Raw genomic sequence first — 72,089 nt, forward strand, 5'->3', positions numbered from 1 at the left:
CAGAACTTTCGAAAAACAAAAATATTGATGACGCACTAATGTTGCTTCTTAAATGGCCCCTTCATATCGATTTGTTAAGTAAGAAACTATCCTCAGCTTGCTATGCAATAAGATAATATGTTTCGAAGGAGAGCAATTTAGTATCTTCCAATATAACTAATTTTTCTTTGTTCGAGTAGCATCTGTTGTGACACATTAATATTCGCAGAAATAGTACATGTGATATATCCATCATAGCGTATTGGAAAGCCGAGCTCGAATATTTAGTTCCAGTTTCGATGTCGTAGATATCAGGTTAAAAAGTTATGACCGAAAGTTTGGCAAAAATGACTCAAAATTAGTGAAATTGTAGATCGATCGACGCAAAGTTACACGATGAGTTCAAATATCGACGTTGGGTTTTATTTTCGGTTACGTTGGGTGAAAACCTAGGACTTACGAAGTCCAATTATTTGTTATTATTTTTCTTAAAAGTGGGAATATTATTTCCGTTGAAACTTTACTTGTAGGTATTTTATATATTTCATTGAAATGGTATACGTATACGTATTTCATTTTTAGAGTTAATAAATAATAGGTTTTAGAATAAAATAACTCTACTCTTACCTTATCAGAACTTGAAAATTACACGTAAAAATTTAAAAGTGTGTGGGGTACTTGACCAGTAAGGGTCTGTTTTTAGGTGGATGTGAGAGGTGGCATTCAGATTTTTGCGGATAAAGTTAGGTGATAACTTCGTTAATAATAATTGATTTATGCTCCTTCTCAAATATGCCCTGAACATTAATAAAAAAAATAAAATATTTAAAAATTTCAAAAAATTTCGTTTTTTTTCTACTTTTTTTGCTTATAACTTTAAAACGATTCATTTTGGAACAAAGTCGTATAGGAATAAAACAAAGATAATTAAATTTTCTATTAGATGCGATTGGTTAAAAATGTCTTAATTTATCATCCTTGCTGCAAAATAGCAATAAATATAAAATAAGGGGTCAAAACAAGCCTGTCCTTATTCAATGATTTTCCATCACTTAGGCTAAACTTGGAACCTTCCTAATTCGCTTAGAAAATTTTTGTAATGTGCTAAAATCGTACACCAAATTTCATTAAAATTGACTTACTAGATTTTGAATAATAATTTTGCAATCTAAATTTTTTAAAAATTAAAAATTTTTTTAAAATTAAAATTTTTAAAATCTTGCACAACAAAAACTAGAACATACAAAGATTTGTCAATTTTTTTACATATAAAGAACCACTCCACCTATCTAATGCACTTTACAGAATTGAAATCGGATTGTTTAAGCAGCCTCAGCAATGTTTTAAAGTTATAAACAATTTTTTGGCTTATAAACAAATTAGTCCTGTGGCCAGGAGGGGGTGCTACAGGCTCCTTTATTTAGATGGACTTACCCAAGATTTTTATGTATTTTTTGACCCGTAGAATACGATTTTTTGGGTAACAGTTGATCCGGATGTCGATAAGATTGTTATACACAAAGAACTTGAGGAATTACATAACATCGATTTTTCGCAAAATAAAACATTTTTTGTATTTATTGGGTAATTCTAAGCAAAAAATGTTCTTACAAGTTTTTTCGTAGGATGCATAGTTTTCGAGATAAACGCAGTGGAACTTTCAAAAATTCGAAAAATTGCAATTTTTGAACGCGAATAACTTTTGACTAAAAAATAAAATAGCAATCCTGCTGACAACAATTGAAAGTTTAAGTCAAATTATACCGGTTTTAATTATTTGCATTGCTAAAAATTAATTTTTTTTATTATTAAACAAAGCTATTTTTTTCTAAGCCAAAAAATTGTTTATAAGTTTAAAACATTGCTGAGGCCCCTTAAATAATCCAATTTTAATTCTGTAAAGTGTATTAGATAGGTATAGCACCTCTTTATATGTAAAAAATTAGACAACTTCTAAATAGTCTACTTTTTGTTCAGAAAGATTTTAAAAAATTTGAACTTTTTTAAAAACATTTAGATTGCAAATTTATTATGCAAAATCTATTAGGTTGATTTTAATGAAATTTGGTACACGGTTTAAGTATGTTACAAAGAATTTTCTAAGTGGATTACTAAGGTTCTAAGTGCCACCAAAGTGGTTAAAAACATTAAATAACATCACGCGTATTTTGCCCCCTTATTTTGTATTTATTGCTATATTGCAGAAAAGGTAATACGTTAAGACATTTTTGAATAGTCGTATGTCATACAAAATTCAATTATCTTTATTTTATTTCTCTACGACTTTGTTCCAAAACGAATCGTTTTAAAGTTATAAGCAAAGAAAGCAGAAAAAAATCGACGTTTTTAGAAATTTATAAATATTTTAATTTTTTTATTAATGTTCCAGGCATATTTGAGAAGGAGCGTAAGTCAATTATTATTACTGAAGGTGTCACCTAATTTTATCTGCAAAAATCCGAATGCCACCTTTCACATCCAAAAATAGACGTTTTTTCACAGATCCTTACTGGTCTATAGGGCTCTACTTGGGTGTTTACGTTGATTTAACTACCATGGAATTTTAAAGGTTAAAGGTGTTACTCCTCTACTAACGTAGCATTAATATTGACTTGTGTTCTTGCCATCATATGAATTTTACTGGTGGTAAACTTATTGTGTTGATAGTTAAGGCTTTTATATAATGGACTTTTGTGAACAGAGCGTAATGAACTCAATTTAAAAAAAATGGCAGTATACCTACAATTGTATAATTCGTATCATCAATTAGTCTGTATTTGTCCACTGCTGGACGTAGGCCTCCCGTAAAATGTTTCATCTATATTTGTCTTAAGCTTCTTGCATCCAATTTGTGGTGATACATTTTATATCATCCGTCCATCTAGTTGGTGGTCATCCTCTGCTTCGATATAACTCTTGTCTTGGTGGTCATTTTAGAATCTTTCGGGTCCATCTGATCCATTCGTGATCCGTCAGTCTAGCAACATGTCCGGCCCAAGTCCATTTCGCCTCACCTATTCTTTCAACTGCATCCGTGACTCCTGTTCTTCTTCTTATTTCTATATTTGGTACTTTATCTCTGGTGGTAATACTTATTGATGTTTCCATATCATAGTGTAACTCTTATTTTATTTATTGTTCCTTTCGTCAGAGTTAGTGTTTCCGCGCCAAATGTAAGAACCGATAAAACCCATTAACCTTCCTGTTCAAACAAACTAGAATATTAGACTTGAAAATGTACCAAATGTGAGACCTACTCTTCTATGTATTTCAGTTGTCTGATTATCTTGGCCTAAGTGAATCTCATGCCCTAGCAGGGGTGTCATTTGAAATTTTGATTGGGGTGGGGGGCAAGCATTATATATACAATACACTTAGACCGGGCAGTATCGTCGCCCCCGCTAGCGCAATTATTCCGATTCGATTTTTTTGCACAAACTTACTCAAAAAGAGGTCCTTATAACACATCCACAGGGTGCTGGGCGGTGCCGTGGTCGAAAAATTTTTTAAACAATTTTTTTTAAACAAATTCACAAAAATAATTTTTTTATTTCCAACATTTTTTTTTAGATAATTTGGATCATTCTGAGTAAAAAATGTCTCCTGTCATTTTTCTCTAAATTGACTGTTGTCGAGTTATACGCGATTAAAAATTTGAAAAATGCGAAAATTGCCATCTTTAAGGCTTCATAACTCGATTAAAAATGATTATTATGAAATTCAAAAAGTGACAAAATCAAGATTTAAATACCTTCTTCAACCTCATGAAGAGATTTTTGTCACTATTTTATTATAATGCTGTTATTTTTAGTTATTAACAATTAGCGGTATAGTCCAACTGTATCGTCGCCCCCGTTAGCGGAACTATTTTGATTGGATTTTTTTGCACAAACTTACTCAAAAAGAGGTCTTTATAACATATCCACAGGGTGCTGGGCGGTGCCGTGGTCTAAAAATTTTTTAAACAATTTTTTTTAAACAAATTCACAAAAATAATTTTTTTATTTCCCACAATTTTTTTTAGATAATTTGGATCATTGTGAGTAAAAAAGGTCTTTGGTCATTTTTCTCTAATCTTGACTGTTGTCGAGTTATACGCGATTAAAAATTTGAAACATGCGAAAATGGCCATTTTCAAGGCTTCATAACTCGATTAAAAATTATTATTATGAAATTAAAAAAGTGACAACATCAAGATTCAAATACCTTCTTCAGCGTCCTGAAGAGATTTTTGTCATTATTTTATTACAAAGCTGTTATTTTTAGTTGTTATTTAGACAACAACCATTTTGAGACGAAAACTACAAGAGACCTTTTTTGCTCAGAATGACCCAAATTATCTAAAAAAAATTGTTGGAAATGAAAAAATTATTTTTGTGAATTTGTTTAAAAAAATTGTTTAAACAATTTTTCGACCACCGGCCGGCACTCTGTGGATATGTTATAAAGACCTATTTTTGAATAAGTTCGTGCAAAAAAATCTAATCGAAATAGTTCCGCTAACGGGGGCGACGATACAGTTGGACTATACCGCTAATTGTTAATAAGTAAAAATAACAGCTTTGTAATAAAATAATGACAAAAATCTCTTCAGGACGCCGAAGAAGGTATTTCAATCTTGATATTGTCACTTTTTGAATTTCATAATAATCATTTTTAATCGAGTTATGAAGCCTTGAAGTGGCCATTTTCGCATTTTTCAAATTTTTAATCGCATATAACTCGACAACAATCAATTTTAGAGAAAAATTACAAGAGACCTTTTTTGCTCAGAATGACCCAAGTTATCAAAAAAAAAAAAATTGTTGGAAATAAAAAAATTATTTTTGTGAATTTGTTTAAAAAAAATTGTTTAAAAAATTTTTCGACCACGGCACCGCCCGGCACCCTGTGGATATGTTATGAGGACCTCTTTTTGAGTAAGTTTGTGCAAAAAAATCGAATCGGAATAATTGCGCTAGCGGGGGCGACGATACTGCCCGGTCTAATTATACAATACTATAGTAATAAAATTGATGTATTTTTTGTAAATTTGAGTCATTTTCAGGGTCAGTGGGGCAATGACCCTGTCAAATGACGCCCCTGTGCCCTAGATATTTGTAATCTATTACTTGGTCGTTGCTATGGCTTTTAATTAGAATTTTATCGCTGACTACAAGGCACAAGGTTGGTCAGAAATTTTGTCTTTTAGGTGTTAATTTTAAGACCAATTGTTTTTGACGCTTTATAAAGCGTTTCCAGCATTTTTGTAGCTTTATCAACTCTATCAGGTATTAAAACGATGTCATCGGCAAATCTTGGGTGGTTCAAATTATTTCCATTTATATCAATTCCCATATTATTCTCTCGTTCTATTCGCTTGAACATATATTCGAGTACATCTGTAAATAATTTCGGGGAGATATAGTGTCACCCAGTCTAATTCCACGTTCTATTCGAAACTTTTTGGTATCTTTATGAAGTCGGACACAAACTGTAGCAGTTTTGTAGATACTCTTAAGGGGAAAGGCGCAAAATTTCACCTGTCAAAAGTTTCAATGTGTTTTAAATGCACTATTTTTTTTCCAATTCTGCGAAAACTAATAAGTATTTTTGAAAAATTTAAACGCAAAATGAAAGATTACGTTGTTACCGAGGGCCGAAAGTGCCTCAGAATATATAGAAAGTTTATTTTGAATGAAAAATTTGCAACTAAACATCACACTAAATTTTCTATTTAATATTCACCCCTGTAATTTCTTAAAATAAACATTATAATAAAAGTTTTCAGGGACTTTCGGTCCTCAGTAATAATACAATCTTTTATTCTGCGTTTAAATTTTTCAAAAATATTTATTAGTTTTCTCAGGATTAGAAAAAAATTAATACATTTAAAATACATTGAACATTTTGACAGGCAGTCAAAATCGGTAGTCAATACAGCAGTCAGCCAATGCTCGAAGCTTTTTATGATGATCTGTAGTATCAAACGCCTTTTGATAATACAAACACATTATTCGTATAAATTAATTTAATTGAATAAGAATGTATACCATTTTTATTCAGTTGCAATGCGAAGCCAAAAATGTCTTAATTGTCACTTAGATTAGAGAGCGCAACCAGCACTCTTATCGACGATTTCACCTCTTGTAAGAGGCTCTTCAGAGAATGCATACATCAGTGTTGCCAATCGCATTTCTCTAGATTATCCGATGATCGCTCGAAAACTATCCGATTTGTCACGAAAAGGTAAGCTAGGTCAAAAATTATTCTGTTATTAAAATCAATGTTGCCAATATTATTCTTTTAGTCCCCTTAACAACCATCAAATAACAAAATCCGTTGTTCGTACGCCAATCAGTTGATTGTAATCAATTATGATTATGATAATTAACATAATTAATCGATTAATTAATTATTAATTATCAATTAACGTAACAATTATTAACATAATTGATTAATTAATCAATTAATCTCATAATTGTAATCAATTATGTTTTCAGCAACCCAATCAAAGTTGACATTGACAGTAATTAAATATTTGATAATGATCAGTTGATTCCATTTCTGATTGGCGTTCGAACAACCGGCCCTTTAATCAACTGGATTCTCTGTTTCACAGTTTAAAAATTTTCGTTTCTAGATGAAAATCTCGTATCCTAATTACCTAGTTCATGTATGTAAATACTATTTACTTACTATTATTATATTATTCGTATTTTGTATTATCGTAAGTAGTAAATTCTAAATAAATAAATAAATTTAAATATTTCATTATTTGGATCGTGATATTTATTATTATTATTTAAGTAAAAAAACACTTTTAAATATTATTTTATTAGAACGTAGTAACTACCTAAAACTAGGTACTAAAAAAATAAGTAATAAATAAGTCAATACAAAAAAAAACTACAGCTACATTAAAAGCATAGGCGCAAAATTTCTGGCCAATGCTTTTAAAATGCAATATTTTTTCGAGTCCTGAGAAAGCTAATAAGTATTATTTAAAAATTTAAACGCAGAATGAAATATTATATTATTACCGAGGGCCGAAAGTCCCTGAAGACTTCTATAATTTTTATTCTAATAAGTTACAGGGGTGAAAGGAAAAGAGAATATTGGGTGTGATTTTTAATGTCAAATATCTCATTCAAAAGAAACATTTTGTTTATTCTAAGGGACTTTCGACCCTCGGTAATAATATAATCTTTCATTCTGCGTTCAAATTTTTCAAAAATATTTATTAGTTTTCTCAGGATTCGAAAAAAATGAATACGTTTAAAGATTATTGGTCCCAAATTTTGCGCCTTCGCTCTTTTAACAACTAAAGATTTATTACAACTAAAACAATAGAAATGTATTTGACAGTCTTGTAGTTATTAAGGTATCAAAGTTATTATTCATAATACCCGTGGTGCGTTCAACGTTAATGCCCGACTAAATAATTTTTATAGGCAAAAAATTTGAAGGATTTTTGAGTTAATTAGTAGATATCTAGATATTACTAGTTTCAAATAAGTAGATTTTTCTACAACCACTATTCCAAATGTATTTTTCTGTACAATTTTATGTTTACAAACTTAATATTTTCTCACAGAATAACTGACAGTAGTGTGCAGAAATGTGACGTTTCTGTGGCGGAAAGTTCTTTTCTGCATAGTACCATTACACTTCTCAAAAATATCGTAAATATAATTAGGTATAACATGTTTTGATGATATGGTTTTGTTTAAGATATTAGATTTGACAGAACTTTACAAAAAAATAACCGATTTAACTACATCTCATGTCCGAGAAATCTGGAAAATTCGCTATTTTAACACATTTTTTTCAACTTTACATTTGGTATTCTACAAATGACTACCTTATTATGACTACCGTTATATATTCGGTGTACGTCTGTGGTTAAAGTTAGAAAAATATATAACCTGTAAGACAGGTGATATTAGTCTTAATTATCGAATAGAAATTAAATTATTTATTATTTATTAAATTATTAACTGTTTTATTTTACAATTTTATTTTTAATAAACATTTTATAATTATCAATTTATGGATATATCATATATATCAAAACCAATAAGGATTTAGCAATCTCAGCAAGATACGTCGAATGAAGTATGGTGGAAATCCGTGACCAACTCTCCTAGAATTTTTATTCAAAATTGTTCCAATGTTACAATGTATATAACTACAATTAAGGCAGTGCATTATATTTTTTTCATTATTTGATTTGTTTTAAAACAAACTCAATATTATATTTCAATATCCACACGTTGGTAAAAATTTTTACCCACCTTAACATTTTTTATTAACCATTTATCCATTATAAAAAAGTATTTTCACAAATCAAAACTTATTTCAACAGGCGTTTACTTAAGCACTACACTGCACTACATAAAATGAAAATAAAACTAAATCGTGCGTGAATTAGCTTTCATAAGTTTAAAGACTAAAAACTAAAAACTCATAAATAACATCAGACGGCAGACGGTTTTTGAAATTTGAATTGGATTAATATGCCTTAAGTGGACGCACTTGTGCATGTAAATTCAAAACAAAAAAATTGGCACATGTCCCTTTTGTCAAAAGATGAAAAGTATCGGATGTCACTAACATTCATCCAGTATAAAAATTTGGGTGGAACCAAACAAAATTAATGTGTTGTTGGTGTTGGGAATATATGGTTGAGAAAGTTTTAGTCGATGGTAGATACACTGAAAAATATCCGCAAATATCCGATTTATTTAAAGATACGAAGAAGATACGACAACTCTCAAAAAGGTACGCAAATCGGATAATTATCCGCCTATTAGCAACACTGGCATACATAGGCGTAACCAGGATGATCCTAAGGGGGGGTTACAACTACTGGAAAGGGGGGGGTTACAACTACTGGAAGGTCTCTGAGGGGTATGGTGTTAAGCGTATAGAGCTCAAAGTCCATCCCAATGGGGGAGGGGGTTATAACCCCCAAAACCCCCCCTGGTTACGCCTATGAATGCATAGAATGCAGAGAATGCACCAGGGAAATGTACCAATAAGGTTTCAATTTAAAAATCTTTTAGTAATATTTTTAATATTTTTCAATACTATTAATGTTGCTATTAGGATTGAAAAACTTTATCTTTATCTTTATAATTTAATTGAATTTACAATGCCCCTTTTTATTGAAAATTCTATTTTATTCCTTAACAAATGTCTAAGACACACTTTTATCCCCACATAATCCACATTTTCGTTCGAAAGCAAAAGGGACCACCCACTCGTTTATAACGTACTCTCGGAGGTTTCGCATACTAATTATGTTATTTAGATTAGTCTTCCAGATAAAATATTATAATTATTATAATTGCTGATCCACAAATAGAAATTTACATAATATAAAGGGTATATTTATGTGCCACTCACAATAAGCTTCTATGTTTCAGTCCCGGAGACATGTTTGTGTTGTTATGAAATGGCAATATTTAGAAACACAGTGTGTCGTACATCTTACACAGGAGGAAATTATTTTTGTAGACAAACGAACTACTCACGAATTCCTTTAGCTCAGGGCATTTAAAGTGTATGCATGTTGTATGTATGTAGCAACCATACAAAATTTAACTAATATTAATAACAATTGTATTTACTTTATCCTTGTCATCTGCTAGTTGTTTAATATTATTTTTGAGAAATGGCAAGGAAGTTTTCAATGCTTTTTGTATTTTGTATTCTAGTTTTTTGGAATAAATCCCATGGGCTGCAACACCCATCAACTGCATTGTCAATTTGGCAAAGATTTACTCTTCTAATGCATCATTTTCAGGGCCGGACTGACTCATAAAAAAGGCGCCAACCCAAATTATAAAAAAAGCGCGAGCCCAAATTCTAAAAAAGGCGCCAACCTAATATCTAAACAATGGCACCAGACCTCCCTTTTAAGCTTTAACATCAAACTTTTTTGAAATCCTAATGCGTGTAAAGTAAATCAATATTACTACTGCGTGTAATTTTAATTTAAATCCATAAAATAATTTACTATTTTTATTGGGATAGTAAATTATATTAAGATTTCACAAAAATATAGCTTCAGTTTCCCAGTATCCGTTTTACTCTGCTACACTCTTTGATACTCTCTGAAGACTCCAAAACAATTTTCGAAAAGTGTGAGTAATTTTCACTTGCTACTACAAAAGAATCTAGTGGTTCAAAAACATTTAACAAAAATCATGATGATTTGTGTTCAATAGAAGTCACCTTTTGAATTTTTTCAAATTTTTTACTAAATTCCATATAGCATAGGAGTAAACCTAGATAAAAAATCCGCAACCACACACGGTGTCAGGCGATCCGTGCCTAAGTGGTGAATGACCTAACGTTAGACGGTCGCAAACGGAGCCCTCGGAGAACTGGTGAAACTCCTTTGTAATTCAAGCCTTAGCGTTGGCAAGGGCGCACTGCCTCGCCAGACAGTATAATTCGCCCCTACTCGTGGAAACTATATGGATAAGTATAAGTATAATATATATAAATATAATATATAAATATATAAATATAATCATGCAGGAAAAAGGGAAACAACCAAACGAAGGGATAATGGAGCGCGTCCCAAGTGATGGTTCAGCTGGAACAAGCTATGAATGTGATGATAAGGTGTTCATTGTAGTAAAGAGAACAAAGGGAAAGTACTCAGCGAAGAGGAACAGAGGAAGGAGGAGACTATGATCTTCGGAAGAAGATCTGTTGGAAGATCTCCAGTCAGGGGTAGCGACTTGATCAAGACGGATCCTCCAGATGAGACAACCTTGTAAAGGAGCTCCTCACTTGGGGAGAAAGCACCTAGAGACTTAGAGAGAAGGAGGAGAGCTCGGACATAATGGCCATGGTAAGAGCAATGGAGAAACTTACCAGTTACAGTTACAAATAATTTACTGAAACTAATATCCGACCATACAAACATTAAGGTCGGGATCAAGAATGAGGTATAAAACCTTAAGAGAGTCACCGAAGACATGGAGGTTGCTTTCAGACAAGTCGCCCTCGGCAGCATTAAGAAACGAAATAGAATAGTGCAGAAAACGGGTGAGGAAAAAAACGACTAGGGAGACTGTACGAGTGTCCACACAGATGGATTTCGACGAGTTCTTCCCCGAAAATCTTAGTGAAGGAGAGATAAAAATGATCGCAACGGTCCTGAACTCAGGGGAAAGGGGCTTTGAAAAAATAAAGGACATTATTAAGTCGAATTGGAAGAGGATCACTATACGGTCGCTAAACCGGGAAGAGGGAATAAATTTGCAGGCGACTTAGTAGTGGTCATGGAACATGGACTTTTCGGTGAGGAAGAAAGACTCTACGAACTGATAAGGGAAAACATGAACTGGGATATGTGCAGGAGGTTCAAACATACCAGGAGTGGTGGAGTACCTCCAACTTAATACTATAACTACAATTACAAGGGAAGAGTCAGAAGGAAGAGAACCGAGGAAACCGTCAGACTATTTTCATGGTCCCCCGTAGAGACAAGGGTGACGGAAATGGACGGGGACGAGAGACTACTGGCAATTATTTATAAATTGAGGGAAGACATGGAGACACTGGAGACTAGAGAGACATACCTAAGAGTAGTGGGGGCTACAGAGGTAGCAACCTCAGGTAGTTCCTGGAACTCACCTATACGGGTGTGGACCTCCACCTCGCGCTGGAGGAGTATAAACTCGGGGAAATGAGAGTGGAGGCGTAGAAGGTGATCGTGAAGGGAGGCAGAAAATCCTACGCCGAGTTGCTCAAGCAAATCAAGGGTAGCGTAGACACGAGGTAGAAGGGGATTAGCGTTAAAAGCACTAAAGAAGGCATAAGAGGGAACCTCATCCTCGAAGTGACAGGGAAAGAACAGACCGAGCGCCTGAAGAAGACTATCGTGGCCCACACGGAGGGAAACGCAGTAGAGGTTGTCCGGGGCTATCAGGTTAAGGTGTACCTATTTGATATAGACGGAAGAGTCCCAATGTAGAAATCCTGAGACAAGTTCGGAGGTATACCGGCAGCAGGGGGCCTGATGACGTCAAACTTGTCTGTATAAGGGAAAATAGAGAACACAAACGTCACGGTTGGACTGACACGTATCGCAGCCAAGAAGGCACTGGAAAGAGAACATATACCTATTGGCTGGAACTCATGCAAGATACGAGAGAGACTGCGTGTCCAGGGGTGCTTTAGATGCCTGCAGTTCAGGCATAGTAAAACGGACTGCAAGAGAAAAAACAGGGAGGACTCCTTCTACAGATGTGGTAAGGAGGGCAGTCACGAGAGTGCAGTAGTGAGACGACTTTTTCCCTCACTTTTAAATAATCCGGTCATAGTGCCGACAGCTTACAGTGTCTGGAGTGTAAAAAACTGATCTTGGAAAGCGTGGCCTCAAGAGACACCCTGCCACAAGCGATGAGAAAAGGTTGGGTGAAAACACCTAGGACCAGGAATCAGCCAGCGTATGGGTAAGTAAGTTAGAAAGATAAGAACCATCTAATAAGCAGTTCCTTTAAATAAATGTGGGAAGGGCGAGGGCCGCTCACGATGTTGCAGAGGCACTCGCACGAAGGGAAGGTATGACATTTGGTATTTCGACAGAGAATCGTTAAAGATAGGAGATCTGACGTGACCGTATACGTGGTGAACCGAGGTATTGGAATCACCAGACACTCTGTTAAGAATGTTAATAGGTATGTTAAGGCATAAGTTGTAGACCAGCTGGCGTACAATTGTTATGTTTCACCAAACGTCCCATTTTGAGAGAGGAATACCTGTCAGAATGGACCCACGTCATGGGGCTTCCCGTTCTAAATGACGGTAAGCCACCTACGTTCTTAAGAATTAATAGTGAATCCTTTCTGGACCTCTCGCTGGTTTCAACATCACTTCTAAACAGTGTCATAAGCCGGACAGGTTTGGAAGAACAATCGCTTAGCTTACATTATGTGAGTTTTGAACTAACGAGCAAAAGGAAGAAACGAAAAGATGAAGATAGAGATCTAAAAAGATTTTCAAATCAGGAAGCTTTTGTGGATACTCTTGGCTTGATTGGTCAGATATGCGAGGATGTGAAGGAGTTGATCGACAGATCAGGTATCAGATAACCAAATAGCTTAGATGCGGCGCGTAGTGCTTCCGCGTATAAATATCCGTTATTTGATAAACAGCGGAAATTGATACCCACGAAATGTGCCCCAATCGTACAAATGGTCTTCGAGGGCACCGCTCGTTGCATCTAAGCTATTTTTTTTATAATAGAAACAGCGGAAATTGATACCCACGAAAGACGCCCGAATCATAAAAATAGTCTTCGAGGGCGTCGCGCGTCGCATCTAAGCTACTTATTATAATAGAAACAGCAGATATTGACCTACGAAAGACGCCTGAATCGTAAAATGGTCTTTGAGGGCGCTGCGCGTCGCATCTAATCTATTTGATTATCTGATACCTGATACAAGTTGTATTTTATTGTACCCACTGGCTTCATTATTTAGGAGTTTGGGACACAACAATCCTGCATGTATAATGTAGTTTTGGAGCACTGAAAACCACACCTGTATATTTAAGTCCAATTGTGGGATGCAATACTCTTTGTATCAGGTATCAGATAATCAAATAGATTATATGCGACGCACAGTGGCTTCGAAGATCATTTTTCGATTTGGGCGCCTTCCATAGGTATTATATCCGTTATTTGATAAACAGTGGAAATTGATGCCCACGAAAGGTGTACCAATCGTAAAAATGGTCTTCGAGGGCGCCGCTCGCTGCATCTAAGTTATTTTTATAATGGAAACAGCGGAAATTGATACCCACGAAAGGCGTCCGAATCACAAACATAGTCTTCGAGGGCGCCGCGCGTCGCATCTAAGCTATTTATTACAATAGAAACAGCGGATATTGAACCTACGAAAGGCGCCCGAATAGTAAAAATGGTCTTCGAGGGCGCCGCGTATCGTATCTAAGCTATTTGAATAACTAATATCTGGTATTTTGTTGTACCCACTAACTTTATTATGTAGATTTCTGGTGCGCCTTCGGTGCCAAACGGCGAAATCAGAAGCAAGAAAAAACATTTTTTAGGGGAATGATAGCTGCATCATTTTTGTGTAAAGGTTAAAAAAAATTTTTTTTCAGCGTTCAACTTTTTAATGGATAGATACTAACCAAGGCAAAAGGCGCACCGGCCCGCGGGCAGTCCGGGCCTGCTCATTTTATTATATTTTTAAACCGGACACAAGTCCGGTTTTATTTATTTTTTCTGGTATATCAAGGGGTGCTTATTATGAGACTAACTTTTTCTTAAAAAATTTCACCTCGGAACCCCCCTTTTCATCCCTTTAAATGGGGTAATTTGTGGTTTTTGCGAAACGTAGCCCTTCCTGTGCGTTTTGAAAAAATTTACTTAATAGTAAAATGAAGAGGACTATATTTCCTACTATTTATTTCCAGACCCCATATGTCTATCGCCCACCGTTTAACGGAGATGGCGCCCCAAATTTGACAAATTTTTAAAAAAGATGTTTTTAAAAAAATTATTTTTCCCTAACTGTAATGAAAATTAAGAAGAAGCCCTGCGTCAATTAATCACAAATAACTGGCTGATTTTTTGGTATAGGTTTGATTTAAGGACAATTGCAATTTTTTTATTTACAGGGTATTACATTTAAAAAACCCCTTTTTATACCATCTGAACCGCCTATGCTCGAGTAAAGAAACTTTCAGCGATTATCAATGTACTGGTGTTATTTACAAATTTGTATAATGTACCCCCATATTTTCCCCAGAGCTACCTCAAAAAAAGGAGAATTAATAAAAAAAAAAAAATCAAAAATTGATTTTGGGCCACCACTGTGGCTTTAGGCTACGGCTCCACGGGCGGGAAATTGACGCTAGCAGTAGCAGTAAAATGAACTTAAGGTTCCGCGGAACGGAATGGGAATAGCCGAACTGAACCGACTACGCACAAGTCTTGTAGTCGGTACAGTTCGGCTATCCCTATTCCGTTCCGCGGAACCTTAAGTTAATTTTACTGCTACCGCTAGCGTGAATTTCCCGCCCGTGGAGCCTTAGCCTTAGGGTGCAAAGAAAATAAAATATGCATAGGTCATAATGTGTAGCAGACAGTGTGTTGTTTTATTTTCCATAGGTACGTTATCAATAAAATTAATAGGTGATGAAAAAAAAAAAACAAAACCTGGAGCCCGCCAAAGCATTTCTGAGGTTTACGGCGCCACTGTGACGTAACGGTTGCTTATAGAAAAAAAATGCATAGGACCTTATTTGTAGAGAACATAGTGGTCTTTAATTCTGTATAAGTTTTGCTTTAAAAAAATGCATAGGTAATGAGAAAATCGTAAAAACATGCTCTCCAAGGGATAAAGGTAGTTTCTGCAGTTTATTTTCAATGATAGGGGTAGTTTCCTCGGGGATGTTGCAATAATCATATATATTTATGAAAAACTCAATTGATGGAGTATATGTCCATATGGGTCAAAAAGCAAAAAAAAAATTTTTCAACCCCCCCTTTATTTATCTTTTTCTGGCTACATCAAGAAATTGTTTTTATTGTCCAGGCATGGGTAATAAGAACTTGCACACAATGATATATGAAGCATTTTAATAAAGGTCATGGTGTGTGAAGGATTCCAAGAAAATCACTTTCTTTAATTATTCTCCTTTTTTTTTGGAATGGTTCCGAAAAAAAATGGGGGTGCATTATAGAAATCTGTAAATAACACCAGTACATGGATAATCGCTGATAGTTTTTTTACTCTAGCATAGGCGGTTCATATGGTATAAAAAGGGGTTTTTTTAAAATGTAACACCCTGTAATTAAAAAATTGGCAATTTCCTTTAAATGAAGCCTATACCAAAAAATCAGATACTTATTTGTGATTAATTGCCGCAGGGTTTCTTCTTAATTTTTGTTACAGTTAGGGAAATTTTTTTTAAACATATTTTTTTTTTAAATTTATTAAATTTGGGGCGCCACCCCCGCTAATTGGTGGGTGGTAGACATATGCTGTCGGAAATAAATAGTAGGGAATATAGTCCTCTTCATTTTACTATAAAGTAAATTTTTTGCAAAACCTACAGGAAGGGCTACGTTTCCCAAAAACCAAAAATTACCCCCTTCAAAGGGATGAAAAGGGGGGTTCCGGGGCGAAATTTTTTAAGAAAAAGTTAGTATCATAATAAGCTCCCCTTGATATACCAGAAAAAAATAAAACCGGACTTGTGTCCATTTTGCGAGGTTCAACCTCTGTTTCCTACACTATAATAAAAAATAAAAATTGTTGGTTAAGTTATTCTTTTATTTGCTCCAATCTAGATCTTCATTGTTCATCTTTTTAATTAAGACAATATGCACTCACAACTTGGGAGACTGAGCTAGGCAGTGCATAAACGATGACTCTCATAGTTAATTGAAATATTATTTTACAGAAGCGTTTATTTGAAAAACAACACTTGTCCAAAAATTAAAATTTTGGCAAATCAAAAAAAACTGCCTTCAGTTTATTTCAAATATTAATTTTATTAAGACATCCATTTAAAGGAATGTGGATATCAAAATAATTGTACAAGCTGGTTTCATATTTTTATTGATATTTTAAGCAAACATAGGTAGGTACACACCTAGCAAAATGTATTCGAAAATATAGAGGTATTGTGTTGTACAATTTCTACCATGCTAAACTATTTCTAATACAAAAGAAACAAACATCACATTATTACACTATCAAAGAATGCACACAACTGATAAATTATTTACGGATAAGCTCATTCACACTTAACAACGACCGTTAACTAGATGGGACAAGCGCTGTTTTTACAAAAAAAAAACGCTGTGGTCTCAGGGTAAAAGTTCTTTAAGTCAGACATCATCGTATTAAGATTCGATTTGAGAAATCGCAAGATTTGACTTATATTACTATTTCCGCCCTACATTCTGTATGCTTTCATCGTTGTATATGTATACGACTTACGATTTTTTACCCATAAATATAGATCGCCATCTATCCGTTTGTCCACTTAACTCAAAATGACCAAAACTTGACTTACGAACTTTTACCCTGAGACCACAGGGCATGGGACATCGGGACATGGACATCTGTTGTTTTTCTAAAACTATCCAAATTTTCTATGTAGTTTACTCTGGACATCTAAACTTTTTACACAACTGAATGTGTGAGATGGAGAAAGAAGCTACTATTCTATGAGAACAATACATAAAGTCGAATTTTCGAAAAATGGACATGTGTTGTTTTTCAAATAAACGCTTAGTACCTACTTCAATTTTCTCTAGAGATTCATCTTTATAAAATACAATTATTTCGAAACTCTAGGATATCCTCAAGAAGATGGTTTTACACTGAATATAATAGACATTTTATAAAGACCATTAATCGGCTGAGAGCAAATCATGCCCTTACTCCATCTTACATGCATATAATCTGCTTGGCAGATACTCCCAATTGTACTTGTGGCAAAATCGGAGATCTAACACATGTCATATTAGAATGTCATTTACAGATAAATAACATAAACGACCTTTATAAGGAATTAAAAAATTTAAAATGTTGTTTCCCAATAAACCCTAATACTTTAATATTTACAAATGATATGGAAATTCTTCATCTCATTTATAAACATGTTAAATTATGTAAATACAAGTTGTAAACTAGGCATAATTTGTTAATTTGGTTTAAAAAAATTAAAAAGAAAAAAATAATATATAAAAAAAGAACATATAATAAATTACTTAATAATACCAAAAAAAAATAGAAACAAAAAAAAGAAAATAATAATAATAATAGTCTCCCGTTTTATACCGCTGTGGCTTTGGGAGTATAGCAGGGTAGTCTGCTATATCTAGGGCCTACAGTATACAAGGAAGGTAACAGGGCCAGTGTTACGCTTCAACCGCCTATTATTACCCCTGGTTTTACCCAACAATTTTATTCAGGCTGAGTCGACCTGGGGCCTATAAACATTTTAAAAATGTCTAGTTGTTCTTGCCGGCGGTAGGATTTGAACTCCGGACCACCGGCATGCGAGCCAAGCACACTACCACTTCGCTACGCCGGCCCAAAAAAAAGAAAATAAAAATAAAAAAACAAGAAAAAAAACTACAAAAAAAATAGAAGTAAAAAAAGTGATTACCACAAATTAAAATATATAATAAAAAAAATATAATATAATATGTTGTATCAAAAAAATAATATTGTAGTACTTACGTTATGAAATAAGAAATTTATGACTATGAATCTGCAATCAATCACAAACAAGTCTGGCTAATTGGCTCTTCCAAAGCCATTTTTCAAGCAAAAAAAAATTATTTCGAAATATACTTAAGTCATACAAACTCGTAAACCTATTAGACCAGGGCATTTAGAATAAGAAACACCGCAATAAATCAATTTTTAAATACAGCACCTAGAGGCTTGGAACTTTTTGCATCGTGTTCAGGATGACGCGAGGAAAAAAGTCTATAATAGAAGTATTCCGGTGGTGATGTTGACGGAATTAATTGAAATGAATGTAATAAAACGAACGGTAAATATTTTATTTATTTTGGTACAAAAAGGTATTGCGCTTAGGTTTCGGAAAAGGGCCGAACTATTGGTGTGTGAATCGTTCACCAGTTGTGTCGTAACTGAAAAGAAAACCACAACAATAATCTGCTTATGTTTGTTCCCTCTGACCAGATGACAATAAATCATTTAGGTCTGGCGTATACTTTTGCAGTTTTCAGAAAACGCCCTTGAATGCATTAATGAGTTGTTGACACAATTGTCTGATATAGTACTTAATTTATGAGGGTGCAGTTTGTTACACCGCACAAACGAAAAGCAAATGGTGAAGGATACGTTCCGTTTTAATTTACGTGTGAATTTTGAATGACTAACGTCGTTTCGATTCTGAGAAATAATAATTAAAAATTAAGAAAAAATAAAATTAGCAAAAATAGTAATTATAGCGTAATGCTATAGAAGCAATGGTGGAAATGCATAATTGCATTTTAAAGTGCATAAAATGCATCCAAAAGGACATAAACATGTCAAAATAAAGTATATTAAGGGCCAGACTTTGTTACTCAGGGGTTTTTGGGATCGCTGTACACGAATACGCCATCAGAACCTACCCCCCGATGCACCTGGTGCCCAGTGTCACTGCTAAGACACGTCATCTTCAAAAGTTTCAAGAGTTTTCGGCATTATGTTAATGCAAACAGAATACTCGGGAGGCTTTGGGGTTGCTGAAAACGAATATGACATTAAAACCAACACCCGGAGCACCTGGTGCCTAGGGTCACTTCATCTTCTGGAGTTTCGAGGGTTTTCAGCACTAAATTGATGCACACAGATTACACGAGGGGTTCTGGGTGTTATTGAATACGAACACGCCATCAGAATCAACTCCCGGACCACATGGTGCCCACGGTCACTGCTAAGCTATGTCATCTTCTCCTTCGAGGTTTTTCGGCATTGAATGCATGCAAATAGATTGCTAGGCGGTTTTTGGGGTCTTTGAATACGATTACTCATTCAGAACCGACCTTTTGACCACCTGATGCCAAAGGCGACTGCTAAGCTAAGGCGTGATATCTTCTAAAGTGTGGAGGGTTTTTCTTGTTCATCGAACCAAAAACCCCCGTGTAATCGGGTGGCCCCAATTTAGTGCCGAAAACACTCGAAATTCCAAATGACGTGCCTTAGCAGTGAACCTGAGCACCAAGTGCTTCGGTGGTCGGTTCTGATACCGTATTTGTCTTTAGCGATCACAAAAACCTCTAGAGTAACAAAATCTGGCCCTACACTTATTTTGACACGTTTACACTTTATAATGCAATTATGCATTTTCACACATTTTTCTACTGTAGATTTTTTTTTAACATCATCCTGCACACATTGCAAAAAGTTGCAAGTCTCTAGGTGCCGTAAGTGGTGTAGAAAACATAATAAAACACATAGCCAAAATGAAATGGAAGTAGGCAGGACACGTCGCTAGAATGAGAGATGATAGGTGGACCAAAAAAATCTTGGAATGGAGACTGAGAGCGGATAGACGAAACCCGGGAAGACCACCCACACGATGGACTGACGACATAAAGAGAATTTGTACCAACTGGATTGCAGCAGCGCAGGATAGATCTGAATGGAAGTTTTTCGAGGAGGCCTATGTTCAGCAGTGGACGACTATGGGCTGATGATGGGGTGCCGTATTTAAAAATCGATTTATTTTTTTCTAAATGCTCTGGTCTACTTTAAGAATTTCGAAATTTAAACTGGAAAATAATGTAATACTATCTACCGATAGCGGCGGCAAATTGAATTATTAAATCTTTATGATCTCTGTTTCTAGCAGGACAGTTTCCTAAATAGTCGGCTCATAAATAATCTATTGTTAAGTAAGGATATTGGGTTCGAAGTTGTAATAAAAATTATGTTATTCTTCTTCTTTTTTAGGCATCGTCTCCTGTTAGGAGGTTGAAAAACATAAGGGCTATTTTTACTTTTGATATCTACTACAGCTCTGAATAAATGAACAGAGCCACTTTCTCAAATTATTCTTCCAATACTCATCTTTTCTTGTATTTTATCCTGTATTATTATCTATGACAAATTATTATTTCCTTCACTACATGACCCAGATATTGAACACACATATTCTCAATTATAATTAACGTCTCTAATATGTTTTTATTTTTTTTTTCAGATCAGACTTCGACATTTGCAATCAAAATTTTTTAGAGGTAGCAGATGTAAACCAAGGCTCTAAAATAATATCGTTAAGGGTTGTGCGGCACGAGAGATTCAGTTGGACCAGGACAATTTTTTGCCAGATGCAGCTGCAACAAAAACTGTTCGACAAACAGATGAAAGTTCAAGAAGGCAATGATACTACGCAATCCTAGGGGCCACCAAAGCTCTTCATTGAAAAATATATACATACTTAATAATTTTAATAAGTATTATTAATAAGGTATAGGTATAATTATTGTTTTTATAAAAAACATTTATTATTTCATTTATATTATTTTTGTTTGTATTACCAAAATGATTATTTTTCCAATTAGAGAGTAATTATTTTATTATTCTTTTTATGATGTAACGTATCTCTTTATTTTGGCATTGTAGGTATACAATTAATAACATTTTTATTCTTACTGTATAGAAAAATTTATGTAGAAAACATTTTTGGTTTAATTCTGCATTTTAGATATGTTTGGAAGGGTCTGCTATTTATGGTATGTTAGGAAGGGGTTTTTATTAAAAAATTGTTACTACAATTCTTAGAATTATTGCATAAATATAATTCGGCCATGCTAGGCTTAGGGAGGCTAAAATGTGGTAATTATAATAATCTAGTAAACCTAATTATATTATAAGCGCCGAGCAAAAGTACGTGTTAGCGATCAGCTGTAAGAGGAAATTGAAATCAACGTGGAGTGAGACAGGGAAGCGTGTTGTCGCCAATTCTTTTTAATGCCTACTCGGAAAAGATCTTGAAAAAAGCTCTTGAGGATGAAACAGCTGGAATAAAGGTAAATGGAGTTCCCATTACCAACATTAGATATGCGGTTGACACTGTCATCTTAGTTCAAAATATTGGGGATCTTCAGAGGCTGGTGACCAGAATAGCGGAGTTTGTACAAGAATAGGGCCTAACAGGGGTGTCGTCATTTCAAATTTCGATTGGGGGAGGGGGGAGGGCGAAGCAGTTCTTCTACTGGTGATGAAATTTTTACTGTACTTTACGGTGCTGTACTGTTTTACTTTACAAATTGATACTGTAGTTATTTTGTTCCATTAATAATGAATCATTAGTATATATTATAAAGTTTATGTTCCTAATTATTACAAATAAATCATTATAGTACTAAGATTTTGTAAATTCCAATGTTATAAGAGGAAAGGCACATGTCCCCTCCTGACCCTGTCAAATGACGCCCCTGCGGTCTAACAATGAACGTCAAGAAGACAAAATTTATGAGAATATCGAAAACTCAATGAAATAATGAGAATCTCCTCATAAACGGATCCAATGTCGAACGAGTCGACCAATATGCATATTTTGAAACAATGATCAACTCCACAGGTGATTACTTCCAGGAAATCAAAATCAGAATAGAAAAGGCTAGAGCAAATTTTAACATAATGAAAAAATTGCTCTGCACAAGAGATTTGAAGTTGGAGCTAAGAGTTAGGTTGGCTAGCTGCTGTTTTTTCGACTTTATTTTATGGAATGGAAGCTTGTACCTTGAATATGCGGCATCAATGAAAAACTAGAATCATCCGAGCTAGGGGTGTACAGAAGAATTCTGAAAATATCGTGGACAGAACACGTCACAAACAAAGAGCGTTTGAGGAAGATGAATACAGAAATGGAAATCTTAAATACCATCAAAACAAGAAAATTAGAATATCTCGGACATACTACCCATGGAGAGAGATACAACTTGCTCCAATTGATCATGCAGGCAGGAAAAGATTCAAGGAAAAAGAAGCATAGGGAGACGCAGAATATCGTGGCTGCGCAACCTGAGACAATGGTACGGATGTACATCAAATGAACTTTTCAGAGCAGCCGTCTCTACAGTCCGAATAGCTATGATGATTGCCGACTTCCGTCGCGGAGATGGCAATAAAGAAGAAGAAGTAAACAGAAGCAGCTTTATTTCAAAATAATGAAAATACCCTTACGCAATTATATATCTGTTACGGGTAAAGTTAGGTAAACGGGTAATTCTAGGATTACCCGGGTAAAGTGTGAAGTACTCGCCAGGGTCTGGTAAAATAAAAAATGCAAATTTAAAGCCGCTGGAAATATTTGCAATCCCAAATGCCACAGCAGCTTGTCCTGTGTAACAAAGAGATTATAATTTTTATTTCTACATTATTTATAGTTATAGGTTTACTTTCCTTACTTTTGTAAAATGCGTTTTTTTCTTATATTAAGATATCTTTCAAACCCTATATACTGCCTTGACGTTAGGGGCTGTCCATTAATCACGTGATGCTCGAAAGGGGGGGAGGGGTCCATAAAAAATCACGAAACATCACAAGGAGGTAGGGGGGGTGTAGTAATATATCACGTGTATTTTTTCTTCGGAAAATGCCCGATACTTAAACCGTTACGTGTATTTATTTTTTCGTCAAATGCGTACAAAAATCGAAAGCGGCATTGCTGTGACTAATAAAAAAATCACAACCTAGCAAATTGGTTCCACCCAAATTATGTTGAATGTTATGATAAGAAGCGACCCATTTAAATCGTTTTGTTGTGAATGTAGCATATGTTTCCACTAAATAGGAATACTGACCGGGACTCTGTCGCCCTCTCTGACTTTTTGCTTATGAGTCTTTAGTATTTACATGTGTTTTACCTACTATCTGATGAATTGGAAATTCTCAAAATCCTGTCGGTTTTATTCCGTTGTTTTGTCACTGAATACATGCGTTTAAACTGTTTTTAACTTCGTACTTTTTTCATCACAATGTCCAAGCTAGGTGATCTGTATAAAGAACTATTTACAGAGTATAAGAAAGGAAAAAATCCTGGTGTCGCTCAAAAAGAATTTAATGAATTGTAATGGAGTCACTGAAGGTGAATATGAGCTATTATCTCCGATTTCGTTGAACCTCCATCGATTTGCATGAAAATTGGTGAGTGGTTAGAGGATATCTCAAGGAACAAAAGTGACATGGTACCAACTTGCGCTTTTACTCTGGGGGTGGATGCCACCCCTTCTCGTGGGTGAAAATTATTTTATTAAAAATAACCCCATAATTTAATAGAGGGATAAATTTCAAGCAAAATTTGTTATATAAAGTTATTAAAATAAATCAAAACTTTTTGAGTTATTAAAGATCAAAGATTTTAATTTTTCTTGAGAAAAATGCATTTTTTTAACCAATTTTTCATCAATAACTCAAAAAGTGTAAGTTTTTACAAAAAAGTTATTATTATCAAAATTGAAGATAATAAAAAACGAAATAAAGTCCTTACTACAAAAACCTTTTAGTGTTAACTAAAACTGAGTTATAGGTAATTGAATGTATATTTTTTCGGCGAGTAAAAAACTCTTAAGTATTCAAGCTGAAATAACGGGAAATTGATGCATTTTATAACATAAACTTATTAAACATTTGTCAAAGTACTTAAAAATATCTATTAAATGAGCCACCGAACATGTTCATAGCGTTGAAATTTATGCTCCAAAATTTTTTTTTAAATTTATCTTTTAAAATATTTCCAAAAAATGTTATTGTTTTTTTTTTTAATAACTCCGTTCGTGTTTACGATATCAGGTTCATCTAAAAACTGTTGTAAAGTTAATTCCAAGTGCTATTTTGGCACGTTGAACCTAATATTTTAAACACCTAAGTTTTTTAAAAATAAAAGGTTAAATAACCCCGGTTGCATGGCTCCCACCGCAAAATTCAAAATTTAAACGTTTCTATCTCGGTTAATTTTTACCCTATAGAAATAGTAAAACAGGTAAAATATTTGGCACAGAAAAAACTAAAATTTGGTTATATATAATTTTTTACGTATATTGAGAATTTTTGGAGTTATTATCAAAAGAATATGAGAATTACAGTAATTTTAAAAATTATGATTTTTTTCAATTATATCTTTTTTTCAAAAATATGCATTCTAAACCGGTCAAAATTATCGAAAACATTACTTATGCTAATATAAAGAAGTTTTTGTAAGGATTACTATAAATTTTAATTTTTGTGGAAATGGCGTATGTTTTATTTTTCACTTTTTCCTAAAAAATTTGAAACGGTTCTTTTATTTTCATTATAACTTGCTTAATTTTGACGCTATTACTTTGTTCTGAAGCTCATTTGATAGGTATTCCGAAGTACTTTGGCAAATGTTTAGCAGGAATATTCTATACATTGCATCGTTTTTCCGTTATTTAAGCTTGAATACTTAAATTTGAGTACTCGTCAAAAAAATACACATTCAATTGCCAATAATTTACTTTGAGCTAACATTATAGACCAGGGCGCATCTGTAAAAATATTAGTACATTTGGACGTTGAGAGATGACTCAAAACTTTTTGCATTAATTGCTTGAAAATAACTCAAATAATAATATTTGAGTTATCCTCCCTCTCAAAAAGGTCCGGAACATTGTTTAAATAATCAAAATGTCAAAAAATGAAGGAAACATTTGATTTTTTCCTTGATTTTTTGATTATAACTTTAAAAGTATTCATTTCCGAGAAAAGTTCTACTGACATAAAAGTTGCGCAATTAAATTTCCTACAATAGAGAATTGGTTAAAAATTTAAAAAATAGTCACCCTTGATGCAAAATAGCAATAATTGCGAAAAAACCATACAAAAACAAGTATTCGCATTTTACGTTTTTCAACCATTTACGCTACACTTAGGACATTCATATTTCACCCAGAAAAACTTTATGATACAGTAAAACAATACTGCAAATTTCATTAAGATCGGTTCAACAGATTTTGCAAAATAAATTTTTCAATCCAGCTTTCGCAAAAAAAAATTCATTTTTTCACAATATTACAGGACTCAAAATAAAGCAGATAGCAGATTCAATTTTTTTGCGTATAGAAGTGCACTGTAACTTTCATTTGCAAATTTTCAAAACTAACATCGATTAACTACCACGGCGTCAGGAATTTTTTAAATAAACGTTAAATATTGTTGTTACGCGCAGGACAGCGGATAGCTTGCTCTGATTGGGCATTCCAATGACCTTTGATAATGATTGATACATTTTCATTTTTATTACGTTTCGATATAAATAAATAAATTTGTTTATTGCAAAATAAAAACACATACCCTATCCTTTAAGATAACACTTTTTTTTAGAAAAAACTTTCTTTGTTCATATATTTTAACTTAGAGAATAAAAGTTTATTATTTTTAAACATATGCAATTGTTTAAACAATATTTCACAAACAATAAAATTAGTTTGATTTTTGTGGAATTAAAATATTAAAATACAACAAAATATAGAGTAAGAAAATAATATATTAGATAAAGATTTGAAGAAATTTTGGTGGAAATCAACTTGTGTGAATCAAACACCGCTGTCCTGCGCGTAGCACCAAAAATTAATGTTTATTTTAAAAATTTCCTGACGCCGTGGTAATTAATCGATTTTAATTTTGTGAATTGCAAATGAAAGGTACAGTACACTTCTATAATCAAAAAAATTCAACTTGCTATCTGCTTTATTTTCAGTCCTGCAACATTTTTAAAAAATGAATTTTTTTGCGAAAGCTGGATTGCAAAATTTATTTTGCAAAATCTATTACACCGATCTTAATGAAATTTGCAGTGTTCTTTTACTATATCATAAAGTTTTTCTGGGTAAAATACGAAGGTCCTAAGTGTAGCATAAATGGTTGAAAAACGTAAAATGCGAATACTTGTTTTTGTATGTTTTTTTCGCAATTATTGCTATTTTGCAACAAGGGTGACTATTTTTAAAATTTATAACCCATTCTATGTTGTAGGAAATTTAATTACGCAACTTTTATGTTAGTACAACTTTTTTCATAAATGAACAGTTTTAAAGTTATAATCAAAGAACCAATAAAAAAATCGAAATTTTCCTTCATATTTTGATATTTTGAATATTTAAACAATGTTCCGGACCATTTTGAGTGGGAGGATAACTCAAATATTATTATTTGAGTTATTTTCAAGCAATTTCTGCAAAAAAATTTGAGTCACCTCTCAACATCCATCTCAAAACAGATGCGCCCCTGGAGTATTAGTTTAGTTCTTTATGTGAGAAATGTATTCAATTTTTTATTATCTTCAATTTCAGTAATAATAACTTTTTTGTAAAAGCTTATAGTTTTTAAATTATACGTGAAAAACCGATTTAAAACATGCATTTTTTACGAAAAAATAAAATCTTTGTTCTTTAATAACTCAAGAAGTGTTGATTTATTTTAATAACTTTATATAACAAATTTTGCTTATAATTTGTCCCTAAAATAATTTTCACCCCCGAGAAGGGGTGGCATCCACCCCAGGGTAAAAGCGCAAGTTGGCATCATGTCACCTTTGTTCCTTGAGGTATCCTCTAATTACTCACCAATTTTCATGAAAATCGATGGAGGTTCAACGAAATCGGAGGTGAAAACCTTCAGTGACTGCACTATTGTGGGTTAAGGGGAAAAAAAAATATACAAAGGAAAAATTTTTGTAGATACTAAAAAATAAAAAATACACGTGATCTAGGGGGCAGGGGGGGGGGGTTAGTTTTAAACCTCACCATGTATCACCAAGGGGGAGGGGGGGTTAAAAAATGCCAAAAAAAACATCACGTGATTAATGGACGGCCCCTTACTAGCATATCCAATTGAGCATTTAACCTAGAGGCAGCAGGTAGAATGTGTTTTACTCGAGAAAAGCCCGAAAGAACTATGTATTTAAATTATATTTCTGTCTTACTATCGGATGGTAGGGAACAGGGCCGCGTTTAGGTAAATTGACGCCCTAGGCAATTCTCTAGTAGTAATTATTAATATAAAATACTTTTTGAGTTATTAAAGGTCAAAAATCTTATTTTCTTGTAAAAAAATGCATGTTTTAAAGCTGTTTTTCACGTATAACTCAAAAACGATAAGCTTTTACAAACAAGTTATTATTTCCAAAAATTGAATATAATAAAAAGCTGAATACACCCCTCCCTTAAAGAACTAAACTAATGTTACTTCAATCAAAGTAAGTTATGGGTAATTGAATGTATATTTTTTTCGACGAGTACTCAAATCTAAGTATTCAAACTTAAATATCGGGAAAACGATGCATTTTACAAAATATACCTGCTAAGCACTTGTAAAAGTACTTCGGAGTACCTATCAAATGAGCTAAAGTAGAAGTTCATAGCATCACAGTTAAGCAAGTTATGATGAAAATAAGAGAATCCTTTAGAACTTTTTAGGAAAAAGTGAAAAATAAAACATACGCCATTTCCACAAAAATTAAAATTTATACTAATTCTTAGAAGAATTTCTTTATAACTACTAGCATAAGTAATGATTTACTTATGCTAATTTACATAAGTAATTTTGAACGGTTTAGAATGCATATTTTTGAAAAAAAGATGTAATTTAAAAAATCAGAATTTTTATGATTATCGTAATTTTCATTTTCTTTTGATAATAACTCAAAAAATACTCAATATACGTAAAAAGTGGTATATGTATAACCAAATTTTAGTTTCTTCTGTATCAAATATTTTACCTTTTTACTATTTCTGTAGGGTAAAAAATAACCGGGATAGAAACGTTTAAAGCTTAAATTTTGCTGCGAAAACCATGTAACGGGGGCCATTTAACCTTTTATTTTTTAAAAAGTAAGGGGTTCAAAAGATTAAATTCAACGTGGTTTAATATCCATTAAAATTAACTTTAAAATAGTTTTTAGGCAAACCTGATATGGTAAAAATTAACGGAGTTATTAAAAAAAAACAATAACTTTTTTGGAAAATTTTTTTAAAGATAAATTTTGAAAAATATTTTGCGAATAAATTTTAATGCTATCAACTTGTTCGAGGGCTCATTTGATAGATATTTCTAGGTACTTTGACAAATGTTTATTGAGGTTATGTTTTATATAAAATGTGCCATTTTCCCGTTCTTTAAGCTTGAATACTTAGATTTGGGTACTCGCCGAAAAAATATACCTACCTATACATAACTCACTTTTAGTTAACATTAAAAGGTTTTTCCAGCAGGGAGTTTGTTTCATTTTTTATTAGCTTCAATGGTAATACGTAATAACTTTTTGTAAAATCTTATAGTTTTTGAGTTATTTATGAAAAATCGGTTAAAAACGTGCATTTTTCTCACGAAAAATTAAAATCTTTGTGTAATAAAATTTTAATAACTTTATGTAATAGCTCGGTACTAACTCTTCTTTAAATATTAAGATATGTCAATTGATGATTTTATTGTGGTATCCAAATGACGCTTTAAGTGAATGCATTCATGTATGAATGATGTATCTTGGTGGACTTTATTTTGTATCAGATTTTCAGTTTCTTTTTAATAATTTCTTCTTTCATCTTCATAAATTTAGTTGAACTATCGTTTTTAGAGGCACTTAAGAGTGTTTTCTGATCTACATCATCCCCCAATAACAAATAACAAATTTCTAGCACTATGCGAGTTTTTTTATATAAACACTACAGTTTAAGAATGTGTTGAATATAACTAGATTTAAATTACACGGTAAATTGCTTAAAAACCAACTAAATTAAACTTTAAAATACAGAGAGCTTTAAAATGCGATTCTACACTTTGACAGTTATTTGAGAATGTATCGCAGGATTCGTATTTAAAACATTAAATTTACCCCCACTCCTCTCCGTGGGAAGTCGTGTTTGGTATCATTCGATATATTTTTAAAAAATATTGAGTAAGTACGTATTTTTTAGTTTTTCGATCTGTCATTCATTTCGCGAAATATTCGCTTTTTTCTTGTGAAACTTTGGGACTCACCCATTTCCTTAGGCCCCGCTCAAATCGTCAGATTGTTGAAATATACACTGTTTTGCACTTACCTTATCTTAATCTGACGATTTCGAGTTTTTCTAAGGATAGATTTTTTTTCGCCCCCCCCTTAACGAACTCCATTGTATTAAGAGCCAATATATGGTAGAGGTACATTTTCAGGGTACAAGGTCTCTCCCCATGTAATAATCTGACGCGCTCGAGTAACTGCAAAAATCCCCGCTTGGGCTCAACTACCAGGATATTATTGATACCTCGCGAGTACTTCGCACTTTACCCGGGTAATCATAGAATTACCCGTTTACCTCACTTTATTACCCGGATAATACTTTATTACCCTTTAATACCCGTAACATATCTACCATGGAATGGAACTATTTACCTACAGGGTGATTCATTAAGAATGTTTAATCTCTGAGTGGTAGATTCTAGACCTCAAAATATTAAGATTTATTCCAAAGCACTTATATGTATAAAATGAAAATGTACCTTGTTACAGGGTATTTTTATTTAAAAATTTAATAACTATTTGTACCCGTACTTTAAAACTATTTGACATATCCTTCTTATACTTTGCACAAAGCGTAGTTACCGTACACCCTACTAAATTATGATTAAAAAACGTTTCTGGATACTACCAGAGGCGTACGAAAGGGGACAGCGAATGGTTTACCCTTCCCATATTCTACGCCACTGGCGGAATTGCTATTTTAGCCGAATATTTTGATTTGCCAATATTTTCTTGGTAAATAATAAAGTCATTAGTTTTCCAGATATTTAGTAGTTTATTTCCAGTACTTTAAAAGCATTTGACATACCCTTATCATACTTGACAGAAAGTGTAGGTTTTGTACACGCTACTAAAATATGTTAAATAAACCTTTCTGGCTGCTACTAGCTACTAGAGGCGTACGACAGGGGAAAGTGAATGGTTGACCCTTCCCACATTCTACGCCACTGGCGAAATTACTATATTAGTGGAAATTTTTCGATTCTCCAAGACTTTCTATGCAAATAATAAAATCTTCATTTGTACCGATAAAGTCATTAGTTTTCGAGATATTTGAAATTTAAAAATAAGGGGCACAATATATTAATCAAAATAGCTGTGCTGTTTCATTTTCAACGTCAAATATCTCGAAAACTAATGACTTTAAGGTTACGAATGAAGAGTGTATTATTTACATAGAAAGTATTGGATAATCGAAATATTGCTCTAAAATAACAATTACGCCAGTGGCGTAGAATTTGGGAAGGGTAAACCATTCACTGTCCCCTGTCGTACGCCTCTGGTAGTAGCCAGAAACGTTTGTTATCATAATTTAGTAGGGTGTACGGTAACTATACTTTCTGCGAAGTATGGCAAGGATATGCCAAATAGTTTTAAAGTACTGGGTAAAAATGGTTATTAAATTTTTAAATAAAACACCCTGTAACTCAGTAACGAGCCACATTTTATTTAAGTGATTTGGGTTAAATCTTAATATCTAGGTCTGATTAATATACAACTCATAGATTGTCATTCTTAATGAATCACCCTGTATATAGCGGAGAAACAAAACGCACAGAAAGAAGTTTTCGTTTGATACATTTGAATATGTATTGAATATTTAACGACGATTTCTTATTCTGTGTAATTCTTTTACAGACTGTATAAAAAATGCTATATTTAACTTAATGTTTAGAAAACGTGTAAAGAATGTGTGTTCGAGAAATTTTTTATCTGTTTTGAGTGTAACACTGAAGATAATTTTTAAATATTTTATAGATCCATAAAATATGTTAAAAAATAATGAGTCACGTATTTACCGATAAAAAAATCCCCCCAACATCTATTACATATACCCACCTACCACCCTTAAGGACCTCGGATAGAGGGTAGTAAACCCATCAGAGGCATCATTTAAATGGGAGGCGGCATAGACACGCGCCTTGACACCGTCTATATCGTTAAGATAACGCTAATCCGATAACCGATTGCCACCCCCGACACGCTGTCAGAGGTGGAACAGACTTGCTCCTTCTTGACGAACGTTTCTATGATTTTTTTAAATTCGTAGCGATATTATAATATTCAAGATTTATTGAAGATTATATATCTTCAACAAAAATGATTTAGTTATTTAATATTTTTGAGTATATAAATGCTATACGAAATCGTTTCTTCGAAAGCCATGACAAACCATGAAATAGTAATTTATCAAGTGCAGCTTCTCGGAATCGACGATAAAATATAGGATCTGTCAGATTCGTTTTAAAAGTACTTATTCTACCAAATCTAGATCATTTTTTGGCTATATTCAAGAAATCTAGAATATATTCAAGAAATCTAGAATATAGCATGTTAGCACTAAATGAAATAAACAAGACCATCGATCACAAAAGTAATAATAAAATACATAAGAAACTATAAAGTAGAAAAAACTAAACAATCGAGCAAAATAGAGACATAAATGAAGAGAAGAGAAAAGAAGAGAAAAAAAAAAGAAAAGAAGAAGCAAGAAGAAAAATAGAAATTAACAAACTAAGAAACAGAGCTGAAGAAGAAACTACCAATAGAGATGAAATATTATCAATAGTCAAAGAGTTCTACAAAAAGCTACATAGATCAATATAAAAAAAGAATGTGTGTGTACTTTGTACGCACGTAAGAAGTTATACTTCTACTACATATTATGTGATTTTTAAGACAATACCAAAAATTTAAAAAAATAAAAGAATAAAACGCACACAAACACATTGAAAAATGCCACAAAGAAAAAATTATTTCTGAACGATAATAATTGTTGGCAAAAATTTTAAATACGCATTTTCTGAAAAAAAATTATATAACAAATATACTTACAATCATAAAATGCATAAAAAAATAAAAAAATAAAAACTTGCATCGGGAATCGAACCCGTGAATTTCGGGGCGCTTTGATTCGTAATCGAAGCCTAGACTCACTCGTCCAATTCCACATTATTTGTTATGTGGAAAAATAGGGTAACTGAACGTTTTACTGTTTGACAGTTGTTTTGAATATAATTAAATTATGTAGTTTAAATTTTGTGGAAGAAAATATTAAAATATAACAAAACAGTAAGAAAACAATATATTAGATGAATATTGGTAGAACTTTTGTTGGTAATCAAATAAGTATGTAAATCAAAGCATTACATACCTACTAGATAAATAAATCTACGCCAAAAAAATCATAATTTAAAAATAAAAATCGGACCTAATTTGGGATTTCTCTCTAAAATCCCCATTCTTGAGAAAATAAATGTATGTATTCCAACCTAATCCAAATGTATAATTACAATATGATTATAATAAAAACTACTTACCAAATTAGAATGAGTTTTCCTTGTCCAAAATAGTCCAAAAGTCCAAAAATATAGGTATATGAAAACTATTTAAAAAGGCAGTATAACTATTAACTCACTTTGTTTCTTTTCCCACAAATTTCAAAACGCAACAACCATAAATAATCAAACTACGTACAGCTGTGCCACAGCCGCCACATTGAATAATTTTTGACATGTCATTTGAACATCCAATCAGAACAAAGTTATAATGCGCATGCGCCGGGATCATAGGTTTTAACATATAAAAATTCACCCTAATATCGCCAGTAAAGAAGTATAACTTCAAAAATAACGAAGCGCAACCTCCAATTACGGTAAAAACTGGGGTATTAAACCAAGTATCTGTAACAAGACGTTTACATCAACACACACACACTATTAGACTAAGAGCCGCTATAGGTGAAATTTCTTAATCATTTTAGGCACGATGGGACCCTATAACTTAAATAGTAGAACCTAAAAGAAAACGTTTGAACACTGTGCCGTCACTTTTCAGTGGCACATGCGTCGACAGTGGCGCATCAAACTTTCCACTTATGGACGGGATAAATAAATTAAAAGTTAACAGAACTTACTAACATAATTAAATTTTTTTTATTTTTTTAAGTTCTATGTGATTAACACATATGATTCATCGTGATTTTAACCCACCACCCCCCTTCCCCCTGCCCCCACCATCAAAAACTTCATTTTTCGTTTTTATTTTTTTTGGTGGGATGCAATCAATTTTAAAATTTCAAAAAATTCACACGCATAGTTGAGGCTTTTATAAAACATGCCTATTTTTTATAGACCCATAGGTAGAGTGTACATAACCTCAAAAAATTAAAAGAATTTTTTTTTTTCAAAAAAGGGTATAACTTTTTTTGAGGAATAGCTGCCGGTCTAATTTTTTCTTAATCTTGTGTTTTATCAAACACTATATTTTAAATTTTTTTCAGATTTTTCCGTAAGTCTCCCCACCTTCAAAAATCCGAAAAACTGTTTTTTGGGGAGTTTTGGGGGATTTTCCCTATTTTATAGACTTCATAATATATCAAATCAATTTTGTTTTTATAGGTTATATGTAACTTGAAGTAACTGAGTTCTTTAGAATATTTAAAAATCAGAAAAACACGTTCAAACCCCCCAAAACCCCCTTAAAAAACAGTTTTTTGGATTTTTGAAGTTGACCAACATTACAGAAAAATCTGAAAAAAATTAGAAATATAGTGTTTGATAAAATACACAAGACTAAGAAAAAATTAGATCTGCAGCTATCCCCAAAAAAAAGTTATATACTTTTTTTCAAAAAAAAAATTTTAAAATTTTTTTGAGGTTATGTACACCCAACCTACAGGTCTATAAAAAATAGACGTGTTTTATAAAACCCTTAACTATGCGTGTAAATTTTTTGAAATTTTAAAATTGATTGCATCCCACAAAAAAAAATAAATAAAATCGAAAAATAAAGTTTTTGATGATGGGGGCAGGGAGAAGGGGGTGGTGGGTTAAAATTACGATGAATCTTATGTCTTAATCACATAAAACTTAAAAAAATGAAAAAAATTAAATTCTGGTAATTAGGGAGGGTATTTTTTAATTTATGTATCCCGTCCATAAGTGGAAAGTTTGATGCGCCACTGTAGACGCATGTGCCACTGAAAAGTGACGGCACAGTGTTCAAACGTTTTCTTTTAGGTTCTACTATTTAAGTTATAGGGTCCCGTCGTGCCTAAAATGATTAAGAATTTTCACCTATAGCGGCTCTTAGTCTATATATCTATAATCTGACTTCGACTGGCCGAATGATTAATATCTGTGCCATAGACAAACGAAGGATCAAATTTAATTCCAGATATATAGAATTCAGCAATCAAAGAGGTCCCGAAGAAAATGAAAAATAATCGAACCCAAGACGAAGATGGAATAGCGTCAGAAGCAATAAAAATTGGAGGAGATATATTACTTAAAAAAATTAAATTACTTTTTAATATCTGCATTCACAACGTCAATATTCCAACAGACTGGAACAACGCTACTATGATTCTATACATAAAGCAGGGGAGAAAGCAAATTTAGAGAATTATAAACCGATTAGCCTCCTCAGCCATAAATATATACCTAAGTTAAAAATGAATAACCATTTTAAATTTCGTTGCAATACGAAAATACAGCCGCATCATATTCTAGTCCAATCAGAGAGTATAGCAAGCATCTCTACCGGTTTCGAAACTTATTAGTCTCTCATCAGGAGGCACATATGCTGCTCTCTCTGCTCCAACCAAAACAAACCCCGGCGTGCGGTCACGGATTGCAACGAACGAAATGGCATAGATGCCCTAGCGGCAACTGCTAGCAAAAGACTAAGTTTTTAATCTAATGGCATATAAAACAACATAATGTTACTCTACATCCCACCAGACTGAAAACAATGGGAACCTTCTCTGGTTTCACCTCCGAGGCTTCTACAATTTGAAAGCCAAAACGGATGCTGAGACTGAGGAAGATGATGGAATTTTACAATTTATAATTCACGTCCCATCTGCTTAGCGCGGTAAAGGTCCAACGAGAAATATTGTTTTCAGTCTGGTGGGATGTAGAGTAACATTATGTTGTTTTATATGCCATTAGATTGAAAACTTAGTCTTTTGCTAGCAGTTGCCGCTAGGGCATCTATGCCATTTCGTTCGTTGCAATCCGTGACTGCACGCCGGGGTTTAATTTGGTTGGATCAGAGAGAGCAGCATATGTGCCTCCTGATGAGAGACTAATAAGTTTCGAAACCGGTAGAGGTGCTTGCTGCACTCTCTGATTGAACTAGAATATGGTGCGGCTGTATTTTCGTTTTGAAACGAAATTGAAAATGGTTATTCATTTTTGATTTACATGTTTACTCTGATTGAAGTACGAAGGGAACCATTCTCGTTGGAACTTTACCGCGCTGAGCAGATGGGACGTGAATTATAAATTGTAAAATTTCCTCATCTTCATTAGTCTCAGCATCCGTTATGGCTTGCAAATTGTAGAAGCCTCGGAGGTGTAACCAGAGAAGATTGTTTTCAGTCTGGTGGGATTGTTTTCAGCCATTGTTTTCAGTCTGGTGGGATGTAGAGTAAAATTATATTATTTTATTATAAGTTGTTTACGCGATTAATAATTAAAAGAATGGAAGGAAAATTAGACTTATAATTATCAACCAAGAGAATAGGTAGGATTCCCAAAAAATTACGGAACTAATGACCATCTACATACAAAGTATAAATACTCTAATAGAGAAAGTAATGGATTAGACCAAACCTCCATAGTTTTAATATTATCGAATTTCACACAGCCTTTGACACAGTTGAGTTAAGCAAAATATAAAGGTGCTTAAGGAAAGCAGACTAGATTATAGGTACTTATACAAAAATTATTATACAATATAATATATCTACAATCTACAGGCAACAACCACTGTCAAATTACATGTAATCGCATAAAAATAGAGCGAGGGGTTATACAAGTAGACCCAATGTTACCTAAACTGTTTAATAGCACTTACGTTGGCTTAGTTTTAGCTCTTTTAAAATTGAATTATTTGTCCTACGGGCGGTCCAAGGAATTTGTAGCATTCATCTCCAACAGAACATTTCAGTGGCGTCTATCTTCCTTCTTTCCAATTGTCTCAGGGTCTATAATTCAAATCTGTAGGTCAGTATTGGGAATATTAAGCAGTTGAACAACCTCATCTTTAACGCTCTTGAAATCTGACATTTCTTCCATATTGTGGTCATTTTTGCTGTGGCAATTTTTGCGAAATCACATCTATGTTTTATTTCTTTCTGTAGTGACCCTTTCTTTCTAATCAATGATCCCAGGTATAAATATGAGCTCACAATCTCAAACCGGTCAATTTTGGTTATGTGTGAATCATTGTTATGTAGACTATCCACTATCATGATCTTTGTGTTTGATATATTTAATCGCAGACCAAATATTTGACTTTCGTTTTCGACCAGTCGTATAAGATCAGTCTTATTAGTGTTTTGTAGACAGTCAATTTAATTTTTCTAGGTATTTTTGAGGCCATCTGTTTTCTTAAGCCATAGTAGCACTTATTGGCGAGCACTATTCTTCTTTTAATTTCTTCACTGACATTGTTATCTTTAGTTAGCAGCGAGCTTAAGTATATGAAGGTGTCGACACCTTCCAGTTCTAGGTCGTCAGTCGTCAATTATTATTCTTGTAGGTGTCGGGTTGCTTGACCTAGTGCAACACATATATTTGGTCTTTTGAACATTTATATTTAGCCCCATTCTCTGTGCAGATGCTCTTAACGACCGAAATGCTTCAGTCAGAGATTCTTGAGATCTACCTATGATGTCTATATCATCTGCGTATCCGACAATTTGTACTGATTTGTTAAAGATAGTACCATCCGTATTAATTTGGGACTCTCGAATTATTTTTTCTAATGCCAGGTTAAATAAGAGACACGATAGTCCATCACCCTGTCTTAGTCCATTTTTGCAATGGAAGGGTCTTGAGAAATCGTTCTGGATCTTTACCACGCTCTCTGCTTCTGTGAGCTTAAGTTCAGTTAATTGGACAAGATGAAGCGGTATTTTAAATTCTACCATAGCAAGTAGAAGTTTACCTCTATTAACTGAGTCGTATGCGGCTTTGAAGTCCACGAGTATGTGGTGGGTGTCGACGCCGAACTCTAGGGTTTTTTCAAGGATCTGCCTCACTGTAAATATCTGGTCCGTTGATGATTTATTAGTACGGAAACCGCACTGATATCCTCCTACTATATCTTCAGCGTAAGGGAGAAGTCTTTTGTACAATACGTTGGACAACACTTTATATGCCATATTGAGTAGAGTGATGCCTCTATAATTATCACAAACCATCTTCATCAGATTTTTCGTTTATTTATCTTATATTCAACAGGTGTTCTTGGGTACCTCTACCTTTCGTAAATTCAGTTTGCTATTGTGAAATTTCTCTTTGAAGGAATGTTTTAGTCTCTCATTGATTATATGTAGCATTATATTGCTGGTATGTGATATAAGAGAAATAGTTTTATAATAATTGTCGCATTTATCAAAGCTGCATTTTTTGTCGTTATTGTAGATTTTGTCCAGTCTTCAGGCCATTGTTTGGAATTCCATATTTGGTTACATAGTAGAGGAAGTAATTTTACGCCAGCGCCGGTTCCTTCTGTGGCTTTGAGCATTTCTGCTCTTATCATATCTGGACCTGGAGCTTTATTATATTTGATCTAACTAATCGTCAGTTTTTAGTACTTCATTATCAAGTATATCAGGTTCTTCTTCCACCTCATCAGGGATTTGGTTAACAAGTTTTTGGCGTTGATCATCTTTATACTCGTATAGGTCCCTGCAATACGATCTACATGTCTGTGCTATATCTTCTCTGTTGTTCCAAAAGTTCCAGTGTTGTCTTCAATAGTCCAAGTTCTGGCTTTGAAGTCTCATATTAGGTAGCGTGTTTTTCTAAATAGATCTCTCGCCTGATTATTCTGATCATGTCTCTCAATTTCTTTTGCATATACTTTGATAGTACTGTTTTTTGTCGGATTTGAATGACTATTCTATGCTTTTTCCTTATTTGTTTAAGAATGTCTGTAAAACGGGTGTATAAAGAATTCAGATCTAGAAAAAAGAAGGAGCTAACAGAAGAGATAATTAGATAAGCATTTGATTAAAATATTCTAATATCAGAGTTGTTCTGTTGTTTAAACTTTTTGTCTTCTGTGATTAATTTGAATATAATTAATATAGTACTTATTATATAATAATATAATGTTTTCAAAACTTACAGGTCGCAAAACCAAATGGAGCAAAAGTGAACCACAAAAATTAAACAGAAATTTATCAAAACCATTGGTTGTAGAATAATATAGTAAGTCATTATTAAAAATAATAGTCACATGTATCAGTTTAATTTTCTAATATTTCAGGAGAACATACAAAACCGATGCAATTACAACAAAGATATCGCAATGGGCAGTTGCGAAAACGGACATTGAACGGTTTAAAAAGATGGAAAATAAAAAGTCATGAAAAAAAAATCATGAGCTGGAACTACAGCTGCTAAAAATTGAATCCGAGGGAATTGCAGTACCTAATGAAGGGGGACCAAAAATGCAGAACAAAAACATCCAAATTTGTCTAAAGGGCAATTGAATATAATATTTAACAAAATTTATGATTTGAAATAGTTTTATGTATTTAAATTTTGGACTTATATGATCCTATTTCTATTGATTTTGTCATATTTCTTTTGTTGTGGCTTTTTTAAATGCCTTGTCTAATCTTCAGTACATTGGATTTTTTCTTCTCTCAGTGCATGCCCGAGATATGCTATTTTCCTCTACAATATGCTATTTTTCTGGTAAATATTTTTCTCTTAGGATTAGCCCTCTTTACAAAATCTGTGTTATAAACACGTCCTATCCATAAGGTGTGAAGCATGCCTGTACCACATACGTCTGTCTCCTAAATTGAATGTCTCTAAAAAAAAATTAAGAACAAATTTAATTAAATAATTGGAAACTTCAAAAACAAGCTATAAATTCTAGGAGATGTACAGTTTGTCAAACTTGTTCCTAGGTTTGACACAGTTGATTTACTGTATCGTCTTTTTTTAATAGGTATGTTTTATTGTAGATTGTTCTCTAAAGTGTGAAAAATAAATGATTCAACAAATAGGCTGTACAGGATAAATAACGGTTCTCTCTATACATACACCCTTTCTCCTTACAAACCTTCTCTCCCTCCAAAGATGGCCATGTCGATATGACTGAAGCCGTGACAATCTCTGCCTCGAGCTGATAACGCAGGCCGGATAGTCGCTTGTCATTGCACAGTCTAAGATCGGGACTCAACACACCGGAATAAGGAACTAGAGCTAGAGTCATTGTTAGAAAAGGGATCTTAGTTATGAAGGATGATGTATCGGTTGATGAATAAGTAATCACGCGACCTTATGCATTCTTATTTGAGAACAATTAATGAAGGTTTAAAATGTTAATTTGTGTGTAGTGTCTAGACACTCTTTAAAGAAGTAAACTGCAAATTCTGATATTCATTTTAGATCTAATAATTATTGTCTTATATTAAGTATCCAGAAATATTTTCTAAATAAGGTACGTAGGCCAGGGCACCAGGGTAATAAGACAAAAATATACCCTGTTCGTGACACTTTAACAGCCAGGATACTGAAGCGTTTTTTTCGACGTGTAATAAATACCTATACGAACAAATTGTAACTATTTCCTGCGTAGTATCTAGCGGCCATTTTTATTTATAAACAATTAGTGCGGTAGATTCGTGCAAATATTATAAGAATTGTGCATTTAATAGTAGAAGCACATAATTTGGACCACATATACTACACATATAAAGGTTCAAATTTAGATACGAGGCCATCTCAGATCTTGCCTTTTGCAAAAATGGCGGGCATTCAAAATGGCGACGATACATATGTGACTAATAGCACGATAACTTTTAAACGAAAAGTCCGACATCAACCAAATTTGGTATATGGGTTCTTTTTTTGATGAATAAGATCGAGCTCCTGAACCGGAAGAATCGGTTTACCAAAAGTTGTGTTTTTCCTGATTTTTTATGTAAAAATATGTTGTTTTTTTTCAAATCTTTCACCCTGTATATATAAATTTTTCAAAAAGGTAATACCGGCATTGAAAAGAGAGGAAAAAATATTTTTTAGGAAATATATTGAACTTTTTAGTTATGTTAATTACCATTTAATAAAAATGCATAACGTATCTTCACATATAGGTACCTATGTGGGTCAGATTCGTGCAAATAATAATATAAGAATTATTGTGCATTTAATGGTAGAAGCATATAATATGGACCACACATACTACAGATAAAAGATTCAAATTTAGATATGAGTCCATCTCAGATTTTGTCTTTTACAAAAATGGCGGGCATTCAAAATTAATCTGTCGCCGATAGGTACATGTGAACATACGTTATGCATTTATTAAATGGTAACTAACATAACTAAAAAGTTCCAAATATTGTCTAAAAAATTTTTACACTATTTTCAATGGCGGTAATATCTTTTTAAAAAATTTATATATACAGGGTGAAAGATTTGAAAAAGAAACAACATATTTTTACATAAAAAATCAGTAAAACACAACTTCAGGTAAACTGATTCTTCCGGTTCAAGACCTCGATCTTACTCATCAAAAAAAGAACTTATATACCAAATTTGGTTGAAATCTGACGTCTCGTTCAAGAGTTATGGTGCTATTAGTCACATATATATATATATATATATATATATATATATATATATATATATATATATATATATATATATATATATATATATAAAATATGCATAAGATGGAATGCAACCACAGACACGTGTTTCTGACTTATTAGTCGTCATCAGTATGGTATAGCCAAACAGGAGCAACGCAACCAATTTGTGGCTGTAATGTTAGAAGACCCTCAGGATTCGAGAGCAACAACTAACACATCCACGGAGGAAGCTACAGCTACCTGAGGAAAGTAATGCCAAACGTCTAAAACGTTTTAAAATCAAAGAAGGAGAGGTTAACGCGAGTTAATAGATATCGGCATGGCTCGCAACAATGAAAATACAAAATATGCATAAGATGGAATGCAACCACAGACACGTGTTTCTGACTTATTAGTCGTCATCAGTATGGTATAGCCAAACAGGAGCAACGCAACCAATTTGTGGCTGTAATGTTAGAAGACCCTCAGGATTCGAGAGCAACAACTAACACATCCACGGAGGAAGCTACAGCTACCTGAGGAAAGTAATGCCAAACGTCTAAAACGTTTTAAAATCAAAGAAGGAGAGGTTAACGCGAGTTAATAGATATCGGCATGGCTCGCAACAATGAAAATACAAAATATGCATAAGATGGAATGCAACCACAGACACGTGTTTCTGACTTATTAGTCGTCATCAGTATGGTATAGCCAAACAGGAGCAACGCAACCAATTTGTGGCTGTAATGTTAGAAGACCCTCAGGATTCGAGAGCAACAACTAACACATCCACGGAGGAAGCTACAGCTACCTGAGGAAAGTAATGCCAAACGTCTAAAACGTTTTAAAATCAAAGAAGGAGAGGTTAACGCGAGTTAATAGATATCGGCATGGCTCGCAACAATGAAAATACAAAATATGCATAAGATGGAATGCAACCACAGACACGTGTTTCTGACTTATTAGTCGTCATCAGTATGGTATAGCCAAACAGGAGCAACGCAACCAATTTGTGGCTGTAATGTTAGAAGACCCTCAGGATTCGAGAGCAACAACTAACACATCCACGGAGGAAGCTACAGCTACCTGAGGAAAGTAATGCCAAACGTCTAAAACGTTTTAAAATCAAAGAAGGAGAGGTTAACGCGAGTTAATAGATATCGGCATGGCTCGCAACAATGAAAATACAAAATATGCATAAGATGGAATGCAACCACAGACACGTGTTTCTGACTTATTAGTCGTCATCAGTATGGTATAGCCAAACAGGAGCAACGCAACCAATTTGTGGCTGTAATGTTAGAAGACCCTCAGGATTCGAGAGCAACAACTAACACATCCACGGAGGAAGCTACAGCTACCTGAGGAAAGTAATGCCAAACGTCTAAAACGTTTTAAAATCAAAGAAGGAGAGGTTAACGCGAGTTAATAGATATCGGCATGGCTCGCAACAATGAAAATACAAAATATGCATAAGATGGAATGCAACCACAGACACGTGTTTCTGACTTATTAGTCGTCATCAGTATGGTATAGCCAAACAGGAGCAACGCAACCAATTTGTGGCTGTAATGTTAGAAGACCCTCAGGATTCGAGAGCAACAACTAACACATCCACGGAGGAAGCTACAGCTACCTGAGGAAAGTAATGCCAAACGTCTAAAACGTTTTAAAATCAAAGAAGGAGAGGTTAACGCGAGTTAATAGATATCGGCATGGCTCGCAACAATGAAAATACAAAATATGCATAAGATGGAATGCAACCACAGACACGTGTTTCTGACTTATTAGTCGTCATCAGTATGGTATAGCCAAACAGGAGCAACGCAACCAATTTGTGGCTGTAATGTTAGAAGACCCTCAGGATTCGAGAGCAACAACTAACACATCCACGGAGGAAGCTACAGCTACCTGAGGAAAGTAATGCCAAACGTCTAAAACGTTTTAAAATCAAAGAAGGAGAGGTTAACGCGAGTTAATAGATATCGGCATGGCTCGCAACAATGAAAATACAAAATATGCATAAGATGGAATGCAACCACAGACACGTGTTTCTGACTTATTAGTCGTCATCAGTATGGTATAGCCAAACAGGAGCAACGCAACCAATTTGTGGTTAGTTGTTGCTCTCGAATCCTGAGGGTCTTCTAACATTACAGCCACAAATTGGTTGCGTTGCTCCTGTTTGGCTATACCATACTGATGACGACTAATAAGTCAGAAACACGTGTCTGTGGTTGCATTCCATCTTATGCATATTTTGTATTTTCATTGTTGCGAGCCATGCCGATATCTATTAACTCGCGTTAACCTCTCCTTCTTTGATTTTAAAACGTTTTAGACGTTTGGCATTACTTTCCTCAGGTAGCTGTAGCTTCCTCCGTGGATGTGTTAGTTGTTGCTCTCGAATCCTGAGGGTCTTCTAACATTACAGCCACAAATTGGTTGCGTTGCTCCTGTTTGGCTATACCATACTGATGACGACTAATAAGTCAGAAACACGTGTCTGTGGTTGCATTCCATCTTATGCATATTTTGTATTTTCATTGTTGCGAGCCATGCCGATATCTATTAACTCGCGTTAACCTCTCCTTCTTTGATTTTAAAACGTTTTAGACGTTTGGCATTACTTTCCTCAGGTAGCTGTAGCTTCCTCCGTGGATGTGTTAGTTGTTGCTCTCGAATCCTGAGGGTCTTCTAACATTACAGCCACAAATTGGTTGCGTTGCTCCTGTTTGGCTATACCATACTGATGACGACTAATAAGTCAGAAACACGTGTCTGTGGTTGCATTCCATCTTATGCATATTTTGTATTTTCATTGTTGCGAGCCATGCCGATATCTATTAACTCGCGTTAACCTCTCCTTCTTTGATTTTAAAACGTTTTAGACGTTTGGCATTACTTTCCTCAGGTAGCTGTAGCTTCCTCCGTGGATGTGTTAGTTGTTGCTCTCGAATCCTGAGGGTCTTCTAACATTACAGCCACAAATTGGTTGCGTTGCTCCTGTTTGGCTATACCATACTGATGACGACTAATAAGTCAGAAACACGTGTCTGTGGTTGCATTCCATCTTATGCATATTTTGTATTTTCATTGTTGCGAGCCATGCCGATATCTATTAACTCGCGTTAACCTCTCCTTCTTTGATTTTAAAACGTTTTAGACGTTTGGCATTACTTTCCTCAGGTAGCTGTAGCTTCCTCCGTGGATGTGTTAGTTGTTGCTCTCGAATCCTGAGGGTCTTCTAACATTACAGCCACAAATTGGTTGCGTTGCTCCTGTTTGGCTATACCATACTGATGACGACTAATAAGTCAGAAACACGTGTCTGTGGTTGCATTCCATCTTATGCATATTTTGTATTTTCATTGTTGCGAGCCATGCCGATATCTATTAACTCGCGTTAACCTCTCCTTCTTTGATTTTAAAACGTTTTAGACGTTTGGCATTACTTTCCTCAGGTAGCTGTAGCTTCCTCCGTGGATGTGTTAGTTGTTGCTCTCGAATCCTGAGGGTCTTCTAACATTACAGCCACAAATTGGTTGCGTTGCTCCTGTTTGGCTATACCATACTGATGACGACTAATAAGTCAGAAACACGTGTCTGTGGTTGCATTCCATCTTATGCATATTTTGTATTTTCATTGTTGCGAGCCATGCCGATATCTATTAACTCGCGTTAACCTCTCCTTCTTTGATTTTAAAACGTTTTAGACGTTTGGCATTACTTTCCTCAGGTAGCTGTAGCTTCCTCCGTGGATGTGTTAGTTGTTGCTCTCGAATCCTGAGGGTCTTCTAACATTACAGCCACAAATTGGTTGCGTTGCTCCTGTTTGGCTATACCATACTGATGACGACTAATAAGTCAGAAACACGTGTCTGTGGTTGCATTCCATCTTATGCATATTTTGTATTTTCATTGTTGCGAGCCATGCCGATATCTATTAACTCGCGTTAACCTCTCCTTCTTTGATTTTAAAACGTTTTAGACGTTTGGCATTACTTTCCTCAGGTAGCTGTAGCTTCCTCCGTGGATGTGTTAGTTGTTGCTCTCGAATCCTGAGGGTCTTCTAACATTACAGCCACAAATTGGTTGCGTTGCTCCTGTTTGGCTATACCATACTGATGACGACTAATAAGTCAGAAACACGTGTCTGTGGTTGCATTCCATCTTATGCATATTTTGTATTTTCATTGTTGCGAGCCATGCCGATATCTATTAACTCGCGTTAACCTCTCCTTCTTTGATTTTAAAACGTTTTAGACGTTTGGCATTACTTTCCTCAGGTAGCTGTAGCTTCCTCCGTGGATGTGTTAGTTGTTGCTCTCGAATCCTGAGGGTCTTCTAACATTACAGCCACAAATTGGTTGCGTTGCTCCTGTTTGGCTATACCATACTGATGACGACTAATAAGTCAGAAACACGTGTCTGTGGTTGCATTCCATCTTATGCATATTTTGTATTTTCATTGTTGCGAGCCATGCCGATATCTATTAACTCGCGTTAACCTCTCCTTCTTTGATTTTAAAACGTTTTAGACGTTTGGCATTACTTTCCTCAGGTAGCTGTAGCTTCCTCCGTGGATGTGTTAGTTGTTGCTCTCGAATCCTGAGGGTCTTCTAACATTACAGCCACAAATTGGTTGCGTTGCTCCTGTTTGGCTATACCATACTGATGACGACTAATAAGTCAGAAACACGTGTCTGTGGTTGCATTCCATCTTATGCATATTTTGTATTTTCATTGTTGCGAGCCATGCCGATATCTATTAACTCGCGTTAACCTCTCCTTCTTTGATTTTAAAACGTTTTAGACGTTTGGCATTACTTTCCTCAGGTAGCTGTAGCTTCCTCCGTGGATGTGTTAGTTGTTGCTCTCGAATCCTGAGGGTCTTCTAACATTACAGCCACAAATTGGTTGCGTTGCTCCTGTTTGGCTATACCATACTGATGACGACTAATAAGTCAGAAACACGTGTCTGTGGTTGCATTCCATCTTATGCATATTTTGTATTTTCATTGTTGCGAGCCATGCCGATATCTATTAACTCGCGTTAACCTCTCCTTCTTTGATTTTAAAACGTTTTAGACGTTTGGCATTACTTTCCTCAGGTAGCTGTAGCTTCCTCCGTGGATGTGTTAGTTGTTGCTCTCGAATCCTGAGGGTCTTCTAACATTACAGCCACAAATTGGTTGCGTTGCTCCTGTTTGGCTATACCATACTGATGACGACTAATAAGTCAGAAACACGTGTCTGTGGTTGCATTCCATCTTATGCATATTTTGTATTTTCATTGTTGCGAGCCATGCCGATATCTATTAACTCGCGTTAACCTCTCCTTCTATATATATATATATATATATATATATATATATATATATATATATATATACAGTGGAACCTCGATAACTCGGATTAATCGGGACCACGACCGATCCGGGTTATCGAAAATCCGAGATAGCCGGAGAATATGGTAAAAATTAATAAAATACGGTATACTTACAGATAAACTCCGTTAGAATTGAAATAACATGAAATATTTTTATAAATATGCACAGTACATATTACCTACTCATTACAATTCTAAAAAAAAACCAAACCCAAACAATACAAGACACACAATACTAAAGACCATTGTTTATAAAAGAATTTTTTAAATAGTCTTTCCTAAACAATGCTGACAGTTTGAAATAAAAAGGAATAGATACTGCAGACAGCTGGCTGTTGTGAGTAATTTTTAATCTCGTGTTCAAATTACACACATAAGTACACGACACAGAGAGTCTAGACACATTATCTCTCAAATAATATATTACATACACTTTTATTGTTGAAAGGATTGTCTGATAATTAACTATTTTGATTGGAAATAAGCCACAATTAAATTGAAAAATACAAAATATTGAAAATCAAAATGTTTATCTGATGAAAATCGGTCCGGGTTAGCCGGACTTCCGGGTTATCGGGGGCCGACTTATCGGGGTTCCACTGTATATATATAGTCGCCATAGTCGCCATTTTGAATGCCCGCCATTTTTGCAAAAGAAACAATAACTGAGATGGCCTCATATCTAGATTGAACCTTTATATGTGTAGTATATGTGGTCCAAACTATATGCTTCTACCATTAAATGTACAATAATTCTTATAATATTTGCACGAATCTGCCGCACATAAGTACATGTGAAGATACGTTATGCATTTATTAAATGGTAATTAACAGAACTAAAAAGTTTAAAATATTTCCTAAAATCTATTTTTACGCTCTTTTCAATGGCTGTATTCACTTGAAAAATTAATACGTACAGGGTGAAAGAATTAAAAAAAAACAACATATTTTTACATTAAACCCATGAAAAACACAACTTCTGGTAAACCGATTCTTTCGGTTCAAGACATCGATCTTTTACATCAAAAAAGGAACCTATATACCAAATTTGAATGAAAACTGACATCTCGTTCAAAAGGTATCGTGCTATTAGTCACATATGTATAGTCGCCATTTTGAATGCCCGTCATTTTTGTAAAAGACAAAATCTGAGATGGCCTCGTATCTAAATTTGAACCTTTATATGTGTAGTATATGTTGTCCAAATTATATACTTCTATCATTAAATGCACAATTGTTTCACATATCGGCTGCACTAAATTTAGTGTCAAAAACGGCCTTTTTTCTTTTTTTCTTTTCAAATCAATGGAAAACATTAAGACTTATGGTTTTCTTAGTACAAATTAATATCTTCGAGATAATGAAAAAAGCTTTAAAATGGCGTATTACTAAGTTTGATATACTCATTTATTGTTAATATAATTGTGAAAAAATCTAAATAGCAAAGAAATTAATTTTGCAATAACTTTTATAAAAATAAGTGTACAGCTTTGAAATTTTTGTCAAATGATGACACTTTGGTGCTTAATACGTGATAAAAATTTCAAAGCGAATCGTTCAATTGTTTAAATTTTATTCAAATTGCTTATCCCAGAGAGCTCTTTTTTGTAATAACATAAGTCAGAAAAAAATGATTTTAGAACCATTCTACAGGTGTCAAATAAAAGAGCATGAGTTATACTTTCAAATTGGTTTAAAAAAAGTAAATAAAAATGCATTTATTAGTAATAAATAATTATGCAAAAGTATCGTCAATTCTTCCTTATAAACTTTTTGAATAACTGTTTTCAAAAATAGTTATATTCCTAACTAGTGCGGAAAGTGATACTTTCACGTACGAGACTGCCGTTGACCCGAACGACGCGATAGCGGAGTTCGGGCAAGCAGTCGAGTGCGGGGAAGACACTTTCCGCATGAGTTAGGAACAATATTTTTTCTAGGGCCGTACGTTTGGAAAAAAGCCACAAAAAATAGAGTTATATCAATTTTTATTTAGAAGTGAAAATACACAAATTAATTCTTTGAAAAGGTTGTCAAAACCAAACTTTCCATATAATGGGTTACCACGACAACTATATTGGTTTCCATGATGACGATTCAAAACCATTGTAATTGTCTACTGATCTGACTTTTAAATATTATGTCAAAATAATTTTATTTCATCGAATTCTCGCGCTAATTTCTTAAAACATCAACACAGTAAGATAAATTTGAAATAAATTAATAAATAATATCTAAATATTAGTTTATTGCATGTATTATAATATATTATAATGCCGTATTACGAGGTATTTTACTTTCCCGCGCGGGAAAGTGCAACTTTCGGAAACGAAATGCGTGCGTGAAAGTGGCTCTTTTAGCACGGCCGTAGAAAAAATTTCTTTTTTCACCGTGTTTTAGGTGCACAACTACAAAGTAATGTTAAATATGATAATTGATGAAAAATTGTAATAAATAATATTATATAATTTGTGATATAAAAAAATAAAAAGTTTTTAAGGAAAAATTGACCATAAAGGTCTGGATCCCGCGTATAAAAAAAGTTGATAAATAGCAAGCTGAAAATTTTTTAATAGCTTAAGGGTGTCTAGTCGGACAAACTTTGATGTATGAGAACACTGGAACAGGGGAAGTTTTAATTGGGGAACAGGTTAAAAATTTGAAACGTCAGACTACAAAGACGTCCCATGTATTTTGTCGGACAGAACTTTCAATTAATTTGTTACCTTTTCATTCAACTGTCCTGCAAAAATCAGACCGCTATTTATCACCAACTGGGCATTTTAATGAGTGGAACAAGTAGAACATGTCAAATGACAGGAATTATGGCAGGTGACAAATAGCAGTCTGATTTTTGCATAAGAGTTTAAAGAAAGGGTAACAAATCAATTGGAAGTTCTGTCCGACAAAATACATGGGACGTTTTCGTGGTCTGTCGTTCCATATTTTTAACCTGTTCCACAATTAAAACTTCCCCTGTTGCAGTGTTCTCATACATCAAAGTTTGTCCGACTAGACACCCTTAAGCTATTAATACATTTTTAGCTTGCTATTAATAAACTCTTTTTTCATACGCGGGAACCAGACCTATCATGATTGTCAATTATTTTTAACTAGTTTTGATGGGAAATAAGCCACAATTTTACTAAAAAAAATGATTTTATTAACGTTTCGACGTCCAAATCAGATTATTAATATTATTATTTAAGAGTTTATTAAAAAATACGTGTATATCTTATTACAACTTTTAATAAACTTATTACAATTGGACTTTTTGCTGTGTACCTACTTTCCATTGCAAATTAATACTTGGAGTTATACTTTCGCGGAGCAATAAAAAATACGTGTGTATTTTTTTACAACTTTTAATAAACCACATTTTTTTAGTAAAATTGTGGCTTATTTCCCATCAAAACTAGTTAATTATAAAAATGCCACAAGAAAAAAGCTTGAGAACAACATTTTCAATTATTTGTTATTAGAATCTGAAACTGTTTTCTTGTGGCATGTCTAATTTAATAGTCTGGGCAGATTATCGGAGAATAGGCCATTTTTGGGAAAAGTTATTTACCAGCAATTTTATTGCTGGAATCGAATCTTATGATTGCATATATTAATAATATAGGTATGCAAAGTCCGCAGATAGTATGCTACTATTTTTATAAACAAAATGGCGCCCGAAAATCGTGTTTTTTTTCATTTTTTGCTCTATAACTCTAAAGATTTTAACTTACACCAAAGCACCAAATACACCAAAAGCACGCAAATAAAAATTCACCGTAATTAAATTCTGCATAGGGATGTGTTTTTCCCGATTTACTTCGACGAAAATTTTCCCTGGAAAATGCGAGTTTTTCCAACAAAATTTTTAATTTTCAACGAATATTTTAGATAAGTAATTGTTTATCAATAAATAAATAACTTGGTAATATAAAAGCTCTTTTCATATAGATTATAATTCCAGAAGCCGATGGAAATTGAATGGACAGTTTAGCAACAATTAAATTGTTAATTAAAAATTGACGGTCGCTATAATAACCACAATAATTATGATACTTAAGAATAACTATGATTTTTGTATCAAAAGACACTGTACCTATCTAATGTTAACTAACGCATTATTAAATGTCAAACTTGCTTTTGTTTTGTTATAATAAATTAATTTATTTAGTATAACAAAAATTTTTAATTTGTTTAAATAAAGATTGCTTAAATAATTATACAGCTTTCAAATGAGAATATTTGTATTTTTAACGTTAAAAGGTACACTTGTAGTAAGTTTATCTAAAAAAAGTTTACAAATGGAAAAAATATGTAGTTTTCTTTTCTTATAAATAAATTAATCTATTATAACAAAACAAAAGCAACTTTGACATTTAATAATGCGTTAGTTAGATAGCTCTACTCGAGTTACTTAAGAACAAAAAAAGAATGAAGAAAATTGCTACATGGGAAGCCGAGAAAATGCATTTTTTTAACGTATACCGATATTGATCTTTGAGATTATATTTTCTTCAACCTAATTTTTGATTGAAATTTTGCTATTTTTGGCAATTTTTACTCGTAATATCGATAGTTTTTATTATAATATTATATGTTATGAATATTTTAAAGCTATTAAAATTGGTGTGAAGAAAGAGGACCGGAATAAAAAGGTGATGGTTTGAAAATTATGATCCTATTGTTTATATCTTTGCCATAAATGCAGGTCAATTTTGACCGGTTGTATTTCAGGAACCACTCATCACAATTCACAATTAAACGTTTTTTCCTTTAAAATAAGCGATCTGCCGATTTTCTTCCAATACCTTTCATGATTAATGATTATTAATTAAATTAAATTATTAATTTAATATTTCCCGAGATATTCTATTTGTTTATACGCCAAAAAATTGTTTATAATTTTAAAATATTCCTGAGGCAGCTTAAATAGGCCAATTTTAATTCTGTAAAGTACATTAGATAGGTACAGTGTCTTTTTATACAATAATCATAGTTATTCTTATGTATCATAATTATTGTGGTTATTATAGCGACCGAAAATTTTTAATTAACAATTCAATTATTGCTAAACTGTTCATTCAATTTGCACCAATTTCTGGAATTATAATCTATAGAAAATGAGCTTTTATATTACCAAGTTATTTAATTATTGATTAACAATTACTTATCTAAAATTTTAGTTGAAAGTTAAAGATTTTGTTGGAAAAACGCGCAAACGGGGATTCGTCGAAGTAAATCGGGAAAAACACGCCTCTATGCAGAATTTAATTACGGTGAATTTTTATTTGGGTGTTTTTGGTGTAAATAAAATTGCTGGTAAATAACTTTTCGTTGTATTTTGCTAATTAGCCCAGAGAGAGTATATTTGTTTATATGGGATTAAGCCAAAAATCTTGGTGTAATTAAAATTACATTTTTAATTAACTAATGTTTGACATTTCGATTTCCATTCCGGAAATCGTTCTCAAAAAAGATTATTCTAAAATTTCTAGTAAGATTGTATAACCTAGATTTGCTATTAACCTAGATTTGATCAATGTCTTTTCAAAACTTGACGTATTTGACCTAGATCTTACAGGCCACGGGAAGTATGTGGTTGAAAAAAAATGTTTAAAAGTGACGTTAGTATCCTAGGGACATCAAATTCTGACTGTTTTCTGTGTTATTTTTTGTTAACTTGTTTGTTTTTTTTTATTAAGTCACACTCTTTAGCAATCAAAACACGAAAAGGTTCTATAAGCTAATTTGCTGGCTGTGTAGCAAATGGCTCCTGTTGGCTTGGTGAGGTCTTGTCCAGTGACAAGACCACTTTTACCGTTTTTTAGGTCAGCTGGCCAGATTCTTTTGAGTCTCCTATTGGCATGATGTTCTATTAGAGGTTGAAGTAGGGGGTTACTGTGTAATTCCAGTCCTTCTTGGTGCTTAATACTATATTTAGTGATCACATCCTGTATGAACGGGATTCTTAGGTCTTCATGAAGCGTTAGGTTGGATACATACCAAGGTGGATCGGTTATCGTTCGCAGTATTTTCGTTTGGCTTCTTTGAATTATGGCTGTATTTGATTTCTCACTCGCACATCCCCAGGGTTGGGTTCCGTAGGTCCAGATAGGTTTTATGACAGCCTTCTAGACAAGGATTTTATTTTCTAGGGTCATTTTCAATTTCCTACCTACTATCTAGTTTAGATCTTTCATTCTTAGGTCAATTTGTTTTCTATTCTTAAGAATATTCTCTTTCCAATTGAGTTTTAAGTCAAGATGTATTCCTACGTATTTGGTGCTAGAGGGTTAAGGAAGTTGGATATTGTTAAGTAAAACTGGGGACACTGGTCTCTTCTCAAGGTAAAAGTCACTTGGACTGATTTTGTTTCATTCATTTTAATTCTCTACTTGTTTGACCATGTCTCGATTTCATTCAGTTGTAGGATGTTGTTTTACCTGTAGAATGTTAGATGATATAATTGGATTTTCGTCGGCTGCATGGATGACAGCATCATCGTTACATAGAGTGTGTTCGTGTATTGTATGTTGCATATGTATTGCGTATGAGATTATTAAGATTTATTCTTCGACTTTCTTTATTCCGTTATTGTTGGCATATTCTTGTTGTTGACTTCTTCTGTTAGTATCGGAAGCAAAGCTTGCTGCGTTCGGCGCATAGATTTGCTATCAGCAAAAGGGTAACCTTAGTATATCGATGAATCTTTCTATTTTACGCTGTACTCGTTGTCCCAGGTATGTTTGTATATCTGGGATTTCTCGAAGTCTTTCGACATTTCGTTTTATGCTCGTTCACAGCCGGTTGTGTTGCCGGTTGACAGCCGGCAGCTCAAAACCTTTTTTAGCAGTTTTTTCTTTCTAATTGTGGCTAAAACCCATATAAACATAATACATGCTCATTTTCATAGTTGATTTTTTCATGAACGGATTAACGGATTCCGCTAATTTTTTTTATTCTTTTAGATATTTCTTTAGTATTTATACAGTTGTGCAAAAATTTAATTAACTTCTTTTTTGTAGTTATTACGGATGGAAGAAAAGAAATATTTTTCTTGAAGAAATGTTAAGTTTGAAACACCCTGTAGGGAGGACGAGGTAAAAATCTAAGTATTCATCGGAATTGAGAATTGAATTATAGTTTTATGTTCTGTAAACCTTTTGTTTTTTAAATATCCCTGCTATCTTTAAAAACGAAGAAAATAGGGGGTTTTACTCTTTAACATGTATTTTAACTGAAACAAAACTAAATTAGCAATAAAAAACAAAACTTTAAAAACTCATTATAAAAGTTACTTTTCGACCAGGTAAGCCGTATGCATAGCGCAACATACGAGACATGGAGTATGTTTAATGGAGGCTCTGTGATGTTTTGGGGTGGAATTTCCCTGAAAGTAAAACGGATTTGGTGTCTACGTGGAAGCTCTCTAAATAGCGAAAGGTACATTACACATATTTTTTTCTTTGAAAACTCTTTTCCTTTCGCACTATATAGGGTGTCAATTTGAAAAGTTGCCACCCCCTATAATTTGGTCCCTATAGAAAATCTAAAAATATACAAAAACACGTCAAATTTATTTGTGAGGGGGACATTTTATAGACCACTTTTCAAGTAAATTACACTAACCCTCTAGCGGGGGCAGACAGAACCCCCAAAATCTTTAATGAAAAGGGGGGTTGAGTGATACCTCATTTTAAAGATCGTTCGAATACCTTTTCAAAAATAGCACATACATCAAGTGAAACCTTATTACAGATATTAAATATGAGTTCAGACCTCCAAAAATTTTTTGGGAGTATTGAACTCCAAATTGAATTTTTTTCGGTGTGTTGTATTTAGAGTATGTTTATAAAGTATTTTTGGAAAAATCAAGTAAAACCGTAAAGATATTAAGTATCGAGTTCAGAACTCCAACATTTTTTAGACTATTGAGTCCAAGATTTTTCTAAAAGTACTGAAAAGAAATATAAGGCATGTGGTATTTTTGAAAAGGTAATTTAATGACCTTCAAAATGAGGTATCACTCAACCCTCCTTTCTATTAAAGATTTTGGGGGTTGAGTCCGCCCCCGCTATAGGGTTGATGTACCTAATTTAGTTGAAAACTGGCCTACAAAATGTCCCCCTCACAAATAAATTGGAAGTGTTTTTGCATATTTTTAGATTTTCTATAGAGACCAAATAATAGGAGGTGGCAACTTTTCAAATTGACACACTGTATATAGGAAATAATTTCATCTCAGTGGTATGAAAAGACATGGCCTCTTCACGTATCGCAGTCGTCAGTTAAAACACATATTAAAGAGTAGAACCGTCTAGTTTCTTTGTTATTAAAGATATCAGAAAAATTAAAAAAACGAAAGGTTCACAAAGTATGGCACTAGAACATAGTATCGATGCATAATCACCTTTTTACCTTTTCTCTCTACAGGGTGTCTCAAACTTTTGTTTCGCTGAAAACACATGTTAAACTACAAAGCCGTCTATTTTCTTTGTTTCTAAAGATATCAGGCACATTCAAAAACAAAATGTTCACGAAACATAAGACTACAATACGATTTCGATATATACTCAAATTTGTACCTCGTCCTCCGTACTCCGTACAGGGCGTTTCAAGCTTTGCTTAACATAAGAAAAACATTTCTTTTCTTCCACCCGGTATAAGTACAAAAAAAAGTTTGAGTAAATCTTTGCACACCTGTACAAATACTAAAGAAATATCTAAAATAATAAAAAATTAGCGGAATCCGTTAATTCGTTCACGAAAAAATCAACTATAAAAATGAGCATACATTTTCTATATCCCTAACTTATATGCCTATATATACCTAACTATTCATGCCTATTCTGTAACTCATTTCGATGATAGAAGTCAGTAAAATCGAATAGAAGTGACCAAGTCGAATAGAAATAGTCCAAATCCGTATTCCATAACTACTTCGGAATCTCTACAATCGTAATGTGAATAGAAATCACTTCGACAGCATTTACCCTGTCGAGATGAGATTTCGATTATCGGAATTGTGGTTGACGCAAGCGCATTTTGTTTTGTTTTGACGTTTATATTTTATATATAAAAATAATTAATTACATACTACTTATTTATAATTATTTATAGTATTTGTACCTTTTTTTAGCTGCTTAATTTTTAGTCTGTGGTGTTATTTGTTTAGAGAACTATATATATTTCATTTAGACATGTTGTACGAGTATGAATAATTGGAAATTGGACCTAACCTTATTTATTTGCTACTTGGCGTCTGAATGTTTCCCATTCACATTGTTGCCATATTTTGTTCGCATATTTCTTGTACAATTGCAATCAATGGTATAATGCACAAGAATAGCATACGATAGACTTCTTATGCGTTAATTGATAAATAAATATTATATTTACCAGTATACTTGTATATTTATCAGTCAACGCTCATAGTCTGAACAAATTATAGAAAAGATGCCATTTTTGGGAAAAGCTGTTTAGCAGTTATTTCAACTGGAATCGAATCTTAAAGATTGCATATTATTAGTAATATCAATTTTAAATAATTTATTAATAATAATGAATTAATAACATCAATTTAAATATCTTTGATTTAAAAGCATTTATACTTCTTATCTTCACTTATCTTTTTTATTTATCAGTTTATCTTCTTTTTATATCAATTTTAATTAACTTTAATTTAAAACCATTTATCCTCTTTTGAGCTTTTTGCATCCAGTATTTACACGAATATTTTATTTACTTCTCAAAACTTTGAGGATAGTATGAAGAAAGTATGAAAACATTGAGGAAATGGCAACGGTGTCATATTTCAAGTAACAAAATAGGTCACAGAACACAATTTCGCTGGTTACTGCGCGGTTGCCACCTCCTCAGAACCGCGTGAAATAGAAGTCAGAGATTTCGATTACGATATGAGTTACAGAATACCGATCCAAACACAAAAATGACGCGATAGATATCAAACATTCCGATTTTGGGTAATTACGATTCGACTTGGTTATTTCTATTCGATTTGTTAAAAGTTACAGAATAGGGCTGATTATTCAAATGATTGCGTTTTTGTTTTGACTAAATCTTTTACTTTCAAAGTAAAAAATAAAAATGTAAATGAAGTTTTTTTGTCTAAATTCAAACAAACATTAAAAACAACAAAAGAATAAAACTTTTCCTTACTAGTAGTAGGTGTCCACTTTGAGACACATTCTAAAAGTGTCTCACGCTAACTGTCCTTGGGAAGACAAAACAACTATAAGCTACCTGATCATTTTTTAAGGTATGAAATGTGATTTATTCTTAAGGCTACTTCTATTGTGTAGCCCGTAGAGAAGTGAAATATATTGCGCTTTTCTTATTAAAACCATTGGCGTGGATGTGGATACGTATTATTGTCTACTCTAATTTTCACAAACAGTTTGCTATATCATTATGCAACTATATTTTTGTGGTACATATTTTTATCTAACTACTATATTGACTGGCAAAAAAGTGGTAATCGGATAACTTTCCAAAAATAAAAATTAACTAACAATTTAATGCTTTATTAATTTTTTTTTCTCCATTTGACTGTTGATTGTGATCATACTACATGCTTTGAATTTAATTGTTAACTACTTGAATTTAACGTTTATTTTATTATTTTGTGTAGTCACTGGATATAGTGTAATAATTTAATTCTTAAAATGTAATTTTACTTTTCTTTTTCTTTTTTTAGACATGACTCTGTCTCTTTCTCAACGTGTCTCTAGTAACTTCCATCGTTTTCGTTGTCTTCACACTGATCGTCTTTCTATTGGGGAACCGTCTCTCGTTGTCATTACTGATCTATTTGTTGTCATTCGGGTTACGTGGTCATTCCATTCCGAGAGAGAGAGAATATTGTTAAATCATAGAATACATTTTAATTTTTGCATCTAAGGCGAATAGGGGTATGGGTATAAGTGGAGAAAAAGTATAGAAGATTAAGTGTATAAAGCTGAAATATGAAGATAGATAATAGAAGGGAAGGAAAATTGATTCTGTAATAAGTCAGAATGCACCAGAAATGCACCACTAGCACCAGACACAAATAAGCCAGTTGGTCATAACAGCAAAGGGGGCGTTCAAGTATTACGTAACGCAGCTTGGGGGAGGGGGGTCTTGTAAAACGTTACGGCGGTAAAAATTGTAACATTTATTTATGTAACGTTAAAATTTGTTGCAACAAAGTCATTTTATCGACTTTCCGGTACTATTCGCAACATAATTGTTCCATTTACATAGGTTCAAAGGGCCACTTAAGTGTTACGTAACGGGGAGGGGGTACAGATAAACGTTACGGTGCGTTACATAGGGGGGTCAAAAATTGCGTTACGTAATACTTGAACGCCCCCAAACGGCTTCCGGCAAAAGTTTCTTGCATTTCATTATTTTGTGCAAATTCTTCAGGTTGATCACCCACACCCTCGAGGAGGACCGCATACTACTTATAGTGGCACCATAAATTTTCAGTGCCTCTAACGCAAAGGAAGCATCTCACGGATCAACTTACATGGAATCCACTGACTATACTAATATAAAATCGCAATAAAGATGCACTAATAGAATTCAACAAACCAAGACACGTTGAATGTTACAAGGAGCACTTCCAAATCATGATTTACAATGCATGATATCTTCTGCTTGATATCTTGTGCAAATAGATACCAATCGGCTACTAGTTCTAGACAGAAACAGGAATCTTCCTCGGACACAGGAAAATTAACTTCTCAAACCGGTCAACGATTTCGTTTCAACTTGATTCTGCTCGCAAAAGGCCGACTTCACCACTTTCCACTGACTTCTCACTTTTCCAAAACTGGACTGCCGTCCTCAGGTATTAATTTCACAGTGCCTATTTTTTCTCTCGTCAAAATCAGACTCAACACTCTCATCCCTTTCCACCAATCACCAAACATCCTTTCTACCCAATAAATCCATATTATCATTTCCTAAGACACGATTTAATTTATATACAACTTTCCAATTTGTTAAATTCGGGGAGACATCAAATTACTCTCGTTGCTAAACAAAAAGCCTTACATTCTAAAATCAATAAATTTGTTTACCGCTTAACCTTCTTCGATTTTTTTATAAAGTGTCTTATTGCCCATTGCAAAGCGAAATAAAACTGTATTGTCTACTCTGACCGCACCATTGTTTTAGTCTGTTCAAAAACCCATTAAGAAAAACCACCTTCTTAACGATTTCACTATTCCGCGAAAACACTGATTACTCACAAAATTATCCTATTACAAATTTTGGTCATATACAGGGCGATGAAAATCTATAATTTCGTGGTCTTTGATATAAATTTATTTACTACATTTTTCCCACAAAAAAATTATACAACAGTATATACAGTGTAAATCTCAAATTATGATTTACAAAGTTTATACATTGTAAATCATGATTCGGGAGTGCTCCTCGTAATATTCAATGTGTCTTGGTTTGTTTATTTCTAGTGCATCTGTATTGTGATTTTAATATAGGTATATTTTGTTAATAAATAAAATCAGCAGCTATAAATTTCCGATTTAAGATTTTTTTAATGAATGTGTTATTGACCTTATATTTTTTAAAACCTATAAAATGATATCAAAGAAACAGACATGTTACATTTAAACTCCCGCAGAACCATTTGGATAAAATATACTTTGCTTTTTGTCAATTTAAGCATCGCCCCAAAAACTCATTAATAATAAAAATTGCTATTCTAAAAAATCAATTATAAAGTAAACAAGTTGTCACTCTCTATATATAACCCACCTCTTTCTCCAGCAATGAAACGAACCCCACAAAGGCCCCCTGTTGCTTGGGTCGCGCCACACTGTCACCTGATGCAGCCCCTCAAAAACCTATTATTTATATTTATTTAAACACATTATGCTTTATATCCTCACAAAACGTATCAATTCTTAGTTGAAATACAATGCTATGTAGAAGGTGTTTATAAGGTACGGTAGGCAGTGCAGGGGAATAAATTAATTTATTATAAAATTATTTATGTAGAGGTGTTGTAACAGACATACATACTGGCAGCAAATATTCTGATTGTAAAGCAAACTGAAATTTACTATTTGATAACCAATATTATTAAATATTTTCAACCTCAATTATTGCTCTAAACCAATTTACAAATTTACAAACAATAAGAATCACAGCCTAAGTGTAAGAATACTTCTATAGAAAGAATTATTTCATAAATCTATATAAAAATTAATAAATGTATATGCCTGATTAAGATATACATATTTTGATAATAATTCGTTCCAGAAATATCGACTAATTTAACAGAAAACAAAAATGGTCAATTTTTTCAAAATATATACAAATTCAATTTTTTTCTGGTCAATTTGAAGACTTATTTGAAGATTACGAATCTCCAAAATTTTTTGCGATTCTGTTGGATAGATAGATGGATTCCTTCTTGCTTACTTATTCTAACATAATCTTACTTAATCCAAATTCCATTCAAGATAGTAAATAATAATCCAATCTAACTTAATCTAAACAAACAACATAATTAATTGAACCAAACCTAAACAAATCTTAGCCGCTTAACGAGAACTCGGAGTAACAAAGTGCTTTATTCCTGTTCGAAAGTCCAACTATCCGTGTAGATTCATTTCTTCATATTACAAGTTGTAAGACTCCCGTTTAGTAGTTCCTAAGTTCTTTATATCTTGAATTTACTAATCTGGTTACTGGTTAGTTTTTTAAGTGAAACTTTTTATTAAATATAATATATTAGATTATAAACCTGGTACTTTCCAGGTCAAATCACTCAGACAAAAACTTTTAGATCTCAGATTTGTCTGAAACTTAGTGTATAGCTTCTGCTTAATTCTTCTTTTTTTCTCTCAAAATACCATTTTAAGCGATTTTACAGTGATTTGGTATTTATTTAAACAAATTTGCATTTTTATCGTAAAATATCAATAGAAAAAATAATGTTTTAATAGTAGGGACTCAAAAATTCATTATAACGCATTATAACAAGTTATTTTAATTACAAACAAGTTTTTGATCCAATTTTTGACGGCACAAAAAAATTAGAATGAAAGAAATTATAGGAAATCATATTTTCAACAATTTCAGTCCTTACTCTTTTTGTCGAAAAGTTAAAAATGGCGGAGATATTGAGCAAAAACGGGTCTCCTTTAAAATCAAGATGGCGGCTAACGTAATGGCGGAATTCATTCGCGATGTTAAACTTACACTACTACTGACACCCTAAAGATTAGAAAAATAGAATCTTGATTGGGTAGCTCGGCATGCAAGATCAAATGCTAACCCGACTGGACTATATTATAATTTTCACTCTGATATTATTGCATGTAACTTTTCTTGTATTGTAAAACTATATAAATTCTTCGAACCACTTAAAGTCCTGTGTTTTGGCTATGTGTAGGCAAATTTTCAGCTAAATCGAAGAACTTATATTTTGGGAATGGAGGAACATGTAAAAAACAGTATTTTAAGGTTTTCTACACTAAAATTTGATCAAAAACTTGTTTTAAATAAAAAAACTTGTTATAATGCCTAATATTCACATTTTTGAGTCCCTTCTATTAAAACATTGTTTTTTTCCATTGATATGTTACGATAAAAAATGCAAATTTGGTTAAATAAACACCAAATCACTGAAAAATCGCTTAAAATGATAGTTTGAGAAAAAAAGAAGAAGAAGAAAACGGTCCAACCATCAATGTCTTATTCCCCCCTCACCCCCGCAAAGGCAAATTTCTAGATCCGCCAATGGCGAAGTAGCGGAGTAGCAGATAGAACTGGAAATAAACACGTTGCCCAATATGATATTCAAACTTCAAACTGTGAAGAAGTTTGATTTCAAGTCAAACCTAAAGATATCGAAATCAAGTCAAGTCAAACTTTTTTACAAAAAAAGTTTGGTTTTCAAGTCAAGTCAAGTTTGCTGAATAAAATCAAACTAGTTTGACTTGATGCATCTCTACAATCTATGAAAAACCTTAACAAGCCTCACCTAATCAAATGTTCATAGCTCGTTTCGCTCGCCCGCCACTCGAACTTCATCATTTTTAGAACCGATTGAACTTTAGAACTTTGATTGTCGATATTTCGGTATCTAGGAGTATTCCTTTTAATTTAATAGGTAGTGGTCAGAAACTAAAAGGAAAGATGAACAACAGCAATGAAGACATAGAAAAAATAGACAACAGACATATAGTGGAGCATTTTACAAATGCGTATCAAACGGAAAGAGAGTCTTCAGACGCAATTGCGTGTCTGGCAAGCATGGTAAAAATTTACTAATCCTACATAAAGAACATGGAGAGGATTTATACATTGGGGTGGATCTACCGGTAGAGTGTAGAGGACTCAAAAACATATAAGACATTGCAACGGAAAAGAAACTTTACATAGACAATTACACAAACTAATAATACTTACATGGAACGAAAAAAAACAACAAAAGGCACGAAAGTGTAATAATTCTCATACAAAAACGGGAGACAAAACCAAGTGCTTTAATTATACAGGTATCTTCCTAGGCGTATAAAATCTTAGCGAATGTTCTATTAAGTAGACACACATCTTTTGTTGAAAATTTTATAGGGGAATACCAAGTCGGATTCAGACAAAATAGATAGACCATAGATCAGATTTTTTACTCTAAGGCATTTGCTCGAAAAAAGACTGGAATTCAATAGAACTGCCCATAATCTCTTTACAGATGTCCGACAAGCATACGAATCCATTAAAAGGGATCAAATGTGGAATTTTTCAGTTTTTTGGAACTTTTACATTTTCCTTTTAATATAATCCTGGAGAATGTAGTAAGAAGAGCACAAATTAGAAAAAAACTACTGACAGTATTTGGACCAATAATAAATACTTAGGGCATGAAATCCAAATTGTCAGCGACAATCAAACTGCCGAACTACAAAGAAGAATCACCTTAGCTGAAAAAGAAGGCGTTTGACCAATCTGTGCTTCCAGTCATGACTAGTGATGTCAGAAGAGAATATTCTCAAGAAAATATTCCCGAGAACGAGAATATTCTCAAGAATATTCTCGACCAGAAAATTCTCTCGAGAATAGTCTCGGCAAAATTTTTCTATATTTTCAAAAACCGAAACAAAAATAAAAACTAGATACGGGTCAAATTATTATAATTTAAAAAATATGTAGGTATATTGTTTTTGCCAATCCCATGAACCACTAGCAAGGGTGTTGACAGTGTCAATATTTATTGTTTTGGTGCAATATTAACGTGCAAATATTTAGAATGGTGTTCATTTAAGCAGAGAAGAACAAGTTAAGGAAACTGAGTTTGTAGATAATTTAGCAACTTAAAAATATGGTGATGAGTTGGCTGAATTAATGGCAGATTTGGTACTTTATCGGTCTAAGGAGGGATTTTTTGGAAAACCATACGTTGTAAAATCAATTGAAAAACTAGACTTAATCATATGGTGAAAAGATACATGTTTCGGAACAAAATTAACTAAAATAGTAGTTGATATATTACTAAGCACGCTTTCATCCAGTGCAGCGACTGAAAGAAGTTTCAGTACTTATGGTTTTTTTTATCCACTCCTCTAAAAGAAACCGGCTCATTGCTGAAAGGGCTCGTAAGGTAACTTTTATTGCTCACAATTTAAAATTGTTAGACGTAGATCAATCCATGACTGAGCTGGCCACTCGTGAAAAACAAAATCCCACAACTCATCAGTACATACATTGAAATGCAGATTTTAGATGACTAGGATGAGCTAGAAATAGATTCTAAATCTGAGGTCTCATCTTTTATCATACCACATCGATTATTTGTTGTGAAGAAGAAAATTTCATTTTTTTATCAAAGAAATTTTGTGTTTTCTGTTGTTTTTGTATTTTTTTATATACAAAGAACACTGTTGTTTCGTCTCATAATTTTGTATCATGTTGATCATGATATTTAAAACCCTATTTTTCATCTTCAACAATATTCTTAAGTGCCTCATGGGGTTCATTCTCAGAAAATTCTCCATATCGAGAATATTCTCGAGAATATTCACGAGAATATTCTCCGATTTTTCATTCTCGAAAATTTTCCAACACTAAGTCATGACTTACGGCGCCAAACACTATCGTTAACCCAGGCCACAGCAACCAAACTTATAGTGGCCCAAAGAAGAATGGAACGGTCACTACTTGGACTGACTCTCAGAGACAGGATTAGAAAGGAAGAAATCAGAAGGAGATGCGTCCTTCGTAGTAGAGCGAAATAGCATGGTTGACGTGGAATTGGGCGGGCCATGTAGCCAGAATGAACGACAGGAGGTAGACCCAAAAAATTAGAGCGTGGGGACCGCGAACAGACAGAAGAAGTAGAGGTGGACCACCTACGCGATGGACAGACGGCATCAAAAGGGTTGCTTGGAATTAGTTGCAGGAAACCCAAGATGAGAGCCAAAAAACGGAAAATGGGTAAATGAAGCTAAAACTAAATATATGTGCTGTATCAATAGAACTACCATAGAAAGTTGGGGAGTTAATGTAGAGCACTAAAACTCCAACTAACTATGGACGCCGAAACTAAGCAAGCTGAAAATTTGTTAATAGTTCAACGGTATCTAGTCGGACAAACTTTAATGTACGGGAACACTGGAACAGGGGAAGTTTTAATTGTGGAACGTGATTTTAATTATGGAACGTTTATGATTGTAAAAACTAGCAGGTTGTTTTTAAGTTTATTCAATAGCAAACTTTATTTAATATATGAAAAAATGTTTGTCTGACAAATATTCTGGGCATTTTAATAAGTCCGACACGTAGAACATGTCAAATGACAGGAATTATATTGGTGGTAATTAGCAGTCTGATTTTTGCATGAGAGTTTAATGAAAGGGTAATAAATCAATTGGAAGTTCTGCCCGAGAAAATATATGGGACGTTTTCGAAGTCTGACGTTCGAAACCTGTAACCTGTTTCACAATTAAAACTTCTCCTGTTTTAGTGTTCCCGTACATCAAAGTTTGCCCGACTAGACACTATAATTCTCAGCTTGCTATTTATAACCTATAATGCTTTGCCTAGCCATAGATATATAATACTCTAGATTGCGCCTTACGATCTTAAAATGGGTGACGGTTGCGACAGAGATAAATGAGCCTATTTGGTCGGTAGTCTCTTTCTAATTCAAGGGGAGTATCGACGACGTCACTATCCTACTCTGTCGTCGAGTATTTTAGATGGTTTGACAGTTCGAGCGGATGGCGACGAGAACTGGTCGTTTGTCTTCGGACGTGGATAATCCTGGTTCGAATCCCGTACCAATCTTTACTTTTTTTATTTTTTATTTAACCAATATTGCGTTTATTAGATATTATTACATCTCTAAAGTAAATATATCCAAAGAAATATATAACAAATAAGAAAAACTGTATAGGTACCTATAGATTTTTAAAAATATAAAAGCCAATGTTATTTTTTTAATAAGTTAATTGTAGAATAGTATAAAGTAATTGTTAAAAATATTCGTAAAAAATTACCAATAATTAATATCAACATAATGTACCATCGATTTATTAATTGAATCGGTCATTTCAAAACCAACATGAGTCACATATTCCTAATTTTACAGAAGAGCAAAGAAAACTAACTATTAATAGTCGAAAGATGGATGAAATGGATGACATCAAAATTCAGAGTTATATTGTAGTTTTGTTGCTAATGTTTTTACTGGACTGGTGTCGTTTTTGCACACAACGTTTATCTTAAAGGAGTCTATTCCTCTCAAAAAGTTAGTTTCTGAAAATTGTGGACTTTGCTGTTTTTGAAATGACCGATTCAATTATAAGTAATTAGAGATTATTTTTATTTATGAAACTATTGTTACAATTTTTTAAAAAAGTAGAAGCAAAACAAACATTCACATCATTCGAATAAGGACGAATTTATATTAATAACGAATGACTTTTATTTTACTATGCAGTTCACAAATTATGTATTCCAATATTAACTTACTATACATACATTTATTATCTGCTAGATTTACTTAGGTCCATTTTTCAGATGTAAAAATATCTAATAAACGCAATATTGATTAAATAAAAATAAAAAAAGTAAAGTTGGTATGGGATTCGAACCACGATTACCCACGTCCGAAGACCAAAGACCATTTCCCGTCACCACCCGCTCCAACTGTCAACACATATTACTCGATAAAGTGGGATATTCACGTCGTCGATATTCCCCTTAAATTAAAAAGAGACTACCGACCAAATAGGCTCATTTATCTCTGTCGCAACCGTTACCCATTTTAAGATCGCAGGGCGCAATCTAGAGTATTATATATCTATGTGCCTAGCTCAGTCACTCAGGTATAAGTTCGTATTATCTTAGTCGAAAAAATGAATGAGTTTAATAATGGGACAAATAAAACCTAAAACTAACTTAGCAGTAATAAAAAATACTGAAATGATATTTAATATACAAGCAAATCCTGCATATAGCTTTACAATAAAATGATACTATTGCACTGTGGATTGCTTTCTTGCTGTGGAGGTTGAAGTTAGGCGTTGTTGTCTCCAGATGATGTGGGCAGGCCTTAGGTGTTGACCATTTGAATGTCTTCAAGAAGTCGATGTGGTCTTGAAAATACATGTAGGATTTAGTTTAAAAATTAAAATTTAATTGAGCGGACTTTAGTCTTTAGTCTTTAGTTTAGCGGATTTATTGCCGGTGCCGCCCTCTTTGGGCTCTTCCGATTCATTTTTTGCGGTGAATCAGTCCGCATTAACATTTTCGTTTTAAAATTGGTTGTGTGAGTTGGGATCTTTTAAAATTATTCTCCATTCGTACCTGTTTTTGCTTGTGGTTAACCATTCTCTAACTCACATCTTCTTAAGGTCCTTGACTATCTTGTTCTCCCATCTGGTTTTTCCAATAAAAAAAAACTAGAATAATAAATTCTATATTAGAGTGACATCAAACGTTTTCAAAGCTTCCTTGCCATATTTTTCGAAATTACAATTATTATAAGAAAAATATTAAATATAATAGCAAATTGGCAAGGATCCAGTGAATAGAATTATTACAATTAAAATAATTACTTAAATTAATTAAACATACTAACTGTATAAAGGTTTAATCGACACGTGGCTAGAGAGAGGTTATGTAATATCGAAAAGACACTTATGAATATTGGTTAACTATAACTATTAAATAGAATGAAATCAAGTAATAAAATATTATTCACTCCAGGAGATTATAGATGAAATAAAATGAATTTTACATAGGAACACTGCCTTAAGTAGACACAAAAATTATAAAAATGTTTGAATGAGTTTCTGTTGAATGACTGTTGAATAGAAATGTTTGAATTGTTGGAAAAAGGTTGTTAAAAAAAGGTGATCTTTTGTATTTGTTTAAAAAAATTGTTTAAACAATTTCTGCTCAAAAATTCCGCCTGGCGCCCATCAGATTTGATTAAAGGGGACATTTTTGAATAGGAATGCACAAAGAAACCGAATCAGAAATTTTTCCAGACGGGAGCGGTCTCACCACATGGACTATATCGTGGGCATACTAAGAAAATCCAATAACTCACAAAAGTAAAGTTTTGAGAAAAACGCATTTAAACATTATCATACCTTATGGCTTACCTCTTAAAAATGGAGTACACTGGTTGTTCAAATTTTGGTACCTGGATATGATTTTGAAGGATGTTAACCACAGGTGGTGTGCACATACATGTACATAAAGATATTTGGAAAACATTATTTTATTTATGAAAACTTAAAAAAAAAAGATGGAGTTAGTTGATTTTCTGTGTCATTCAATGTACCGATTTAAGCACGGTGGAGGACGAATTTGGAGATATACGGTTTTCCTGTTAACATATTGATGCTTGTGGATTGACTGGTATTAAAATGTGAAAATTGAAAAAAAAATGAAGTTAGTGGATTTTCCCAGTACGTCCACGGTATTATGTAGTTCTAATAGAACAGGGAATTAAGCACTAAAACACCCGACTGAATCGATTTTTAAATACAGCACCTAGAGACTTGCAACTTTTTGCATTGTGTTTAGCATGATGTCAGGAAAAAAGTCTACTATAGAAAAATGGGTGGAAATACATAATGGCATTTTAAAGTGCATAACATGCATTCAAAAGTGCATAAACATGTCAAAATGAGCATATTAAGGGCCAGATTTTGTTACTCGGGCGTTTTGGGGTCGCTGAACACGACTACGCCATCAGAACCGACCTCCGGAGCACCTGGTGCCCAGTGTCACTGATAAGGCACGTCATCTTCTGGAAATTAGAGGGTTTTCGGCATTAAATTGATGCAAATATTTTACTCGGGAGATTTTTCGGGGTCGCTTAAAACGAATACGCAATCAGAAGAGACACCCAGAGCACCAGGTGTCTAGGGTCACGTCATCTTCTGAACTTTCGAGCGAGATCGGCACGAACTTGATGTAAACAGATTATATGGGGGGTTTTAGGAAAACCCTCCTCAAAGCCAACCCTCGGGGCACCTGGTGTCCAGTGTCACTGCTAAGGCACGTCATCTTCTGGAATTTCGAGGGTTTTCGGCATTAAATTGATGCAAATAGGTTACTCGGGGGGTTTTTCGGGGTTGCTAAAAACGAATAGGCAATCAGAACCGACACCCAGGGCACTGGGTGTCTAGGGTCACATCATCTTCTGGAGTTTCGAGCGAGATCGGCACTAACTTGATGCAAACAGATGATACGGGGGAGTTTTAGGAGTTACTGAACACGAATACGCCATCAGAACTGATCTCCAGATCACCTGGTGCCCACAGTCACTGTTAAAGCACATCATCTTAAGGAGTTTCAAAGGTTTTCGGACTTGAATGCGTTCAAATAGATTACTAGGAGGTTCTTGGAGTCGCTGAAAGCGAGTACGCCATCAGAACCGATGCGACGTCCAGATCACTTGGTGCCCAAAGTCACTGCTAAGCCATGTTACCTTATGGAGTTTGGGGGGTTTTTGGGTACCAGGTGCACGGGTGGTTCAGTTCTGATGGCTTATTGTTGTTCATCGACCCCAAAAGCCCCCGAGTAATCTGTTTCCATCAATTTAGTGCCGAAAACACTTAAAACTTCAGATTTGATGACGTGTCTTATAGCAATGAACCTGGGCAACAGGTGCTACGGTGGTCGGTTCTGATGACGTATTCGTCTTCAGCGACCGCAAAAACAGCAGAGTAACAAAATCTGGCCTTAATACACTTATTTTGACATGTTTCTGCACTTTTGGATGTATTTTATGCACGTTAAAATGCTACTATGCATTTCAACCCATTTTTATATACAGTATACTCTCTCTATAACGAACACGCTTATTACGAGGTTTCGCTTATAACGAGGTATACTAGATATCCCATAAAATTCCTATTGAACTGTAACACCTCTATAACGAGGTATATTTGGTTATAACGAGGAAAAATGAAATCGTAAATATGTATTTTTACCTATTTTTAGCGCTGTAATGGCTATAAATAAATACTACCGCCTATAATAAACTTCTTCCTGTTCTGTTTATCTATCGACAGATATTGAATATTGTTAGAAAATTTACAATTTATGATGACAAAGCCTTATTGTTGAGGAAACAATATTTAGCATCTTTTATTGCTCCTAATGGCTTCACTATATGAAGTTAATGTTTTAAAAAACTATATATTCGTATGTATGCACAATATTATTGTGATCTGATATAACGAGATCCGCTTAACGAGGTAATTAGTCCGCCATTTCAGTTCTCGTTATAGAGGGAGTCTATTGTCGTAGACTTTTTCCTGAACACCGTCCTGAACAGAATGCAAACAGTTGCAAGTCTCTAGGTGCTGTACCTATTTAAAAATCGATTTATTTTGTGCTAAATGCTCCGGTCTATAATATCAATTCTCACAACTAAAATTTCAATTTTGCATTAACTATTCACACCATTAAAATGGCCAGTGTGGTAAATACAATAATATTAATCATGTTTAATATTATAATAAATTAAATTCTACGCCACTGGAATAGTGGCGAAGGTGTTTATAACATTTTAAGGGAGAGTCTTGAAAAATGTGTCCATTATTTTTGGTTCTTTATTTATCTTTTTCTATCCTTTGTGGTTTTTATTGAGGTGCCTCAACAAGGATGATGGGAACGTTTTCGATTCCAATGATGTAAATAAACTGCTGGAAACGCCATTGTAGTTTTTTATTAATAGATTTTAAATAATCAAACAAAAGAAGCTGGAGCGCATAAATCTTTGGTAGTCAACGAGGTAGTAAAAGTGAGTTTTAGGTAGCTTTTATGGTCCAACGAAGGGAGTGTTTGCCAAAAATTTAATGTACAAACCTGTTGTTTTTAATACAAAAGATATTTGTACGAATTTGTTATTGCTTATTAAGTGTAAAATAACATGGTAAAAATTGTTGAGCGTAAAATTAATATTTATTAACGATATTTGTTCTACATTAGCGACTATGGTAGATATACTATAAAGCTGTAGCTGATATTACTAGTCTAGTCGCAGCATAGGGGGTCCCGTGGGAAATTCTAGCTCACCGTGATTTGATGGTGGTATTATAGGTTTTTTGGGTCGCTGAATCCAATGGAAGTGGTCTGGAAGCCCAAATATGGTGCGTTTAATTGTTATTAAAAAATTATGGTAAAATTTCTTCTCACTTCTCGCAAATATTATGGCAAGCACAATGGGAATTTGCCGCTTTTTTGCCGTTAATTAGTTGTGGAAAAATTAATTTTGCCGCTTTTTTTATTTTTTCTAATATTCGATGTTTCGCTAACTTCATATGAAGTTAGCGAATCACAACAGCAAAAAATGTTTCAAATTCAAATCGAGATGGTGCTGAATTTGCGGCTTTTTTGCCGCTCATTAGTTGTGGAAAAATTAATTTTGCCGCTTTTTTATTTTTTTTTAATATTCGTTGTTTCGCTAACTTCATATGAAGTTTCACACGCGAATCACAACAGCAAAAAATGTTTCAAATTCAAATCGAGTTGGTGCTGAATTTTCCGCTTTTATGCCGCTCATTAGTTATGGAAAAATTAATTTTGCTGCTTTTTTTTAATATTAGGTGTTTCGCTAATTTTTTAAAGGGTGGGGAATTTGTCCGAAAGAGTCCAATTACTCGTTTAGTAATTGGTTACCTAAAGTTATTAGGTAAAAGTTGGTGCCCAGACAGGACCATAATTTAAAAATATTTTCAAATATACAGGGCTATCCGTATTGACAGGGTGACACAAACTTATGTTTTTGAAGTTATACATCTTTAGGCGCGATTGAGAGTAAAATTTCATAATACTGAAATTTCATAATACATCAATGTGCGCATGCGCACACAGACAGTATGGTGTTTAGTTGCTAAATCTTTCTAGTGGTGTATAAATATATCAGTGCAAGAAAAGGTGTGAAAAGAATATATTAGTGTTTTTAGTAAATATATTTATTATAATTTTTGTGTCTTTGGATTTGTCTTCCTCAGGAGTAAGATGAGTATTATTAAAACATTTTATTGTATATTTATTTATCTTCACCTTGTCTGTTTGTTACCGTGAATTGTCGTTAGGTACGTCCGAACCGATACAGATAGTCTTCGTAGCGTATTTGGTATAGCATTCGGTCAGAGATCGAGAGGTCTTAGGTTCGAATCCAGTGCAATCCTATATTTTTTTTTAATTTTTTGAAAGCGGTAAACACAAAATTAGTTTCGTGTTTTAAAAATTTAAAACAAACTATTTTCAATGGGAAATAAGCCACAATTTTACCAAAAAAATGATTTTATTAACGTTTCGAAGCCCAAATCGGGTTTCGTTGTCAAAATACAAAATACTACTAAAATAAACAAAAATATTGTTGCTAAGTAAAAAAATTCTTCTAATAATTTATTTAATCTGACTTATTTATATTGGCAATTCAGACGTATATTATACATTTTAAAGTAGAAGACTTTAAAATGATATAAAATAGCTTCAGAACAACATTAAAACAAACTGTTTAAAGTATATTTATTTTTAAGAAATCATATAATAGAAGTATAACTTCTTACGTGCGTACAAAGTACACACACATTCATTTTTTTTAATAGAACACCCTGTATATTTTTACATTTTTGGATTCTCCTGTACGTCTTCTTGCCTAAAATATAGGCTTTTGTAGTATTATATGAAATAGTTTAAAAGATAATTACGTTTTTTTAATTTCGTAGCCATATTCACACCCTGTAGAATTGTAATAATTTGACATAAAAATTTCTATTTATGTTCAAACGATTTTTAATATAGTCTACTATTGTTAAACATTATTAATATAGAGAAACGTTTAGTTTTAATATACAGGGTTGGTCAAAAGTAGAAATGAGTATTATTTGAGTTTTCTTAAATGGTTTTAGTATTGTATTTTAGTATTGTAGTGAAATGATATCTTATGGTACTTTTTTATTTCTTGAGCATTCCCTATACCTAAGTGCTTTAATTTGTGAGTTATTCGTGATTCTTTAAGCCAGACATTATTTATTGCAACAAAAATAA

The sequence above is a fragment of the Diabrotica virgifera genome, chromosome 2, assembly GCF_917563875.1.
Source record: "Diabrotica virgifera virgifera chromosome 2, PGI_DIABVI_V3a".
Classification (NCBI taxonomy): domain Eukaryota; kingdom Metazoa; phylum Arthropoda; class Insecta; order Coleoptera; family Chrysomelidae; genus Diabrotica; species Diabrotica virgifera.